The sequence below is a fragment of the Panthera uncia genome, chromosome D2 (genome assembly GCF_023721935.1).
Source record: "Panthera uncia isolate 11264 chromosome D2, Puncia_PCG_1.0, whole genome shotgun sequence".
In the NCBI taxonomy this organism is placed as follows: domain Eukaryota; kingdom Metazoa; phylum Chordata; class Mammalia; order Carnivora; family Felidae; genus Panthera; species Panthera uncia.
In genome coordinates, this window is record NC_064818.1 from 24353787 (window position 1) to 24425875 (window position 72089).

General features: G+C 39.6%; 1 protein-coding gene across 2 annotated transcripts; it reads left to right on the forward strand.

Moving 5' to 3' along the window:
* The first annotated feature begins 8599 nt into the window (after nucleotides 1-8599).
* LOC125933259 (uncharacterized) lies at nucleotides 8600-49485 on the forward strand. Of its 2 annotated transcripts, XM_049646148.1 has the most exons (4): nucleotides 8600-8759; nucleotides 17128-17172; nucleotides 47775-48028; nucleotides 49189-49485. In XM_049646148.1, exons 1-4 carry the CDS (start codon nucleotides 8640-8642, stop codon nucleotides 49373-49375), a joined length of 606 nt encoding a protein of 201 aa, XP_049502105.1. In that variant the 5' UTR covers nucleotides 8600-8639; the 3' UTR covers nucleotides 49376-49485. The 2 variants fall into 2 exon arrangements, 1 of the variants encoding a protein (XP_049502105.1); XR_007460907.1 differs by lacking the exons at nucleotides 8600-8759; nucleotides 17128-17172 and adding an exon at nucleotides 38310-38691.
* Nucleotides 49486-72089: the final 22604 nt, after the last annotated feature.

The window sequence follows — 72089 nt, forward strand, 5'->3', positions numbered from 1 at the left end:
ATTGATCTGAGCAAGTCCTTAAACCTTCAGTGACTCAGTAAACTTGTGTGTAAAATGAGAATATGATTTCATGATTGAAAGGAAACCTTGGGAGAAGACAGATGTAGTAGCAGAGAAATTGTGTTTATTGAGGATGTACTCTGGATCAAGCATCATGCTAGATGCTTGATCTTTATTTTGTTTAATTGTTACAACAAAGTGGAGTACATGTCATTGTCCCCATCTTTTTCAGATGAAGCAATGGAGACTTAGGTGGGCTAATTAAATTTACTATGAGTTACACAGACTATGAGTGGATGAGGTAGGCTTTAAAATGTTTCTGAGGTCAAAGGTTGAGTTCATATTTACCATACCAGACTAGTTCAAGCTCCTTATCTTATAGACATGCTTAAGCTTGAACAGCGAATGGTTGACAAATCTGGTAATAGCCCTCAACTTTCCAGACTTCCATATGCTCTGCCAATGATATCTGCCCTGCCTGTCTTATTGGAACTATTGTTTGAAATCAGACAATAGCTAGGAAAGTGATTTGAAGGGTGTAATGTGCTCTACAATATCATTTGGATCCCTGAGGTTGAAAGCTCTCAGGTCTCTTTCACTCTGTTTTTCTCTTCATTATTACTCTTTGCTTCTCTCTGTGGGATTTTTTTCTTTCTTTTAGACTGGATATCTCAATGAGATTGGCACTATAGCAGCAAGTAAATCCTGAGCTCATTTATTCTCAACTTTCCACACTGAAGAATTGGCTTAAACAAATTTAGAGGCTTATTTGTCTCACATGACAAGGACTAAAGATGTAGGCAAATGCTAGAGTTGACGCAGAGCTCTGAGATGTTAACAAAAGAATTTCAGTGATTCATACCTGAATTTGTTTAAAGCTGGTGATTATTTTTTGTTATTTGGAACTGAAATAATGTCACTCCTGACTTAATAAGCAGATCAACTGAAGGACTACAGCAATTGGTCAAGGCGTGGGCACTATAGACAAGACAGGTTAGACAGAGTTCTCCAGGGACTTTTGAAGATGGGCTGGTAAAGAAAAAATATCCCTCCGTCTCACATGGCTACGTCGAGATGCAAGGGAGGTTGGGAAATGAGTGTGTAGCTTTTCAGGCTCTAGATTAGAAGATGTCATTGACATTACCAGCATCTACTATTATCCAATTCTCGTCTACTTCCAGGAACACTTTCTCATCCCATGAGGTGAAATGTGGGCCTGGGGGTAGTTTTCCCAACTTGGCATCTACAGCATGTGTCACTTTCGGGCCAAACCATTCAAGGGCCTTTGTGTGAGTCTCCATGCTCCCTTCCACACCAGAGCAAGCATGTTACTATGGGGTTGACACAAGACCACAGCAACTTGGGTCACTGAGCCCTAGTGTTGGGAACAGCTGTTCTGGGCAGTTGCCTGGCCCCATAGAGGACCTGCATAGGTGGGAAATAAAGCTTTTTTATGTAAATCACTGATATTTGGGGTTATTTGTGATCACAGCATAACTTACTATCCTGACTAATACAGAAATCAAGAGAAAGGAAAAAAAGTTTGGAAATAGGTAATATGTGAGCCCACTTAGAGTGTTTGTGAAAGGTGGGCCACGGAGTTAATTAAACCACGTGTTAAAGTGAGGAGGGCATGAAGATATACATAGCCCGAGACAGGACAACCATGACATTACTGTGAGCCTAGCTGTCTACCATATACTTGGATATACTACGGTTGACCCTTGAACCACACAGGGGTTAAGGGCACCAACCCCAGCCCTTGCCCCGTGCAGTCGAAAAACCACAGATAATTTTGACTGCCTCCAAACTTAACTACTAAGAGTCTTTTGACTTCAAGTAAGACTGGAAGACTTACTGATAACATAAATAGTCAAGTATGTACTATATTCTTATAACACAGTAAGCTGGAGAAAAGAAAATGTTACTAAGAAAATCATATAGAAGAAAAAACACATTTATAGTACTGTACTGTACAGTATTTAGTGAAAAAATCTACATATGAGTGGACCATGCAGTTCAAACTTGTGTTATTCAAGGGTCAACTGTACAACTTGCCAAATGAATTTTACTTTATATTCATCCAGAAAACGTTAAACACCATTCCAATAACTTTCTGGGTACTGAGGACATCATTGTCAAGAAGGTAGATAATAGTCCTTGCTCTCATAGATTGTCTCTCAGGGAACTCAGCTATTAAATAATTAATTGCAAGTATATTAAGGGTCTCAAAAGCAAAAGTGCTGTTGGAACCTATAACAGATGGACTGATCATATTTAAACTGCACTCCAATGAGTGAGAATTATTAGCTAGTCCCCAACGTTAGAATGGGAGAATTCTGTGGGCAGAGAAAAGATTAAAGGGTCAGCCACAAGCAGAGAAACTTAATGTTATATTCAGGAACCAAGGAAACACCAGTACAAATAGAATATAGAAAACACAGGGGAAAAAAAAGGAAATTTACTAGCCATTTACTGTGTTTGATTCATTGGGGTATTTTTCATCTTCTTGCTCATTTCTTGGGCTTGTTACTCCTGCAGACTGTGTTCATTCCCCCCTTTCTCTCATAAGTCTGTGAGAATCTGTGTGCATATGCTTTTTCTGATTTTGCTTCCTAGAATGTATTCAGCCCTGGACTGCTTGCCTGTTTCCTTCCTGTAACCCTCCCTTGTTTCTCTCTTTCTCCCCTTACTTCCCTCTGTAGTTAGCATGATATTCTGCCCAGGTCTTTGAATTATACCCCCTTTGGTGAATCCATCTAAAGATTCATGTTCCTTTTAGAGAAATTCCAATCCACTGAGGTTTTACTCAGGGGGCCCTCTGAACCTGCTGGGAATAGCACTTACTACTTGTGCTGGAGAATAGCTGCGGACTGTCCCTCTGTGTCTTGTTGGCTAGATCCCTTAATCCTTCCAACTACGCTCTGTTGAAATCCAATAGTCCTGGGTGGCTGTGTTCTTTGAACCCTTTTCTCACAATGCCAAATTCAATAACATCACCTGGCAGAGCCAAACCGCCTGTGAGCTTGTTTGGGTTTCTTTCATTTCATAGCACATGTTACTTCTGTTTGTTTGATTTCTTGTGGAGAATTTAATACTGGCTGTAATCTGAATTTTGCAAAGAAAATTGACCGAATTCAAATTACGTATATGTAACAAATACCATCACCCTGATAAATTGCTATTTACACCAATAAATATAAACTCAGATGCCTTTGGTTTGGCTGAGTGCAATAATTTTCGACCCCTCACATAATGCATAAACTAGAAAACTTAAATTGAAACCATGGGGTGGATGAGACAAACTTTAATAAGCCACTGCTCAGACTCCCTCCACTTTCTAGGTAAGAAAATGGTCAATAATGTATTACTCACACCTTCTACACAACATTTGTCAATTGACTTGGCCAGTTGATGGACACCTAATGGGCTTGCTTGAAGAGAAGCTGTGGCACCCAACCCAACTAATCATAGTCTTTATTTCACCAGGGGGTGGAGAGAATCTGATATCGGTTCAGAAAGAAAAATCCAGACCCCAACTGCTATGCTTTCAGAATAAAGGTACAACTTGGAAACTAGCATATAAAGGAGTTCTGGTCAACCTCTGTGTCTTGCCATAAGTGATCTTAAGATATAAGACCTATTTTCAGCCAGGCAGTACCTCAATCACTTGATAGTATTAATAGTATCAGAGAAGGTAAAGGAGAATTATCCCTCTAGTCACAACACTTCTGACACCTAATATAGGGGTTTTCCATACCAAGAAATTTTCCAACTCTCTGCACCCACCACCTGGGTGTCCTACAATTTATTTATTTTCATTTATCTTTTAATGATTAATACAATTTATTTCAATAAAGATTTCATAAGTTTGAGAGAGGGAAAGGAAAGGAAATGGAAGCAGAGGAAGAGTGAAAATACATTTATTGAGTATTGTTATGGGTCAGAAACTGTGCTAGTTCTTTATATATGTCCTTTTCCATATGTCTTTTCACATCATCTTCATCATAGATGAAGGGACTATCATTATTGCTCATTGAAAACTGAGACTTTGAGAATTGTCTGAGTCCATGCACCTAATAAATGGGGACATTTACAAAAAGCTGACTTTAAAGCTGTTGTTTGAACTGCACTGCACTGACACGCTGAAGATAAGGCTGATGGGAAATTGCCATTAGGAACTTTCTGTTTTTATGCTATAAATGCTTGTATTAATAAAAAAATTCAGGGGCACCTGTGTGGCTCAGTTGGTTGAGCGTTTGATTCTTGATACCTGCTGAGGTGGTGGTCTTGTGGTCATGGGGGTCGAGCTCCTTTCTGAGTATGGAGTCTGCTTACAATTCTCTCTCTCCCTCTCTCTCTGCCCCTTCCCTACTTGTGCACATACTCTCTCTCAAAATAAATAAGTACACATGATAAAAGATTCTGTCTCTCTCTCTCTCTCTCTCTACCCCTCTGCCCAGCTCATACTCTCTCTAAAATAAAAAAATAGAAAAAAAGTTCAAATAAACAGCATAATCTTACACCACAAGGAACCAGAAAAAGAAGAAACTTAGCTGAAATTTAGTAGAGGAAGGAAATAACAAAGAAAAATCAGAAATAAAAAAAAAAGGAGACCAGAATCAACAATAACATAACATTGAAAGTAATGACTAGTTTTTCCAAAACAGAAAAACAAAATCAAAATTGGTAGTGCCTTAACTACATTAACTAGGAAAAAAAGAGAGAAGACTCAAAACCAAAATGAGAAATGGAAGAGAAAACGATACGAGATCACCACAGAAATATATAATGTGGTAACAGATGATTATAAAAAATTACATACTAATGACTCAGATAACTTAGGAAAAAAACCCAGATAATTCCTAACAATGCACAAGTTACCATTATTGAATCATAAATCTTGAGCCCAAGAAACAAGAAATCCTCTTAGACCAATAACAAGACTGAAAGTTAAAATAGGAATCAAAAATCTCCCAGCACAGAAAAGTTTAAGAACACATGGTTTCATTGGTGAATTCTACCAAACATTTAAGGAAATAATGACATTCTTTATCAAAATCTTACAAATAATGGAGTAGAAGAAACATATTCAAAATCGTTTCATGAGGCCAAGTAGTACCCTGATGCCAAAGCAGGATAAAGACAATACAATAACAAAAAAGTCTAGTTTGATATAAGTATTGCTACTCCAACTTTTTTTGGACATCCATTTGCATGATAAATGTTTCTCTACTCCCTCACTTTCAGTCTGCAGGTGTCTTTAGGTCTAAAATGAGTCTCTTGTAGGTAGCATATAGATGGGTCTTATTTTTTTTTGTCCATTCTGATACCTTGTCTTTTGATTGGAGTGTTTATGTAAATGTGCATTTACATTCAAAGTAATAATTGATAGGTATGTGTTTATTCCACTTTATTATTTGTTTTGTCATTGTTTCTGGAGATTTTCTTTGATCCTTTCTTGTCTTTGTCACTCTTGGTCTCTCCTTTGCACTCAGAGTTCCCTTTGAATATTTCTTGCAGGGCTGGTTTAGTGGTTATGAACTCCTTTAGTTTTTGTTTGGGAAATTCTTTCTCTCTCCTTCTATTCTGAATGATAGCCTTGTTGGATAGAGTATTCTTGGGTGCAGATTTTACCCATTCAGCATGTGAATATATCATGACACTCCTTTCTGGCTTGCCACGTTTCTGTTGAGAAATCTCCAGGTAGCCTTATGGGTTTTCCCTTGGAAGTTAAGAACTTTCGTCTTTCTGCTTTTAAGATTTTTTCTTTGTCACTACATTTTGCAACTTTACAATATGTCTTGGTGTTGGCCTGCTTTTGTTGATTTTAATGGGAGTTCTCTGTTGCCTCCAGGATCTGGATGTCTATTTCCTTACCCAGATTAGGGAAGTTTTCTGCTATTATTTCTTGAAATAAATTTTCTTCCCTCTTTTTTCTCTTTTCTTCTTCTTCAGGAACTCCCATAATACAAATGTTATTATGTTTGATGGAATCACTGAGTTCCCTAAGTCTATTCTTGTGTTGCATATTCTTCTTTCTTACATTCATCTTCATTATTTTCCATTATTTTGATTTCTCGATCACTAATTCATACTTCCGCTTTTTCCAGCCTGCTGTTCATTGTATCAAGCCTATATCCAGTCTTGTTTATTGCACTCTTCATCTCTGGTTGGTTCTGTTAACTCTTTTATCTCTGTTGTAAGGGTTTCACTGATGTTGTCTATTCTTTTCTCAAACCCAGTGAGTATCCTTATGATGTTCCTTTAAATTCTCCATCAGGCATATTACTTATCTCTGCTTCACTTAGATCTCTGGCTGTGGCCTTATCTTGTTCTTTCACTTGGGATAAATTCTTCCATCTTGGCATTTTGTCTAAGTCTCTGCCTTCCTCTCTGTATTAGAAAAGCCAGTTATGTCTTCCACTCCTGAAAGTAATGGCCTTATGAAGAAGAGGTCAGATAGTGGCCAGGGCCTGGTGCTGCAACCACCAACCAGGTGTCCTGCAATATAATTCAGTTATGGCACTAATTACTTGGAGCCAAGGTTAGATAGGGCTTAGTAGTATAAGACTGGTCCCTACTTCACATACAGATTGTGAGTAGTGGGTCTCCAAGTTACCTATACTGTTTTCTGACTTGGCTACAAATTGGGGGTTCCCATGTCTCCCTCATCAGTTTCAATAATCTGTTGCAATGGCTCACAGAACTCAAAGAAATACTTGTGTTTATTTGTTTATTATAAAAGATATTATAAAGAATACTAATGAACAGCCAGATGAAAGCGTTCATAGAATGAGGTTCAGAAGTGTCCTGAGCACTGGGGCTTTTGTCCCTGTGGAGTTGGAATGGACCACCCTCCTGTTATATGGATGTGCTCACCAATCCAGAAGCATTCTGAACCTCATAGTTTAAGGTTTTTGGAATCCTTTCATCACATATAGGCATGATTGATTATTAACTCAATCTCCAGCCCCTCTTCTCTCCTTGGAGGCTGGGATAGGGTGGGGCTGACATTTCCCAGCTTCTAATTATGGCTTAGTGTTTCTGGGTACCAGCCCCCATCTTGAAGCTACCCAGAAACCCACCAAGAGTTGCCATTAAGACAAAAGATGCTCCTCTCACCCAAGAAATTCAAAGGGATTTAGGAGCTCTGTGTCAGGAACCAAGGGTGGAGACCAATAAATATTTATTATTATGTCACAGAAGCACATTCTGAATTCTTCCTTATTTGGTTTAATGACCTAAGAAAGTCTTCACTTCATTTAATCAAAGATACCTACTTTTTCCCCCCTGTATCTTCTTATTCTGACACTGTGGTTTTCAAATTCATTCTTATTTAACTCCTGATGTCCTTCCCATCTTCTGTTTTTTAAATGAAGCCCCCTGTATTCCAGAGACATATGCTCTGGCTGGAGTGGGGTTGATGATCCAGATCTGGGAGCCCCCTTTTCTAGTATCCTCACCTTTCTATTCTTGCAGTAGTTCCTGAAGGACTCTGTGGAAAACTTAATGTCCAGCAAAACACACTGGTTTTGAAGAAAAGTATCAATGATTCAACTATCTGTTGGTGAGGGGAATCTTCCTTTCCTATAGTTTAGATAGACTCTTGTTCTTTTTTACTTACTTATTTATTTATTTGCAACTGGCTAGAGTCTAAAAATAAGTTTGGAACCCCCTGGACAACATGTTCTGCTGATGTTAGAACATAAGTTGGATCCCAATTTTATATCTTGCTCTTCAAGGGCTGGTCAAATTCTCCTGAGATGTGTTCACCAGAAAGAGCCAACAGCTGAGTAGCTAAAACCTGACATATTGAAAACCAAAGGAAACTCAGGTAGGAAATGTCAAGGTATTGATTGAGTCTTGAAATACGTGTATGTGTTTTATGTCTAAATTTTGAAAATAAAATGAAGGAAATGAAAACAAAAGTCTCCAAAAAAACTCAAAACTTTCCCCTGTATCATTTAGGGTCATTTTTATCTAAATGTTAAAGAATTAAAAATGCTAGCAAATTTCTCAACATTCAAGATATGAACTGGGTTCATGTTTTGTATAATAACCTAACTCCTCCCCTACTTAAAAAATTATGAGTGAAAATTCTTCATTGTATATCATTGTTACAAATCCTATCCCATATTGGGAGGGGGATACTTATCAAAAGTGTGGAGAAATAATGCAAGACTATAGGTTCTATATCTCTCTTGCTTTTTTTCCCTCTCAAAACATAAAGCAGAACTGTTTGGAGCATAATAGCAGGTGAGTAGGCTTTTCTTTTGAGACCTAAGATACCCCTGGTATTTATTATCTTACTGTACTAGAACCTTGACATCCAGGTAACAAAGGTCTTTTGATTTTATAACTTCATTAACTTAATAGCTAATGAAGTGGATTAATGTGTTTGGCAACTGTCGTGTTTTGTTAAGCACTAAACATAGAAGCATTGAAATCTTGTTTAGCTGTATAAGTAATGACATAGCCATTCTTTTTCCCAGGCTGCAAACCTATGATTATCTTCTAAACATTCCATCTCAGAACATATTTTAGTGTGATAACTCTTAATTTTTTTTAACTTTTCTTTTCTTGTGCAAGACAGATTTTCAGCAGTCTCAGAAGGCTAATCAACTTTCTCTGCATGAATGAACTTAATCTTACATGTGAAGCTTATTCCATTTTGGGAGACACTATGGCTCCTATCTACCTCACATTTGCACCTGTATGATAGATGGAACCTTGTTGCCATGAAGTTTTTTCTCAAGGTGAGTGTATTTAGTGAATTTAGTACATTCATCAGAGGCAATAAGAAGAAATTTGTATTTTGGTTCATTCATGTTTAAAATTTATTCAACAGTATTTATTGAATACCTATTTTGTTTTAGTTCTTCTTTAAAAAAAATTTTAAGTAAGCTTTATGACCAACAAGGAGCTTGAACTCGTGACCCTGATATTGAGAGTTGTATGCTCTACCGACTGAGACAGCCAGGAACTCCTTCAACACCTATTTATTGAAGGCCTCATCATATGCTAAGCATAATACAGCATTAAAACAAAAGTATTTTATACCAACCCAATTTACCTCAAATTTTCCTTTCCAACTATGCACATTTGTGATGTGATTAGCATAGGAGAGTGTTTGAATGGAAGACTTGACTAAATGGCCCAAGTATTATAATAAATCTCAAGTTATTACAAGACTTTGCCTTATTGTTTAGAATGGTTTCCCATTGTTTAAGTAACAGTCAGTTTATGTACCTGCCTCCTAATGGCAAGGGATGAAATAACCTGGATACAGAGCTGATATTTGACTGGTTTGCACTTGTATAGTTATGTGGATAGTTCACAGTTGTGTCAAATTTGGGGAATTCTCCTGCCATATAGAATGTTGTGTATTTTGGATATCATCCCTACTATGTATCATTTTTTTCTTTTATTGGGAGAGGTATAAGAATATTTGAAAGGCTTTTGGGCCACTGTTACTAGAAGGCAGTCCTGTTTTATTTCAGGAAATTTCTTTTAAGGGCAATTTGAAACATTTAGGGCAGCCGTAATTTTTGAATATTCAGAAGAAATATAAAATATCACAGTGGGAAAAAATAAGTTGGAAAACTTCCTCTACTACTATTTCCTTAGTCAGATCAGGTTGTCTTATTTTGCTCTGTCAGTAAAACCTCTGTTTATTCTCTCAGTCTCCCTTCCGCTCCTATTCACCAGTTCTCCACACTCCTTTCTATTGGGAAGGACCCTGAGCTTGAAAACAAGAAAATTTGCTTCTCTGGGCCTTAGTTTCTTCATCCATTAAATGGGTGTGAATGTTACAGATAAGGATTTTATAGACTGCAGTTCAGATTGCATCAAATATAATTTCTTTTTCCTATTAAAAAAAGGTTACTTTCCACTTCCTAATACCACGTGGTTGAGAAAATTTAATTCTGCCCTTGGAAGTTCTTCAGTCTTTTTCTTCTGTCATTTTATGTTTATAAATAATGAATTTGGGGTTTTAGCCCTCTGCCTCCTCTTCTCAGAGTTGGCGGTGGGGCAGGTGTGCTTATGTGCCCTCAGGCATTAGGAGGAGTTCAGGGAGAGTGTACCTACCAGCTCTGGGGAGGTGTTTGCTCATCCTGCTTGTCCTTGATCACTGGTGTCCAGACAACTCTTGGTCAGACTTCCATGGCCTTGGCCTGCCTCCTCTCTGACTCCCAGTCTACTCTGGCATCTGTGCCCACTTCCTCCTCATCTTGACCAGGAGCTCTCTTTGGTTCCACTCACTGTCTTGGCCCCTTCTGGGGACACAGAAAGGTCTTGTCAAGCTACCAGTCATGGTTAGAATTTAAGCTTTGGCCTTTTTCTTCCAATGTTTCATTGTGTAAAATTTCTAACAAACAAATAAAATTAAAAGGGTTTCACATTGAACACTCATGTACCTACCACTCGGATTCTTTAATTAACATTTCACTATACTTGGTCTGTCAACTGTTTATCCTTTTCTCTGTTCCTCTGTGGTTGGGAGAATATTAGCCTGCTTGAAGATGTCCATGTCCTAAACTCTGGGATCTGTGAAGATGTTACTTATTTTTTTAATAAATCCTAAAGTTAAAATTTTTTAATGTTTATTCACTTGAGAGAGAGAGAGACAGAGAGAGAGAGACAGAGAGAGAGAGAGAGAGGGAGAGAGAGAATCTCAAGTAGGCTGTTTGATGTCAGTAGAGAGCCCAATGCAGGGCTTGAACCCACAAACTCTGAGATCATGACCTAAGCCAAAATCAAGACTCAGATGCTTAACCAACTGAGCCACCCAGGAGCCCCTAAAGATGTTACTTTACGCGGCAAAAGGCACCTTACAGACGTGATTTTGTTAAGGACCGTGAGATGGGGGTATTATTCTGCATTATCTATTTGGGTTCAGTGGGATCATAAGGATCCTTAAGTCAGAGAAGGCAATGTGACAGTCGATGCAGGGTCAGATGCTCCTGTGTTGGAGGATGGCAGAAAAACCCACGAGCCAAGGAATGTGGGCAACATGTAGAAGCTGGAAAAGTCAAGGAAATGGATTCTCCTCTAGAGCCTCAGAAGGAGCACAGCCCTGCCCACACCTCGATTTTACCCCAGTGAAACTCATTTCAGACTTCTGATTCCCAGTAAGATAATAAATTCGTATGGTATTAAGTTGCTAAATTTCTTACAGCAGCAATAAGAAACCAATACACCGACCAGCCATCCAGCAATCCACCTTTTAAAATTCTTTAAAGGGGTGCCTGGGTGGCTCAGTTAACCATCCAACTTTGGCTCAGGTCATGATCTCACGGCTCATGGGTTCGAGCCCCGTGTCGGGCTCTGTGCTGACAGCTTGGAGTCTGGAGCCTGCTTCGGATTCTGTGTCTCCTTTTCTCTAACCTTCCCCCGTTCATGCTCTGTCTCTTTATGTCTCAAAAATAAATAGATATTAAAAAATTTTTTTAAAAATAAAATAAATGAAATGTTTTATATATTTGGAAGTTAGCTTGAGAAACCATTACCCCTCTCCTATTAATATTTTAATGTGCCTCTCATCAATTAAGAGTTCAATATCTGTTGATAGTTTCTCTTTCTATTGAGGTAGAATTAACATACAGTGAAATGAACAAATGTTAAGTGTACTTTATCACCAGTTCCAAGAAATGCTTACATCTGTGCAACAACCCAAACCCCCATGGAGTTAGGGATGTAACCATCGTTCCAGGAAGTTCCCTCTGTGTCTCCCCAATAAAGGGTCCCCGGATAACCCTTGTTCTTACTTTTTGCTTCTTCTAGAACTTTATACTAATGGAACTATGCAGTATGTATTCCTTTACGTAAGGCTACTTTCTCCCAGAATAATGTTTTGAGGTTTATTCCTGTTCTTGTATCAGTAGTTTGTTCCTTTTTATTCCTCAGTACTATTTCATTACATGAATATCCACATTCCCCAAAGATGGATGCCTAGGCTGTTTCCAGGTTTTGGTTAATATGAATACAGATGATATGAGCATCGTCGTGTAAGTCTTTTTATGGACATATGTTCTCATTTTCTTTGGTAGATATCTAGGAGGAAACTGCTGGCAAGTTTAGTTTAGTTTTGTGAGAAACTTCTAGAACTTTTCCCAAGGTGGTTGTACAGTTTTATACTCAACCCCTCTACATCTTCTTCAAGTTGACGTTGGCAGTCTTTTTAATTATAGCTGTTGTGTAGGGTATGTAATAGCATCTCATAGAGATTTTAATTTGCGTTTTTTGGGTGACAAATGATGTATGCCAGGCTTTACCTACTGAAGCTAAAGACTCCAGTTTCTTGTGAACCAAAAACTTCGTTTATTTTGAAACTTAAGTGGCCTTATGTACCCTCCTATGAGAAAACATTTATCTGGTACTATACGAAGTCATGATAGGGTGAGGTCCTATAAGTCCTAGGTTAATTGTTCAGAGTTCTTTCCCGCAGCAAATATCTGTTCTCCCGAACTTACAAGCTCATTCTGAGGAGCACATGAGATAATAATGATTGATATATGAGCTGTTGTTATTATTTCAATCTTACTGAAACAAGACTGAGGTTTCTTTTTTGTTGTTGTTTTTGGAAAATATGTCTTGAATATACGTTATTATTTCTCAATATTCATTTAGGGACTATTTTGGTTGTTCTAAATGGAGAAAGAAAGGAAAATAGTGTAAGACAGCACTAGATAGTTAAAACTGTCAGTAGTTTTTAAGGTGCATTTGGAGCAGTCTGTCAGTGCAGCTTAACTGAAGGGCAGAATATTTGTGTGTTCCACAGAATGAATGTATTGTTTGGATATGGGGTGCATGTATATTTATCAGAATTCTCTAACAGTTTGGAAGGGATACACTAGTTTTAGATTTCATTTAACTGAGACCCCTTCAAATGGGAGAACAATTTTGTTATATCATCTGTGCTGAACACATGGTTTCTTCTTCCTTTTTTATTCTCTTTGTACCTAGATTTGTCATGACCCTTCTGTACTACAGAAACTCCGCTCCAGGCAAAGTTTTACAGCACAAAGTGTTCACAAACCAATTCTATCTCCTGCCAAAGTGAAGAAAAATCTGATTTTTAGAAGAAAAAAAAATCTATATCTATCTCCCTGGAGGGAGAATAATGCATTAGAAAGAATAGAAAGATATTTTCCCTCTCCTTTTCTGACCCCCTCTTTTTTTTTTTTTTGTCTCAGCTTCTCTTTGAACTCAACGGGGTCTTTTCCTTAAACAACAAATACTCCCTTATCCATACCGCCAACCTCCCGTTTCTCTGTTGAAAGAAATAGATTTCACATGTTGAGGCAATAGGGAAGCCCGTATTATAGTCTCTTCCAAAATGCTTAAAGGAAAATGAACTGTGGATACCAGGAGAATTTCCGCCATTATTTTAAAATCATTAGATCCCGCAGCTTGGCCTTGAGGCCTATGGTGTCATTGCTCGGGTGGCAGTTCAAAACTTTTCGGTTAACTTTAGGGGTGTACGCTGAGAAGTCATGTAATGTGGGCCCATGCTACAGTTTTGCTTGTGGGAAAATTTCCCATGTTTACAGTCTTCTGTCATATTCTGAAGGTCTCTTCTCAGCTACAAAATTCTGACTTTTGATCAATAGTGTGGCTCTTAACCTTTAAGTCTTGACTCATTCCTGCATTGCACATACTTAATTGGTGTGGGTTTGTGTGTGGGGAGGATGAAGGCAGGTAGCAACTGAGAAGATATATACTTCTCTCTCTCAATTATTTTCAGGCTAGTCAAGATGACTGAGTGAGCCAGTTAAAAATTTCAAAGAGGGGAGACTTATTAAAAAATAAGTGACCTTATGCTTAAGCCAAATAATTAAAATTTCAAAATTAGGCACTGAACATCAATGCTAAATATTCTTCCTGCACTTGGAGAGCCTTCTGCCAGACTACTGCATGGCACAGGAGTCTGGTTTCTCTGGAATGGAATGCTTAATTGAAACCAAATTAGAAATATCTCAATGTAGGGGCGCCTGGGTGGCGCAGTCGGTTGGGCGTCCGACTTCAGCCAGGTCACGATCTCGCGGTCCGTGAGTTCGAGCCCCGCGTCAGGCTCTGGGCTGATGGCTCAGAGCCTGGAGCCTGTTTCCGATTCTGTGTCTCCCTCTCTCTCTGCCCCTCCCCCGTTCATGCTCTGTCTCTCTCTGTCCCAAAAATAAATAAACGTTGAAAAAAAAAATTAAAAAAAAGAAATATCTCAATGTAAAGCTTATGGGAATTCAATATTTTGGTTGTTAATTTAGAATCATAAGCAAAACTTGTACAGATGGTCTACAGATACATGTATGTAAACTGATATAGAAAATAACATGAGAAAATTTCTGAACTTAAACATGTGTGCATTCAAGTAGTAGTTCTATGTTTTGTATTTGTATAGAACATGAGTAATAATGTATTATCTTCAAAACACAGACAACATATCCTGTGTTTTCTGACATTGTTTCAATTTCAATTATTCTGCTTAGTTGTCCCAATAGATAAACTAGTATTTATTGGATTATGACAGAGGCAACATATCATGGTCAACTGAAAATTAAGGGGGAAAAAAAAGAAAATGGGAAAAAAATTTGCCTTCTGAGCTTTCAACTATAAATGAAAATCTAATAAATCAGAGCAGAGAGATGTGGTCTCCTTATGGAGGTATAGTGGCTATATGGCTGGAGGGACACTAGATTATTATTTGATAGAGGTTATTAATGTGACATGAGAAACTGTTTGTAAACTCATGTTTGCAACTAATACAAGGCATTGTTTTCCTATAATTCTAATTGCCTTCTGATTTGAGCTCCCATTTCTCCCAATTGGTAGAACTTGAATCTCAATCAGTTCAGGTGTCTACCTCTCTTTCTTTCCTAGGGACCCAGGGACAGGCCAGAATCCCCTTGAGGACAGACAGGCGTCTGATATCTCCTGGATTTATTCTTTGATTCTTTCCTTGTCCCCAGATTGGGAGACTTATGTAATGTCTGGGACAGGAAGTCTTGCTCTTAGAGCATCATATTCCTCCCAATCTGTTGTCTTGGTGGGATTCTTCCCTCTCTCGAAGGAGCCTAAACTATTGAAACTCAGAAACCAAGAAGATTCCTTTTCTCTGGACTTCTCCTCTGCCATTCCATCCTGAGGCAGTGACAACAAAATACCTAAGTTCCTGAATGGAGGAAGGTTTAAGGGACGCCAGAGAATGTTGGGGAAAAATTCCCTTACTAACATTTCAAAATACTATCTTGTCACTGGTGTAAACATGTCAGTGGGTTGGTGTGGTGTGGAGGTGGTGGGAAAGGCAGGTGTCTGGGGTTGGCTGTGGAAGGACTGCATGGAAGGAAGACAAAGATCTAAAGGACTCACTTCATGAGACCAATATTCTGGTCCCTGAGCAGTTATATCTTTATTATAGTGACAGGTACAACATTCTCTCTGAACCTGCTGCTATTAACCATTTAAACTGCAAAGCAATCTCACCCTTTTCTGGTTTTACCATGACAAGTAAGCCACAGACAATTTCACTTTTCATATGCCTTGTTTTCAGGGAGATGGTGAGCTAGTCAGAACTTTGTAAGTATATGCCCCACCTGCCGGATACGGTTCTTATTTAAAATGAATATGATGGCAGGTGCCTGGTGGCTCAGTCGGTTAAACATCTGACTTCAGTTCAGGCCATTATCTCATGGTTTGTGAGTTTGAATTCCACATTGGGTGAGCTTGAGCCCTGCTTCGAGTAAATACAAGCCTCTCTCTCTCTCTCTCTCTCTCTCCCTCTGCCCATCACTCACTTGTGGACTATCTCTCAAAAAATGAATATGTTGGCTTTCTACTTTATTTATATTATAAGCTCCCTCGACACTCACGTATTCACATTCCTGATTTTCTCTGTCAATCCTTGATCTTGTGGGCTAAAATGTAATTCAGGAGAAAGCCAGGAGCCTACACATGGATTTCTATGGAGTACCAGGTGGACCAAACTAGAGTGGCTATTGAATCGATTTCTTATACAAGTAAAGGTCAGATCAGGGATTTGTAAAAAGCCTGTATTTTGTGTGTGTATCATGTGAATCTCCTTATACCAACATTTGCTGGCTTTTGCTCCCACCTGCTCACTCACGACTTTAGTCTCCCTTCTATCTGTTTCCCAAGGTTTCTGGAAATTTCTAGCTATCTCAAATGATTTTATAAATCATCCAGTCAGTTACAACATGGCATCTACCAAGCTGCTTCTCTTGCTAGGTACATCACTAAATACATTGTTTGGCTTTTAATTTATACAAAACATACTACTTTTATTTTTTTTAAGTTTATTTATTTTGAGAGAGAGAGGGTACATGCAAGCACATGCATAATTGTGGACGAGGCAGAGAGAGAAAGAGAGAGAGAGAGAGAGAGAGAGAGAGAGAGAGAGAATCCTAAGCAGGCTCCATGCTGTCAGCACAGAGCCCAATGCGGGGCTCAATCTCACAAACCTGTGAGATCATGACCTAAGCCAAGATCAAAAGTCGGTCACTTAATCGACTGAGCCACCCAGGTGCCCCAACACACTACTATTATTAATGCTAGTTAATGGTTGGGTAGTGATTATTATATGCCAGGCAATGCAGTAAGCACCTATGCACATGAGTTTGTTTACTTCTCTCAAAAACACTAGGTTGAATTGTGTCCTCCTGAATAAATATGCTGGAGTCCTAGCCCTGGTACCTCTGAATGTGACTTTATTCGGAAATAGTCTCTTTGCCCTATTAAACAAGTTCAAATGTAGTTACTGAAATGGGTGCTAATCCAATATGGCTGGTGTCTTTATAAATATTGGGAAATTTGGACACAGGGACAGACACACACGGAGGGAAGATGATGTGAAGGCCACGTGAAGATGAAGACAGAGATTGGAGTGATGCATCTGCAAGCCAGAGAGTGCCAACAGCCACCAGAACCAGGAGAGAGGCCTGGAAGGAACCAACGTTGGCAATACCTCAGTTTTGGTACTCTAGCCTCCAGAACTGTGAGGTGATAAATTCCCGAAATTAGGCCATCCAGTTTCTGGTACTTTGTTATGGCAGCCCTAGGAAATGAATACATTCAATGAAGGAGGCACTATTAATTGTTCCCATTTTGCAGATGAGGAAACTGAGGCACAGAGGAATGAAGGGATTTGCACAGCTGGTAAGTGATTTAAACTCACACACTCTGGCTCCAGTATCTGTGTTTTCACCCATTATACTAAAGTGCCTCTTGTCTCTTTTTTAGTTTATGACCTTTCCTTTCTTAGCTCTTTTCAGTCTTCTCACTGCCTTCGCACTGTACACGTCGCTTCTCCCACAGTCTCCCACTGGGTGCCATGACCTCCACTTACCCAGAGCTGCACTGTGCTCGTGGCACAGCAGGAAAAAAGCCTTCCTTGGTGCTCTACCTCACTCTGTTGGAGGCTTTCTCAAACAGCACTCACGGCCTGAGCCCCAGGTTTGGCAGAGTTTTTAGGGAAGCCCCTCTTTTGGATTTTGATTCCAGGTCTCGCTCCCAAGAATCTGGACAGAAATCACTGGGTGTTGAACAAGGGCAAATATGAGTCCTGGCTGACAGTAAACTCTTGATTTCTTTTCACCCTGTTGACTGGACTAGAACTGGGTCATGTGTGTGTATGTTACACATACCCATATGTGTGTGGAGAAAAATACACGGTGGATAAGAGATGTGCGAGAGAGACAAAAAGTGCTAGCTACCCAGATAAAGACACTTTGTGGGGCACCTGGGAGGCTCAGTTGGTTAAGTGCCCAGCTTTGGCTCAGGTCATGATCTTGTGGTTTGTGAGTTCGAGCCCCGTGTCGAGATCTGTGCTGGCAGCTTGGAGCCTGGAGCTTGCTTCAGATTCTGTGTCTCCCTCTCTCTGCTCTCCCCCAGTCACACTCTGTCTCTCTCTCTCAAAAATAAACATTAAAAAAAAAGACACTTTGTTGCGTATCAGCATGTGTACTTAAAATTATGGGTGTGTACCTATGGAGGTATATAAAAAGATAGCCATTAAAATGTTAATAGTGATTGTTGCAGGGTCATAGAATTACTGAACTTTTTCTTCTTTCTCCATTTCTGTGGGATAAAGGATAGTTATTATTTTTCTCATAATAATGGTGGCTCCCATTAAGAGCACAGAAATGATAAAGATAGTATTATTTCCTTTATATTGGATCCATAAATTGGCTTGACTGTAAGATTTCTGAATCTCCTTGCACTTTCTTCCTGTATGATGTTTCTTTTTCTTTAAAATCATCTTGAAGATCAAAAGTGTGATGTATAAGATAAGTGCTTAGAAGAGACTTGGAGAGGTGATATTCAATGAATCAGCAGATGAAGAGAATGGAAATGCTCTTAAAAAAAATCACATGGTTGGGCTCTTTCCTGTCTCTTTCATTGGGACAGTCTGAGTGACTGTGACAGAGTGAGAACCACTCCTTCCCCACCCATTCATTTGTGCTTGGCCATATGGATCATAATGACGAAGGCAGTCTGTTCAGGAACCTCTGCCCACATTACTGGGCAACACACAACCGTCTTGCAGCAAATGAGTACTGGCAGGTTGTCATCAAAATAATAAACCCATGGTCCAAAGGGAATAAAGTTGGTGGTCTTAATAAACAGTTATGGTACTGTTTTGTACACTGAAACCACCAATGTTTAAAAACCATCATGTTGTAAATATTCCTCCATTTGGTATGTAGAGTTAGAGCATCCCTCATACCTATCTGTTTTTCAAGGTCAGTGAATTTTGTAAAATTCTTTGCCAAGTAGCTGCTGGGATATGAATACATTTATGTGGAAATGAACTCAGCCAGCTAGTTATGGAACGAGATTTTTTTAATGGAATGTACTGACAGGAGAGAAGAAAAGGCAAACATAAAGAGTGAATAATAACCTAATGAAAGGAGGTTTTTTTCCCCCCCTCCCTTCAGTTCAGGAGAAATAGTAATCTATTTTTTAAAGACAAACTTTCAAAAGTCAGAAGATAGAACTTCAACTCCATTGAGATAGTGGAAATAAAGTATTTCCAAGGAAAAGGAATGAATGGCATGGATGTAACAAAACAGGAATAAATACTTGAATTGTTTAAGTCTTGTTTTCAAATGTAAGGGGGTATGAATGATGATGCAAAACAAAAAATCTATAGGCTTAACCTAGACTTTCTTAAGTTATATTAAGCGCCTCCCCCAAAACACCCAGTTGCAAAAAAAATAAGTTTCCTAAAAATGCCAAGTTTTTTAAAAGGAGAATTGTGCTTCAGGTGGGTTGAAACCAGAACAATAACAGTCAGCTTGTTCTATAAAAGTTCCCTGCTCTGTCTGATTTCCTCCAAAAACAAAAGAGAAGCCTAATGCTTTGGGTTGATAAAAGCTCAGTATGTCAAACTAGAAATTGCACTTAGTCTGTTTAATTAAATGGAATTTGTTTTTTGGCAGAGTTTCCCAAGAATCTCTCTGATCCTTGTTTCAAAGTTCAAAGCACACTCTTAAGAACCGCCAACCACCTATATCCTTGTGTCTCGTCTACCTCAGGGCTTTTCTATTCCCGTTATCTGCATCTGTCTGCCGTGTGTGTTCCCACATTTGAAATTTAGCCCCTCGTTGGTCACACACACATGCTCCCACTCATGGATGCTGCACGTGGTGCTCCTGAAGGTGGTGTTTGTGAGGTAGAGAAAAGTAACTTCAAAGCAGACCCTAAAATCTACTCAGATTTTAGAATGCTTTTGACTATCCCCAACAAGGACATTTCTCCTGGTTCCTCACTTTACTTACTTGAGGTCTTGTTGTCCACATTCTTCTCATCACCCCAGCCCCATGACGTCCCTTCCACAGAGCACTCCCTTTTCACTCTTTTGGGTAAAGGCAAGCATACTCCTCAGCTTCTATTCCTGACCCCTGCTGCTGGGCAATTTCACCTAAACTCAGTCCAAAGAGCTACAGAAGAAAAGGACCTTAAAGTTTTGCAAAGATAAAATGTCTTCCCCACACTTTGTTTTATTTTTCCATATATCAGGACAATAGCATGGGGAAATCCATTCCTTATTCCCATGGTTTTTAAAGAATAGAAACAGAAATCTGGATCCTCCCAGTGTGACAGCATTAAGGGGTTATAAACATCTTCTCCTTTTTTCCATTTCCTTGGTAATACTGCTCGCAGTGGATATTGGGTTCCACTTGGGAAAGGTTAGAGTTTTCTTTCTTTCTTTTTTTCTTTCTTTCTTTTGACTTTATTTATTTTTTAAATTTAAAGTTTGTTTGTTTATTTATTTATTTATTTATTTATTTAGAGTATCTGCACAGAGCCCTATGTGGGGCTTGAACTCACTAACCATGAGATCATGACCTGAGCTGAAGTCAGACCTTAACTGACTGAGCCACCCAGGTGCCCCTTTATTTTTTAAATTTAAATCCAAGTTAGTTAATATATAGTGTAATAATGATTTCAGGAATAGAATTTAGTGATTCATCACTTACATGTAACACCCAGTGCTCATCCCGACAAGTGCCCTCCTTAATGCCCACACCCAGTTAGCCCATCCCCCTGCCCACCTCCCCCTCCAGCAACCCTAAGTTTGTTCTCTGTATTTAAGAGTCTCTTATGATTTGTCTCCGTCTCTGTTTTTATATTATTTTTGTTTCCCTTCCCTTATGTTCATCTGTTTTGTTTCTTAAATATCCTCTATTATTTTCTAATCCAAAACAATGCTTATTAAACATTTCAATTGCTGATATTTATCATTACCTTTATAATTGAAAAGTAATTATTAGGGAAAATTATATTAAAATTTACTTTTACTAATGTAATAGACTTGTTCTTTGGAGCTATCTAAGCCTATCACCAGGGATATCATGACTCCACAACAATAACAAAAGTGGAGAATTTAAAGAAAAGAAGATAAAACTAAACATACTCTCACCGTATGCTCTAGAAATCACACTCTTTGGTATTTACCCAGAGGAGTTGAAAACTTATATCTATACAAAAATCTGCACATGGGTATTTATAATAGCTTTATTCATAAGTGCAAAAACCTTAAACGCAACCAAGATGCCCTTCATTAGGTGAATGGGTAAACTGTGGCACATCTAGAACATGGAATATTATTCATTGCCAGGAAGAAATGAGCTATCAAGCCATGAAAAGACATGGAGGAAATGGAAATGCATATTATCAAGTGAAAGAAGCCAATATGGGAAGGCTACATACTGTATGATTCCAACTATATGACAGTCTGGAAAGGCAGACTTATAGAGATGAGAAAAAAGGTCAGGGGTTACCAAATAGTATAGAATGGGGGGCAGGTGGAGATGAATAGGCAGATCACAGATGATTTTTAGGGCAGTGAAAATAATCTGTATATCATAATAACGAAGACATGTCATTGTACTCTTCATACATCACCAAGAGTGAACCCCAAGGTAAATTATAGATTTCGGGTGATGGTTATGTGTCATTGTACATTCATCCTTGGTAAAAAATATACTGCTCTTGTGAGTGGAATTGATAATGGAGGAGGCCATGTATGTGTGGGGGAGGGGAGTACATGGAAATCTCTGTATTTTCCTTTTAATTTTATTGTAAACCTAAAACTGCTGTATGGGGTGCCTGGGTAGCCCAGTCAGTTAAGCGTCCAACTCTTGGTTTCGGTTCAGGTCATATTCTCACTGTTTGTGAGTTCGAGCCCCACATCAGGCTCTGCGCTGACAGTCACAGCCTGCTTGGGATTCTCTCTCTCCCTCTCTTTCTACCCCTCCCCCACTTACTCTCTCCATCTCTCTCTTAAAATAAATAAATAAAATTAAAAAAATTTAAAACTGCTTTAAACATAGTCTTTTAAAAAATTACTATAATACCATTGTCATACCTAAAAACAAAACAAAACAAAAAAAAAAGAGATAAAGAAAGAAGGCAAGAGAGACATTTTAGAGTGCTCTTTTTAGGCAACAATGGACCAAGTGAAAAGAGAATTATTAAAATATTTGGCTAGAGAGGTTATTACAAAGCACTGTATAACACATTCTTATGACCATTCTCTGTTAAGTGCATCAAGAGGCCAAGCCCATGGAGATTTAACAGATATTTGTCTATTTTTTCTGCATTCCAAATCAGAAACAATTTCCTCAGCCTAGATTGTTTGGATTGATAGGTCTAGTGGGAAAATTCTTTCCTGATACTAAACTTCCAAAATTAGCTTTTGGCGAGGGATTCTGTATTACTGTTTTTGTTTTGTTTTGTTTGTTTGCTTTGAGTATTTCCTTCATGCTTCAGTTTCTAAAAGTTTTTTGAACATGATAACTGTTCAATTTTTGGGCTACACTGTTGGACCTCAGAAATAAATTCCATCTCCAAAGCCTTCTCATATGAATGTCAATCTCTAGGCAAGTATTCAGTTTTCTAAAGTGCCCCGGCTTTGCTCTTCCAAGGGAAGCTAGGGCAGAAATTCATTCAGGTTATGTTACTAAATGACCATCTTTGGGTTAATTGCCCCAAAATAAATAAAGTCATCTCATGAAATTTTCTTCCTCAAGTCTGTCAATTAGCATTATCATTGTGGTGATACAACTTGTTTCAAGATTTCCTGGGCTTTTCCATCAGGAGTCACTAGATATATTTTGTAAGGGGGTTCCCTTTTGGGTTTTGGGGATTGGCTCCTCACTATTATGGTAGAGACTTTTCTCGAGTATCTGGAGATGCTTGGCTTTCTGTTCATATTTAAGAGCCGGGCACTGAGAAACCATCTGGGAGTCTTGTGCATATCAGGGTGGCTTGTCAACTGGTAAACCTAAAAATATCATCAGGATTGGAGAGAGATTTGTCGTTTTATGGGGGTACTCCCAGGTACCAATCTCTGTAGCTCTTTCCCCTGGGCCATACCATCCCGGAAGAGGAATCCTCCAATTTCTTGCCCGAGGATAATATGTTTGTTGGCCACGGTTCTTAAGGATCTGAGCTGGGAGAAACTAGCTGGAGCTGGGTGAAGCTGGACTCCTGGCTTGGTTTGTAGATACCCAGGTAATCCCTCTTATTTCCACTGGAGCTCTTCACTCCCATCTTTCTTTGTGGCCAGTGTCTCTTGGTCCTGAGCTCCCGAGCATCTCTGATTCAATTTATCCTTATTCGAAACCTTCTCTCTTCTGCTGGATTGTATGAGGTATGTAAGTGCTTCTTTTCCTGAAATATAAGAAAGGTCTTCCTTTTTTTTTTTTTTTTTGGAATTTTAATTCATTCTTAGTTTGTCTATTTGTGGCTTCAACCCCTAATTTAGATATATTGGGATTTGTGAATAGATAGGTATAACTTTTTTTATATAATCCTTTTATAACCCTTGATTTTCTTTATATAACCCTTTGTCACCTGGAGTCATTTCTCGTAGTTCCCACTGAGTTTTAGAGTCCACAAATCAATGGTTTGTGTCTTAGTTTCCACATCTTTAAAATTGGACTTGACAGCTAAGGTCCTTTTCCAATCATAAGTTCTGTCGTGGCAGGAAATAGGCTGAAAGGGCTGGAGGCACAGCAGTTAGACGCCCAGATGCATATCACTGTTCCACCACTGTGTAATCAGGGTGCTCTGGTTGTAAGCAACAGAGGACAATCGGGCTTCCTTAAACATAAAGGAAATTACAAGAAGGATAATGAATAATAGAGTCTATAGTGAAGCTGGAAAGCCAGTCTCAAAGAATGGGCAGAAAACCAAAGAGGCCCGGCGGTGGGGAGGTCAGCCTGATGGGGAAGGAACAACCCGATGGGGAAGCTGCCACTGGTGCCATTGCCATGGGATATCAGCCCCCAGTACATACTTGATGTCGTTATCATCGTCAATAATTGCTCAACTCCCCCTCCGTCTTTGTGACTGGTTGTGTTGTGCTCTTAAGTCTCAAGAGAGGAGGAGAGGAGATTTATGTCCCCATTTGTATTCGAGTTCCCCGAAGAAATAGAAGCAACATTTTATTTTATTTTAAGATACTTTATTTTAAGCTCAAGTGATTACGGGAGTTGGAAAGTCTGAAATCTATCGGGCAGGCCCGCAGGCTGGAAATTCAGGTGAGAGGAGATGTTGCAGTCTTGAGTGTGAATTCTACAGGGCAGGCCAGGTAGGCTGGGAGCTCAGGCAACATTTCTATGTTGCAGTTGTGAGACTCAATTCCTTCTTTGGGAAATCTTGCCTTTGCTCTGAAGGCCTCCAGCTGACTCATGAAGATTACCTACAGTAGGGGGAATCTGCTTTACTCAAAGCCCACTGATTAAAATGTCAATTACAAAAAAAAAATTACCTTCACAGGGACATCTACACTAGTATTTGACTGAACAGCTGGGCACCACAGCCTTACCAAGCGACGTGCAAATTTAATCATCCCACCATTCAGTGTTCACAGCAGGATCCCCCTTCAAACATTTCCTAAATGTGCTCTACCTAAAGTGCTCAGTAGGGAGATGGAAAAAAAAATTATAGTTGCCCACTATAGCCACTTTACCGTGTGACCTTTGGCAAGGCATTTTTCTCTGTGTTTCTGATTCTAGTTCTGTAAAATGAGGATAATAATAGCAACAACACAGATGATTGTTGTGAAGGGTAAAGATACAGTATATGTAAAGCCCTTACAGAAGTGCTTGGAACCAGCACTCAATAAATTAAGGTGCTATAATTTCTTTTCATTTCTTTTTTTTTTAACGTTTATTTATTTATTGAGACAGTGAAAGAGAGAGAGACAGAGACAGAGAGAGAGAGAGAGAAAAAAACCAGTGGGAGAAGGGCAGAGAGAGAAGGGGACAAAAGATCCGAAGTGGGATCTGTGCTGACAGCAGAGAGCCCCCTGTGGGGCTTGAATTCATGAACCGCAAGATCGTGACCTGAGCCGAAGTTGGACACTTTGACTGAGCCTCTCGGGGGCCCTGAGGTGCTATAATTTCTTATCTAAACATTGCAATAGAATACTTCTCACAGCTCATATACCCAGCTGCCCAGGGGGTAGGGTACTGGAGGGTGAAACGCCTGCATTGTGGTTTGCATCCATAACCAAAGGCCTTTACTTTGCACATGCAAACAATGACACTACCAGCTCTGAGTCACTGAGCCCTTACTACGTGGCTGGTACTCTTCTGGATACCTTACATGCATTTACTTGTATGGTTTGAGTCACACAATAATCCACTGAGGTTTGTGATTCCTCATTCTATGAAGCCGGAATTGGGATTCAGAAAAATACGTATCACGCCCAGAAGCACCCAACTAGCCCATCGCAGGGCCTGAATAAGAACTCCGGGTTTTCTTATTCTAAATCCCACTCTCTCAACTACTCCTCTGTGCTGCCTCGACTTTTGTCCAGACAGAGAGGTCATCTCCTTTCCCAGCTCAGTCCCTCCAATGTTACCTTGGCTTCATTGGTCTGGAAAATGAGAAACCTGAGTTCTCCCCTAAACATCATATTCAGGATGCTAGACCCCTCTGGGGAAGATCTTTGTCCTTTGTATTCAAAGTTAGACTTTTTTTTTGGTGGTAGCTCCAGTTCAGCTTCCTTCTTAAAAAATGGTTAAAGCGAATTTGAATTTTTTGAGTCAATTCATGGATGTAGAAGAGAAAGAAAAGAGAATTCAAAAAAAAAAAAAATCTCCTTTGAAAAAAAAATCTCCTTTCATACAATTAGAACAATTAAAAACATTCTTTCTTGTAAACTAAAATTATTTAAAACCATTTAGCTAAATCTGAGGTGCCATGGAAAGTATTATTCCATATTTAGAAAAGAAATAGTTAATTTTTGAATATTAATTAAAAACGTTTTTTAAGTTTGTTTTGAGAGAGCAAGAGAGAGTGAGAGAGTGAGTGCGAGTGGGGGAGGGGCAGAGAGAGGGAGAGAGAGAATCTCAAGCAGACTCCCTGCCACCAGGGCAGAGCCCTATGTGGCTCCAAACTCATGAACCCCGAGACCATGACCTGAGCCGAAATCAAGAGTCAGATGCTTAACTGACTGAGCCACCCAGGCGCACCTTAAATAAAAACAGTTTTGAATGTTGGGTTGCTAGAACACTTCATAATATCCATCACAGAAACACAAAGACAAAAATCACACATAAACCCTACACCTGTGCACAAAACCATCTGAAGGCCAAGTGTATCTGAACAACATTCGAAGTACAAACTAAGCCCATTTTCTGGGAGGACTTTGAATGTTAAACATTTTATTCTAGAAGTCAAGTCTACAACCAGTTGATACAGAAAGTAAAACAATTCCTTGGATGGTATGAAGTCAGACCTGTGCCTCTCAAAATTTCATGTCCATAGAAACCATCTAGGGATGTTTTCAGAATGCGGATCTCAATTCACTACGTTTGAGATGAAATCTGAGATTCTGTATTTCAAACAAGCTCACGGAGGGTAGCCACACTGCTGTTAAGTGACCACGCTTTTTAATTTTTTTAAACTTTAATTAATTAATTTATTTAGGGACAGAGACAATGTGAATGGGGGAGGCCCAGAGAAAGTGGGAGACAGAGAACCCCAAGCAGGCTCTGCACTGTCAGCGTGGAGCCTGATGTGGGGCTCGAACTCCTGAAACTGTGAGTTCATGACCGGAGCCAAAATCAAGTCAGACGCTTCACCGACCGAGCCATCCAGGCACACCCAACCGACCACACTCTTAGTAGCAAGGGCGGACTACTGATTTTGGTGAGCCAAACACCACTCATGTATTTTCCTTTGTCATTTATAGTCTTTATGGTATCATTCCTTTTTGGAAGCCCAGGATAGGGATGGCTTCTAATATAATCAAAGACTATTCCATGTAGATGTCTGGAGGTGAGGGAGAGGAAGGAATTGATATTACTGTTCGACTGGAGACACTATTCCTGCCGCATGACAGGAAGTGTCTCGTTTCAATGCTGTAACAATTCCGTGAGAAGCTTACGAAGGGCCCCCTTTTACAGATGAGGAAGCAAAGTTTCGGGGAAAGTAACTTGTCAGGGCTAGTAAGCCGTGGAGTCAGACATTGCACCTTGCTGTGTCTGACTTGACAGCCCATGTTTTTTCCAATGTACCTTGTGCCGGTCACATCTGGACGGTTTTACTGCTCTTGCTTTTTCTTTTGACATCGTTGGCTGTTCTTTATGTTTAAAGTTTCCTTAAAGCAAACCAAATCCAGTTTTAAAAATCGACACAAAGTTGTTCATTAAGCTTCCCTCTTACATCCTATTTTCCCATTTCATTCTGTGTCAAAATTGTTCTCTGCCCAGCAAAGGCCTTGATGCTTTGTGCTCAGCTGACTGACAAAGCATTATGATTTAAAAACTGATTTAAAACCCATCCTGTTCCTCTCTCCACAAAGCCCCAACCTTTGATCTTCTCTCAGGAGCAATTTCCAATCAGCCATTTCTTCAAAGCTTGTAAATGTTTGGTGTTCGGTCTTACCCAAGCTGTCTCCCTCCCCGCAAAGGAGAGGTTGAGACCTGCAATTCCCCACCATCATTACTGGTCTATTGGAAGTCTTAGTGAGGATTTGGTTTTCTATAGTGAAGACGAAATCAAATATAGCAAACCTCATGCTCTGACTGTGTTTACACACTTTAAAACTAAGTGGGGGTTTTCGCAATTACCTAGGTCACCTGGTCTGTCCAAGTGAAATCAGATTATCTCAGCACTATTTTCATTTGGCCCATTTTACCCAGAAGCGTTATTAGCATGATGCAAATTAATCGGATGATTGCTGAGTCACTAGTTTACCTTGTTATACGAACGTGTAAAGATTCTGGCATTCCGTAACAAAGAAGAGAAGGAATAAATTAGTTACCTGGGATTTGTACAATTCTTTTCTTACTGCTTATCTTTCCTTAAAGGCAAGCCAAAATGTAAGATTGACACTTTTTACATTAGGGTTGCATCCCTGGATTGAATGTGGGATGGAAACCCGGGGTCTCGTCTCATCCTTCTTACTGTGGGCATATACCCCTGAGATAGAAGGATACACTGGAAAAAACACAGACTATCAAGTCACACAGACCCAGGTTCAAACCCTGACTCCCAAAAAATGATCACAGCTCTGATTGGTGGCTGCTGGCTTAGGCTAGAGGATCACATACACTTTTATCTCAAGACTACTCATTTTTACTAAAATATGTAGCTTTTGAAAATAGAATTCATGACTAACTTCTATAAGTGTTTCAATATTTCTGTGAATATTTGAATTTCCTTAGCTGGCATTTTATTCAGAGACCCAGAGTGAGCCAATTCTACTTTCTAAAATCAAGTTATAGGGTCTTGAGTTAATAGAAGTTTTAGTAGTAAAGGACACGATACATGGGTTTTGAATTTACTTGGTTTTCCTTGGCGAGGCCTCTCGTCAGGCTAGGACTAGCTGTGGCATACATAATCTAGGAAATGCATCAGATGACTATGTGACTTTCAAGATAGTCTGTATATCAGTCACCTGTAGACCAGAATTATTGGGGTAAAAGGTATGGCCTGCATGTCTGTCATTTTAGAAAAATCAAGAGTTGATGCCAATGCACAGTTGGGATGAGAATAGCTGAATAAAGCTATTGAAAATCGGTCTTTTTGTTCTTGTCATATTTATGGGTTCAGGCCCTGAACAAATCATAAACCTGGATTATTTTCACATAGATAGAATGCACACTAGACCATGTGTTCTAGTTTTCCTATTCTGAATACATGTGGCATAGGACTTACCCCATTTTCTTTAAATTCAATAACATTAAAAATAGCTATAGGAGCACCTGGGTGGCTCAGTCGGTTGAGCGTCCGACTTCGGCTCAGGTCAAGATCTCGCAGTTTGTGAGTTCGAGTCTCGCGTCAGGCTCTGTGCTGATAGCTCGGAGCCTGGAGCCTTTTTGAGATTCTGTGTCTCCCTCTCTCTGCCCCTTCCCTGCTCATGCTCTGTTTCTCTTTGTCTCTCAAAAATGAATAAACGTTAAATTTTTTTAATAGCTATAATTTATTGAGCAACTACTATGTGTAGGTATCATTATTGTGTCATCACCATATCATCATCAATGCTAACACTTAGTAAGTGCTTGCTAAGATATTCCATACATAATTTTATCCTTCTCACAAAACTCCATGCTCTAAGCATATAATTTTCCTCTTATCAAAAAAAAATTTTAATGCATATTTATTTTCTGAGAGAGAGACAGAGAGAAAGCAGGGGAGGGGCAGAGAGAGAGAAGGGGACAGAATCTGAAGCAGGCTCCAGGATCTGAGCTGTCAGTACAGAGCCTGAAGCGGGCCTGACTCACGAACTGTGAGATCATGACCTGAGCTGAAGTTGGATGCTTAACTGACTGAGCCACCCAGGTGCCCACCTCTTCCTTTTTATTTATAGATGACAAAACAGTCATGGAAAATCAAAGCTACTCATCCAGGGTTACATAGTTAATGAGTATACAGTTCTGGCTCCATATCTCTATTATTATTATTTTTTGGCTCTATATCTTTAAAAATTTTTAAATGTTTATGTATTTTTGACAGAGAGAGAGACAGAATGTGAGCGGGAGAGGGGCAGGGAGAGAGGGAGACATAGAATCCGAAACAGGCTCCAGACTCTGAACTGTCAGCACAGATCCCGACTTGGGGTTCGAATTCATGAACTGTGAGATTGTGACCTGAGCTGAAGTCGGACGCTCAACTGACTGAGCTGCCCAGGCACCGCTTGGCTCCATATCTTTAGATACCTCATCTCCAACTTTTATAACAACCCTACAAAGTAAGTGTTTAATATGTAGTCCTATTTACAAGTAAGAATAGGTAGCAGAGGATGTAAATTGTTAAGTAACTGATATTAGATGCTGGAAAGCAACCTAAAGTCAAACCCAAATATTTATTGTGCATAAAAGAATATCTTTCTCTTACCTCCTGTGAGGGCTTGAAGAGCCACACCCAGGTAGGATTCTCCCCAAACCAATGTTACTTTGAAAAGAAAAACCTAGTAAACACTGTGAGCTTAAAAGTTATATATACCAAAATAATTGAAATGCCTGGATATGGGCTTTGGGGATTATAGAGAAGACAAGCTTGGGAATCAGCCTATATCCCCTGCTTTAAATTTCACAGCCAACTTTATTTTGAATGTAAAAGTATGTTAAGCCATATAATTCCCTGGGTTATTTACATTCTAGTCAGGGTGACTATTGAAGGATAGTGTAATTACAGAGTACAATTTCCAAGCTGAATGAAATTGCTTGTATAATAGGTCTGCTGGGGACTGACCTCTGAAAATGCCAAAAACAAATACTTGTAAGTCATGATTAGAAGTGATGATATACAACACCCTGAGTTAATATATGAAGTGAGAGGTGGTCTTTAATTTGGACGGAATATTTTCTTCTGCCTTATGTCAAACCCAGAAAAAGGATCAGAAGCAGAAGTACATTTTCCTTTCTTCATTTCTCAGCATAGTGTCAGAAATTTGCTACTTTTCTATCACCTTCACCAACTGCTTGAGGAGCAACCACCTGGGCAACAGGTTGAAACATAGGTGTTCGCTGATGTTCAGTGTCTGTGAGACTTTATTGTCTGTCGGAGCAGAGAGCAGTATCAGACAGTTCTGCCTCAATCAAAAATTTTTCATGTTTATTTATTTATTTTAAGAGAGCGAGTGAGCGCATGAGTGGGGGAGGGGCAGAGAGAGAGAGAGGAAGGGAGAGAGAGAATCCCAAGCAGGTTTCACACCGTCAGCATAAAGCCTGATGCTGGGCTCAGTCTTACGAACTGTGAGGTCATGACCTGAGCTTAGATCAAGAAATGAATGCTGAACCGACTGAGCCACCCAGGCGCCCCTCAGCCAGTTCTAACGCACTGTCCTCCTCCTCTGTGCTCCATTCCGACATCCACCTACCATTTCTTAGTTCGGCTTTGTGAGTAGATTCAGTGAACAGTGGGCGGGTGTGTTCGGTATTACAGGCAAAATATCAGCACGGGGTATGTAATTAGAAGATAAAGCTAGCAATAGCAAAGATGCTCCCATGTCCTCACTGATATGATTTTTCATCCCTGTATGAAATGAATTATTGTGTACGATTAGTGCTTATCTGGCCCTTTCCCATGTGATCTTCACTTTCAATAACATAAGCATATAATTTTATGCTAAAATGAGATCTTCACTTTTCTAAGTTCATTTTCATCTTGACATCAATCTGCAATTACATTTCTCTTTGTCCTTTTATCATTTCATTTCAGTCTTTAGGAAGGAGGGAAGAAGTTTCAAAGACTAAATTCTTAAAGCGTTTTTTCTAGTTGTCTATTGCTTTATAAGAAACTATACCAATAATACTTTATTTCATTGCTTTGTGAGCCCGTAATTTTGGCAGGGCTTAGCTGGACGAATTTTTTGTGCTCTGTGTGATGTCGACTGGAAAGGCCGGTTTGATCTGGAGGGTCTAGGATAGGTCCACCCAATTACCTCGGCAGGATGTCTGGAAGGCAGTGCCCAGCTGGCTGCTCTTCCCCTCCATGCAAACTTAGGGTCTCTCTCTGTGGTCTTTCTAGTGGGGTAGCTGGATTGCTTACATGGCAGCTCAGAGCTCCAAGAGATTAAGGTGGAAATGCCTGTTCTCTTGCAGCCTAACCTAGAATCTTTCATGGCATAACTTCTGCCATATTCCATTGGTCAAAGCCATCAGAAATCATCCCAGATTCAAGTGGAGAGGAAACAGACTCCACCTCTCCATGGGAGGACTGTGAAAGAGTTTGCTGCCCGCATCATCCATTAATGATGAAACACATACCACATGTCCTCCAAAAACTCAGGAACATACTTGGCCAGGGAGGGAGTTGGATAATATGGACCTCTTGCTCTAGGCTTAAAGAAAATTGTATTTTGTTAATTTTTAAAAATATTTTTATTTTTGAGAGAGAGAGAGCGAGCGAGAGAGAGCGAGCATGAGTGGGGGAGGGGCAGAGAGAGGGTGACACAGAATCTGAAGCAAGCTCCAGGCTCAGAGCTGTCAGTACAGAGCCCAACTTGGGGCTTGAACCCATGAACCGCGATATCATGACCTGAGCTGAAGTTGGATGCTTAACTGACTGAGCCAACCAGGCGCCCCCAGCACTCTTTTCATCTTATGAAACTGAAACTCTATATTCATTAAACAGCAATTCCCCATTTCCCCTCCCCCTGTCCCTGGCAAACACTCTTTTACTTTCTGTCTCTATGAATTTGACTACTCTAGGTATCTCATATAACTGGAATCATACAGTATTTACTGTGTTGTGACTGTTTCATTTCACTTAGCATAATGCCCCCAAGGTTCCTAAATATTATAGCATGTGTCTGAGTTTCTTTCCTTTTTAAGGCTGAACAATATTCCATTGTATGTATATACCACATTTTGTTTATCTGTTCATCCTTCAATGGACACCTTAAGTTACTTTCTTTTCAGCTTTTGGTTATTGTGAATAATGAGTGTACAAATATCTCTTTGAGATCCTGCTTTCAATTCCTTTGAATATATGCCTAGAAGTAAGACGGTTGGATCATATGGCAGTTGTATTTTTAATTTTTTTAGGACTTGTCATACTGTGTTCCATAGTGGAACCATACTGTATTACTTCACATTCCTACCAAAGGCTCCAATTATTCCACATCTTGTCCGTTACTTGTTATTCTCTCTCTCTATTCTCTCTCTTTAATTTGCATGATTAGTGATGTTGAGCATCTTTTCATGGCTTGTTGACCATTTGTATGTCTTCTTTGGAGAAATGTCTACTCGAGTTCTTTGCCCATTTTTTAATTGGACTGTTTGTTGTTGTTGAGTTGTAGTTCTTTATACATCCTGGATATTAACCTCTTATCAGTAATATGGTTTGAAAATATTTCTTCTATTCTTTATGTTAACTTTTTTCACCGTTGATTCCGTTCTCTGATGCACAGAAGTTTTAAAGTTTGATATATTCCGATTTACCTATTTTTATTTGTTTTGCTTGTACTTTTGGTGTCATATCCAAGAAGTTATTTTCAAATCCAATTTCATGAAGCTTTCCTCCTATGTTTTTGTTAGAAGGTGGAGGAGGGCAGTAAGATATCCTCCAGACTGAGAGAACACTTTGAGATGGAAAAATGCAGCAAGACACTCCATATCATTTACAGAGAGTTTTATTTCAGACTAACTTACTGACTGGGGTGGATCGAGCAGATGGATGGTCCGGATGCTACCCAGCTATTCTCCACCAAGTCTGGACCTTAATCCACAGCTTTTATAGAGCAAAGAGCATTGTGGTGAGGTCTAAAGTGGTGACACCTGTGCACCAGTTATATGTCCTTGTCATCTAAAGTGGTGCCTTCTCTGAGCCCCTTAGGGAAGATCAGAAAAAAACCTTCCTACATTCCAGTCAGGATAAACATTAACTACCAAGGGGCCTGGAACACGCAACCTTGAGAGAGGTCATTGTGCGGTCATAAACAAGATAGAGGGCCAAAGATGGATGGAGTCAGTGTTGTCAGCACTTCTACAGTTTTCTTCTAAGAGTTTTGTAGTTTTAACTTTTTATTTAGGTCTTTCATACCATTTTGAGTTAATTTTTGTATACTGTGTAAGTGTTCATCTTTATTCTTTTGCATGTGGATATTTAGTTTTCCCAGAATTATTTGTTGAAGAGATTGTCCTTTCCCCATTGAATGGTCTTGGCACCCTTGTTGAGGATCATTTGACCATATTTGTACAGATTTATTTCTGGGCGTTCTATTCTATTCCATTGGCTTACAGATCTTTGTAGTGATATCATACTATTTTGATTACTGTAACTTTCTTTGTGCTAAGCTCTGAAATCAGTAAGTGTGAGGCTTCCAATTTTCTTCTTAAGATTGTTTTGGAGAGCCTGGCTGGCACAGTTCATAGAGCATGTGACTCTTGATCTTGGGGTTGTGGGTTTGAGCCCCACCTTGGGTATAGACATTACTTAATAAAATCTTTAAAAAATATATTGTTTTGGTTATTTGGGATCCCTTTAGATTCCATGGGAATTTTAGGATGGATTTTTTTTCTATTTCTGCCAACACTGTTGAGATTTTGATAGGGATTACACTAAATCCATAGATTGCTTTGGATATTATTAAATCTTAATTATATTGAGTCTTTCAATTCATGAACACAAGATGTCCTCCCACTTACTTGCACTGAATTTTTAACACAGACTATAAACAAAGAAAAAAAATGGAGGCTACTGTATATGGGAACGAAATTCAATGTGTTTTACTTTCTGCTTTAGTGAAAAAGCAGTATTTGCAGTACTAAAATTAAAAGCCTGGTGACTTTATTTAATGTTAAAATAAAAACATTGTATCTTAAACTTTATTTTAAAAATATTTCCCATTAGAGAACAACTTTTGAAATTCATAAACGCCTATTCCTAGCAAGAAAGTATTATCTGTTCCAGACCTACCCATAAGTTTATATTCTAGGACTTACCCTGATAAATGGTGCTCACTAGAAGACTCCAAACTCTTTGAGAACGAGAGCAATATCCCCTTTTTTAAAAAGTTTATTTATTTATTTTGAGAGAGAGAGAGAAAGAAAGAGAGGCAGAGAGAGAGGGAGAGAGAATCCTAAGCAGGCTCCACACTGTCAGTGCAGAGCCCAACACAGGGCTCCATCATGAACCTGTGAGATCATGACCTAAGCCAAGGTCAAGAGTCGGTCGCTTAACTGACTGAGCCACCCAGGTGCCCCCAATATCCCTTTTACCTTAGCACTTTCTCTCATACTCATCAAATATTTCTTGGTTACTGGAACCAACTGGCAAATGAAATTGAGTGCCCACTACTTACTCATACCAGCAATTTAACTCTCAACAAACAATCTTTAACTAGGAGATTTTTTAAAGGGGATTTTTTTAAAGTGCCAAAATAGTTTACTTTTAAATGATTTAAGCACTATTATAGGACAGAAAATGATTTAAAGAAGCTTTTCATGCAGTCTTTCTAGGGAGATGCATGACTTCTTTTGAATTATTATGGTTACAAATGATACATTGCATTAAAAGACCTGGCAAACACGAGGTTTCAGGTGAAGAAAGGTGAAGCTCTCTAGCAAATGCCCTTGTAGTTCATCGTAAATTTGTAATGTAGAAAAAACAATAAAACAAATTTAACTTCCATATTGGTTATGTCCTAGAAGTGCTTTGGAGACTATTTTTTCTTTCTGTTTTTGCCAAAATTCAATTTCTTCTCGTGCCATGCAGTGCAATCAGGGGAGGACACACAGAATTTTTGAACCCCTTGCAACGATTCAACCTTCTCTTCTTATATAGACTTGAGGAAGCACAACTGCCCTCTTGAGATTTTCAAGAAGGCATTTTGACAGCTTTACCAGATAATCAATATAATACATAAATGGCACCAGTGAAGTGCTATTCTCTTTTCCATTGCCTAGAGACACCCTAAGTATGAAACTCAATTTTTCAGACACCTACTGTTCAACTAGGAGAGATTTTGCCATCTTCAAAGTGTTAAAGGAAATATCTATTGGAAAATATGTTGAAAACAATGTTGCAGGATGTTTGCACTTGCCTTTGTCAAGAAGTCCAAGTCCCTAAATCATATTATGATATTATCAACTTTGAGAAGAACACCAAGCGGCTCCAGCTAAGCTTTTATGCTATGAAAATGTGAAATACTTTTCATTTCTTTTATTTTGTTCTGACTGTACTCATCTATGCCGTTAACGAATGGAAGACCTTGGAATTGTAGGTTCTTCAGTAAAAAAATGATGAGAAGGAATTTTAGGTTCTTCAGTAAAAAATTGATGTGAGATGAAGAACAGCCAAAAGGAAGGACACAGAAGTGGCTAGTGAAATAAGGGGCTTGTCCTGGATGGGACAGAACCAAAGAACAGAGGTATGTTTGGTACCTGCAGAGAAACAACCATTCTGCGCTCCGTCAGAAGGTCTGTTTTACCACCACCGTGACTACTCTAAGCTTTTCTTGTACTTTCTCACTTGCAGTACAGGAAGGGAGTCAAGTTCATGAAGGGTCTAATACAGAGAGACACATTTGTTTTATCACAAGTTTTAGCCCCAGTGACTTCATAGCAACAGTTGTAAAGTTTGCGTTAAGAATTCGTAAGTAGTGTCCAGACTCACGATAAATGAGTACTGCGTGGCCAACAATATCCGTATGAGTGGAGGACGGTGGAGAGATGTTATGCATGAAAGTATTTATTATGCTTGGTTCAGGGTACCGTGTTTGGAGTTTGAGTGCCATGGGAAGAAACAGCAAAGTCCTTGCAATATACTTGATATTGTTCTTTCTTGTAGAATTTAAATATATCTTTCCTCAGTATGTTTCAACGCTTGTTAAAAATGTAGGGAGGTTGAATTTTGCTTATTTAATTTTTAACCCCCAAGGTAAAAACATTTAAAAATGCATTTATGTATCCCTAAAGCCCACTTGGTTTCATTTTCTTTCGTAGAGATAGTAAGACATAGACTGTGGGGAAAAACATTTGGTACAGCCACCCTGTTTTATACATATCCACATATGTCCATTCAGAACAAAGTACATACTAAGAATGATAGTGCTCAGTTTCTTTCTTTCTTTTTTTTTAAAGGACGAATCCTTATTTCCACGTAATGAAATCTAATGACTTTTCATTGCAATCCTTCTAAATATCAAAGAATTACCTGCACCTTGAAGGTTCTTGAACTTTTTTGAAATTGCCCTTTTAAAAAGGATCACGGGGTGGCTGCTGGAAGGTTTTCTTCTCGATTTACAACTCAGGCATAGATTTAAGGAGAGTGTAATTACCAGATACAATCCCTAAACAGAATTGAATTGCTTCCTGGATGCCAAGCTTTTTGCAGGCTGACCTTCAACGGGAACAAACACAACACCGCAGCTCTGTGTCCTTGTTAGGTTTCAGCAGGATCCAATATTTTTCTTCTTCCAGGCACAAGTGAGAATAGGACATCTACTTCGTCAAAGGACCAGAAGTCCCAGTTGTCATTGCTCTTCCTTAAAAACAAAACAAAACTTATTAAAAGAGCAAGTCTGGAAGAGCCACAATAAATCACTTGTTCTGAAAATTGAACCAGCCCAACAGCCTCTAAATCAACCACCTACTTGTTCTTCTCAGAAGAAAACAAAGATCAGTTATTGTCTATGAGGTCACAGTGGAGACTGAGCATGGAAAACCCTAAATCAGGGAATAGGGTCGCCACTCGCGGGTTAGTTCGTATTCTAGAAATAGTCACATCGGATTCCTCTGCCTCAGTCTGCAAACTAAGACTTCTTCACTGACATATTTTGTTATGTTTTGTTTTTCCCCCTCACCAGTCATTACATATAATAAGTGTTAGGTTGTCGTACCCGTCCTTTTTTCTGGAAGTGGTGCGTTTTGTTAAATTTAACATCCTAATTAGCTTTTGGATAATTAGCTGTCTGGGTGGGCAGAAAAATTCTACAAAAATCTGTTGGCTGGTGGAATTTTCAGGTCAGTGCTTTTAACTGTCTACACATACACACACACACACACACACACATCAGTAAGCATGCATGCTTGCACACAATCCTCTTGACTCCTTCATATCACACAGAAGAGCCAAAATAATACACAATACTTACTAATATCCAGGCTTCTAATTGATTTTCTGAGCCAATTGAAAATGAGGGTAGGTAAAGCATTGTAGCAATCAGATTATAGAATGTGAATTTTCCTGTCCTTTCTTTTTATTTTATTTCTTATTTTTTTAAGTTTATTTATTTTGAGAGAGAGAGCAAAGCAGTGTTGGGGGACAGAGAGAGAGAATCCCAAGCAGGCTCTGCACTGTCTGCTCAGAGTCCAATGTGGGGTTTGAACTCATGAACCAGGAGATCATGACCTGAGCCGAAATCAAGAGTCAGATGCTTAACCGACTGAGCCACCCACGTGCCCTCCTGTCCTTTCTTAATTGTGATTGTCCCTGCATACTCCTTCACCTGCCCACCCACTTCACCACCAGTGCACTCCTCCCCAGATCATTCCACACATGCACAAAAGTATTGTGTATGTGCAAGCCCTGCACAAAGTAATTGACTTTGTGAATAGTTGTTTTCACCCTGGTTTATAAAGACACAGGAGTACATGCTCTTAAAAGCTTCTTTTTCCTTTTAACTCGCAGCGCACATGACAAAATGTGAGGCATCTGACAGGCAGCCAGCCACCTGCAAGGATCAGTTTTAAACAGATGGTGCAGTAGAAAATGAGTCCAAATGTAGACATCACAAAGTGATCCTGGCAAACACTCACAGATGTGGATTATGACAATTCTGATGACCCTGACCCATGGGTCAGTTGGTTCGGGTCAGAGTGAAATGGTTTGCCTTGTGACAGCGACAAAAACATTAGCAACTTTGTCTTTTGGGAATGAAAGGTGGCTCTGAAGACTAGAAAGGAGACTTTGCCGCAAGCCCCACACGCCTCCTCCTTTCTGGCACTTGCATTGTCTCTTCTTGGCAACAACCTACTCCTCACTGGCCTTTGGAACAGATGAACGAGGCTCTTCCGGTCCTGACATCTGTCCACCTTTGCCGGTCCTACCTCTCCCCACCTGGTCCAAAACAGGCCATGCTCCACTAGATTGAAGCTCTCTCCAAATGAGCTGCACCGTTCTTGCCTTCTCGGGGCCTTGACAGGTGCAGTCTGTACTCTAGGATGTCTTTTGTGCCATGCCCAGCCGGCAAATTCCCAGGTACTCATTTAAATGCACCTGTGTGTTACCTCTTTTGTGAAGATTGCCCAGATACCCGTATGTAACTTCCTACACCAGCGAGGCAGAATGAAGAACTTCCGTCTCCCCACAGTCCCTGTCCTGCGGTATTGAAAGTGTTCTTAGGACCACCTCCTTTCTGACCCCATGGGCTGGGTCTGGGGAGCAGCTGTTTTTATCATCAATCATCCCTGGCATCCACAACAGTGCAATATAGCAGATCGTCCATAATCCTTGGTGGAACAAAAGTTAGAGATGATTTTGTATCTGTGCAGATTTTAGTTTTCTGGTGGGTCAAGACTGGGTTTTGTTCCATTCCCCTTTATATGAACCAGCAGAGTGGCGTTTGCATAGACGCCTCATTAATACAGTCGCATTCAGTTGTGAGTGGCAGGAACAAAAAACCAGGAGTCAAGAGAATAGGCCTGTATTCCCTTCTTAGGCAACAATTCAATAGGCAAGATGGGATGGGCGACATCCCTAACATCAATGTCCTTTTATGAAAAATGGGGAATGACCACGTATTTCCTGCTTACTTTAACGGGCCTGTGTGAAGACCAAACACATTTTCTACGTTGGGAAGTGCTTAGTGAAGCAAGAGTTAGTAGAGTATAATGAAAATTAGATCGTACTCTGGAGTCAAATTGACTCCATTACTTTTTGGCTGTGTGACCTTGGGCACATTGGTGAATGTCTCTGAGCCTCAGGCCCCCACCTGTAAAATGATAGTCTCTACTGCATGAGGTATCTACTCCATGTGGAGTTTAATTTGTGAAAAGCATCTAATACGGTAACTACGAATAGTAACTCCTAACAAATGCTAGGTTTTAAAAAAAATATAGCTTAACGATTTATATAAATACAAGATGTTGTTAACACTCAATGATGAATTATTGTTCTTCCCTTTAAGAACAGTAGGGGCAGCCTCCCAGATCTGGAAATGAGAATACTCTACTCTCCCTTCCACTTTCATGGCCTCTCCTCCAACCAGCTTTAGACTCTGTTGTTATAAGCAAGACAGTCTATAGCAGACGAGAGTCAATTTCCTTTCTAGAGTTGGGCAAGCCATTTGGACAGGATAGTCTCCAGCTCTGCCCAGTTTCCTTCCCTCGGAAATATCCCACTTAGGAGATGAGAGCCCTGTGACACATAGGAAACATATCTAGACAATTCCCAGGATTGGTCTGTTCTATTTCAGCTTGCTGTTGCTTGCCGTCCCTGGCCCCAGACAACTGCCCTAGGCAGCTCTGATTGGTAGGTTTTGTAGGATTTTTATTTCCATTTTCCTCAAGCTAGGAAATAGCTTTTTTTTCTTGTTAAATTAATCTAAAGCAAAATTAATATGTCTTAATCATAAGACTTGAGGGTAACATCAGGCAATTGCAAAAAGAAAACATGAAATTCTTGGAAGGTTTATTTGATATGACCCTTCATAAGAGTCCTCCAGAAGCCATCTCTCTCCTAAACCTTGGCTTAGGAGAAAGGTCTCGCTTCCCTCTCTCAGATAGGAGATGCTTTGATCATGTCTCCACTGCTCCTCGGAGTTTAGACTTCTGTTTCCCAGGACGAGTTAGAACACAAACCTGCATATCATCTGGAAGCATACTCATCTTCACAGGTAAGGTAGGGCGTCCCGTGTTTGGCAGTGCATTCTCCAAAACCTGCATCATTCAGTCTTAAAGATGGCAATGTGTGGCCATCTAAATTTATTTTTTAAATGTTTATTTATTTATTTTGAGAGAGAGCGAGTGTGTGAGCAGGGGAGGAACAGAGAGAGAGAGGGAGAGAGAGAATCTGAAGCAGGCCCACGCTCAGCAGGAGCCCAACATAGGGCTCAGTTCCATGACTGAGAGATCAGGACCTGAGGCAAAAATGAAGAGTTGGTCCCTCAACCAACTGAGCCACCCGGGCGCCCCAGTCTAAATTCATATTTGGGGTGGGGGAAGGCTCAGAAAATCATAGATCTTCCAAATATACCCCTACTTTCGATCTCTGGTTGAAATACACATCTACATGTCTAAAATGCCTCACTCAAAGTTGTTTATTTCAGAAGAGAGGAACTTAACCTACGTACACATTCTAGCTTACTTATAAGTAGATGCTGTATGTGAACATATTACCGGATTTGAAATAAAGATTCAAAATCCATCTCCACAAATGAAAAATGTTCTGGGAGCTTTAAACAAACAACCTGTCCCTCCTTTATTCCTCTATGGGGAACAAAATCTTACTATTGACAACCAGGGACAGTATCAAGGAATTAAACCTGTCATCTCATTATGAGTGAAAGACAAGCTCAGTATTAATGATTTGTTTTTACTTGGCAATGATTTTAGATGGTCCTTAGATGAAAGAAAAAAAAAAGGAGTGGTCTAAGGAATGTACTCAAACACTCTTGTCGTTTTATTTTATTTATTTATTTTTTAAAACTGTTAGCTTTTTTTAAAAAATATTTTTATTTATTTTTGAGACAGAGAGAGAGCATGAGCAGCAGAGGGGCAGAGAGAGAGGGAGACACAGAATTTGAAGCAGGCTCCAGGCTCTGAGCTGTCAGCACAGAGCCCGACGTGGGGCTCGAACTCACAGACTGTGAGATGATGACCTGAGCTGAAGTCAGACGCTTAACCGACTGAGCGACCCAGGCGCTTCGTCTTGCCATTTTAATCTACCCAGTGACAGGAAGGGCTTTTTCTCTGACACTTTGGGGAAATTTTTAAATAAGACACAGTGGGGAAGCTGAAAAGAATGAGATCTGTTGCTTCCCAAAGACGGTCTTCACATACCTGATGCTAGGTTTATCATCAGGGAAAGATGAAAAAATATTAGTGTGAGATATTAATTGCCAGTGGATGAAAGTGAACTCTGGGTCAGAAGAGGGGGTAGTGGGAGGGACTTGGATCCAAATCCCTGCTTTGCCACTTACTAGCTGCATGCACTGGAGGAAGTTATTTAGCCTCCCCTTGCCTAAATTACCTCCTCTATAAAATGAGGATAATGGAAGTAACTGCATTACAGGGTTGTGATGAGATTTAAGACAGAAGGTATACATAAAGATGATATATATTCTGGCACAATGCCCAGCATGAACCTCAATGCTCAAAACACTTAGCTATTGTTGACATCATAATTGCTGTTGCTGTTGTTATTAGGATAACAGCAACAACAACAAAAATCTGGACCAGAGGAAAAGGAACTCATTGCTATGACCAGTAAGACATTCTTCCTTTCCACGGTCCTTCCAAATCCAATTCTACTCCAATATCTCATGGATGGAGTGTCCTAAATGGGATAAAAACAATTTCTGCTCTGGGGGAATATGCCTTCTCCTAGAATGCTGGAAAACAAAACCAAATAAGGCAAAAACAAAAACAGCAAGCCTCCTCCAAATCTTTTCAAATTGGTTCATACCACCTTGTGCGTATCTTCTTTAAAATTCCACTTTCTATTTTTTATGCACTTTGAAGTTCATATAAAATCAATATGTAGAAATCAGCTTTATGAGTATTGAATTTCTACAAAACATTTCTGTTTGGAATTCAAGTCTCAGGAGGCACTGATCCATGCTTTTTATTACTATTAGAATAAATGAATGTGGTGCTTTATTATACTTGTTGAATAGTGGCTAAAAGACCATGAAAAATCCAAATAATCCAGGAATGGCTGTCTTCAAGTCCCCTGGGAAGAAGAGGAATGGCTTGCTAAGAGTCTTTAAAGACCAACAGGTGCTAAGAAATTTGTTTTGACCCATTAAATTTACATTGGCTTCACAGTTTTCAAGACTCTCCTGCTGTCTGCCATTGCTGCTGTCTAAAAGCCTCAGGCTGGAAATGATTAAGTTTTCATGCATATGTTAAGTGGGCAGATGATTAAAATGAGAACAAACAAGATACTAGATGGTTCCACCCTGGCTCTTGCAATGCTGCTTGTTCAATACTGTTTATGACCGTCATTTTTTTGTTGAGAAGAGCAAACACCAGAGAAATATGAGTGGAGTTTACTGCCCTCGTGCATGTCTTGGGGATTTGGGAAAGGCCCCTACTCCAACATAACCCAACTAGCTCTAAGTGAACGAGAGATCACGAAGGTATCTCCATCCTTAGCTCCAGCCTACCCCTTCAGCACAGCAGTGGCATCTGGATGAGAACGTCTGCGGGAAGAATGAGGCTGGGGATGTAAAGCAGTAAATTAGGCTGGGCTCTCTGGGGTAGGCGATGAGTCATAACAGGGCTGCCCTAGGGAGGAGCTGGCATGAACCAGATAGCCAGGAAGTCTAATATGGGTATAAATGTTTGAATTTTTTAATGGACTGTATAACTGGACCACAGGCTCCCTTTATGACAGCCAGTTGTGTGTGGTATAAACCTTTGTCTTTGCTGCTGTGCAACATTGCAAGATGCAGCTGTTGGGGCCCTAGTGGCAGAGGGCAGGTGGTGGTCAAATGCTTTCCAAAAAGCAACAGCAGTTCTGGAAAAAATTGAAAAAGGGGTTTCATCAGCTGTTGAGATCCTTTGCATTCACTGTTCCCTCCAAACACAAACTCTTACAGAAACACAATTAAAAGGAACTACAGAACCTAGATAAGTGCATTTCTTTTTAATAACTGGGACTCATTTATGTCCCTTAGGTGGGCACACAGGCACATAATCAGAGATATGATGTTAAATCCTGAAAAACAAAAATGCAAATAATTCTTATTTTCAATAAAAAATTTTTTTGGTGCCTAAACTAACTGAAGATCCTTGGTGAATTTCTTGATTTAGAAAATGCATTAATACCATCTGTCTTACTCCTTTTGGACTGCTATAACAAAATACTGCAGACTGTAACTCATAAGCAACAGAAATTTTTTTCTCACAGTCTAGAGTTTGGGAAGTCCAAGATCGAGGTGCCAGAATGATTGTGTTCTGGTCAGGGATCTCTTGTTCTCCCTGTGATTTCATACGGTGGAAGAGGCTAGGGATCTCTCTGGAGCCTCTTTTGTAAAATCACTAATCCCATTCATAAGGGCGCTGCCCTCATGGCCAAGTCACTTCCCAAAAGCCCTTCTTTCTAACACTATCACCTTTGGCATTCAGGAACTCAACATATGAATTTGGAGGATAAGTAGGGCAGTTGGGTTGGGGAACACATTCAGACCGCAGCACCATCTTTTCATCTTAAAATTCTGTTTTTCATAAAACTCATCCAAGGTCAAATAAACCTGAGAATTAGGAAAGATGAGAATTAACCAAATAACGTGTTAATTTCAGGGAAGAAATACATTCAAATGACAGAATGAAGAGTAGAAATGAATATGAATACACTTTTAAATGGACCATAGACAATATTGCTTAAATCCAATATCGAGCTCGGAAATCGTAGTTTGGTCACATATTGGCCAATGCTACCTCATTCTCAGCCTTTCAGTTTGGGTAGAGTTGCCTATACAGCCAATTCCAGAGGTGGGGGCTGGCTGATGTCAGCCCCATCTCCTTAGCCACAGCAATGGGTGAAGAGATTCAATTCAGGTCAGACAGTTGCAGGAAAAAGTTTGATGGTAATTCCAGGAAAGAAACTTACTTTCCTCACCTATGTCCTGTGAGAGATACTTGCTCTTTCTCTGTAGGCTGTGGTGATCATGTCAGGCCTGGAACAGCTTCCTGGATGGCAGCCAGCCATTAAGTATAAAGCTGATGCACAGAGGGACTGAGAGCTGAGAGCAGGACGTAGACTTTTTTTTTTTTTCCTCCCTTTTTTCTTTTTAGCTTAACCACATACCCTGGTAATGGGGCTGCGATGGGACTAAACTTGCTCACTGTTATTTTGGGTGCTATTACTGTCACTATTCCAATTTAGCTTTTCAATTAAATCTGCTATTCATTTTTAAGGAAGCAGTGCAGTTTCAAAAGCTTAATAAATGTTGTTCTACTTTATACAGCACTTGATTCTATAAGGCATTGCTGGGTTCTCTCTTCAATCCTTCACACGTCATTCATTAAAGCACCAAGTTTACCCTTTCCTTATGAAGAAACTGGGCACTTGTCTTTGCCCCAAACAGACAGGGGGAATCAATGAGAGGAGGAAATAGTTTTTCTCTTAAGTACTGTATCTATATGTATTTCAGGATCAATCAAATTTTTTGGAAAGATCAAGTCATTGTAAAAACAAAGTGCATCTGCTTAAATGGGCCCCATGCTAAACGGAATAGTATCTTTGGCTATTTACTATTCTTGGGCTCTCTATTCTTAGAGACAAACTAAATAATGAAATTATTCAGTCCTGTGTGATTCAACCTTATGCCTTTATAAATAAAGTCTAGCTCCTTTAATAATTGTAGTATATACATACTATTACTGATGAAATGGCCAGAGGACACCTTGGAAATAAGTAGCTTGCTAATAATTAGTCAAACCAATGTTGAAACATCTCTATTCTGTTCACTTAAACTTTCATGCCCTTGTAGGTATGCATAAATTGAAATAAAAATCTCCTTTTCTACAATATATTTACCAGCTTTGAAATATGAAGTCTAAATTTATATGCAAATTTTACATTTCAACTATGTTTTTATTAGATTTTCTAGAACTTGTTATTTGGAAAATAATTATGGATTTCTTTGTTACTTTCCTAAATTACTTTGAAATTGTAGTCATATACAAAATTCAATAAGTTCACTTACATTGTTAAATATCTCTTTTAACTTCAAGGCAAGTTATAAATCCACAATTTTCAGCATGCTACTTTCCTAATATTCAAAAAAACTTTCAGTTGACATGATATCAAATACGTCTACTTATATATCTATTTTATATTTGATTGAAACATGACAAGCAAATGTTCATAAACCGTTTTCAGATTAGTTTAGAAAATCTGGAAATCTTTGTTAAAAAATTTCAAACTCTAACTCATTACTAGAATAATTTTCAACAGGAAGTATACCAAGGGCATAGTTATATTGATGGATGGGACAAGTAGAAAGCCAGTGAAAGAGTTTAAAAATTTTAGGACAATTTGATTTTTCTGAAGGGCAGCAGAAAAGTTTCTGAACTTTTCATCAGGATTTATATCAGTATCAACAATGTTGTAGAAAATTGTCTAACCTTCTGAATCAAGGCAGGATATTAATTAATATGTGTGTAATAAAATGGAGAAAGTACTACTGTGGTTGGGAGGGTAAGTATTTGGATGAACTACTTAGAGTGTGGGACGAGACCCCCAAAAGGCATACATCTTCTAAAGAGTTCCAGTCATTTCCGGGACTACATTCTAATAGGAGGTTGTGTGAACTGAGACTTTCTTTAGCCAGGGGAGCAACATTGGCCTGGAGTACACTTGACTGGGTGCAGTGGAGGTCCTGTGTTTAGCAGATGCGTAGGGTCGACGACACTTGGTCGAGAGTACCTGACTCTGTCTACAGAGAGAATAGTTGCCTTTAATGGGAGAACCTGTGCGTTTGCTGTGTCGTGTGCTATGTGACTTCCACAAGCAAGCACTGAAGACTCTTAACGAAAAATAAAATATGAGAACATTTACTCAGGAAAGTGTATCGATAACTTCAGTGCTGGTAAGGGTGTGGGGAGAAGACGCATTATTGGTTGGAATGTGAATTGCTGTAATCTCATAAAAAACTTAAAACTCATATGTCCTTTGACCCAGGAGTTCAGTTTGTAAGGATTTATTTTACAGCTGTAGTAGCAGGTAAGGACAAGCAGGTTTGTGGCAGGAAATATCTGATATCTGAACTTTCGGCTTAAGAATGGTTGGATAAATTATGGTGTAGCAATACTAGAAATTACTATATTGATATGAAAATGCATGAAATCTATGCATGAATCTATGCATTTGTGATTATATCAAGTGAAAAATCAAGCTGTAAGTTAATCTGCATACCAAGTCTTTTTATTGATAAATGTGAAAAAATCCTATATGACCATATATCCTTTTATGTTTATTTATGAGCATTGAAAAGCTGTGGAAGGATTCTGGGTCTGGGCTGAACACGGGAGAAAGAGATTAGTAATAACTCTTTTATACTCTTCTATATTGTTTGATCTATTGCAATGAATATGTATTACTTTTGAAATAAAAAGTGAAAACAACAGGTGGACAGCAGAAGCTGCATGAAGGTGCTAGTTATAATTTTGCTTCATACATGTATTAGGCTTCCGAGAACTCCTACGACTTTGAGTCCTTATAAGTATTACAAAGTGAAACAGATTAGGACTACACGGTGACCAAAAGATGGATTAATGGAAGTAATAGAATTAAACGCTAGATGTTTCCAGGTGTCGGGTGCTGAACTCCACATAGCTGAGATACTTATGTAGTGGCTGAATACCACATGATGTCCACCATCCTGGGACACTATGTAGAATAAAAAAAAAAAAAAAAAAAAAAAAAAGAGAAAGTTGATCCACTAGCTAGTAGTTTGAAGTTTCAACTGGGCAGTATTGATGTGACCATTCTAACGAGGGTTATTAACTGTATTGTGAGGATGATCTGTTCTAGGTTGACCTGTGTCCCCTCCAAAAAAAGACATGTCTAAGTCCTAATTTGCAGCACCTGCACATGTTACCTTATTTGGAAATAGGGTGTTTGCATGTGAATCAAGTTGAGATAAGGTCATTAGGGTGGGTCCTAAACTGATGTAGCCGTGTGGTACACGCTGGGTAGCTAGTTTGTGCAAGCACATCCTGAATGTGCTTGTTAAATCACTGCCTTGAGAATGTAGCAGTCCTGTCCTCCCTCCCATCAAGCAGAATGTGCAGAAGAACATGCTGGTCAGTGTTCAAGGTTAGGAGCGCGGGGGGTGGCTGACCGTGGAGCATCTCCCTTGTAATGAAGAGTGTTCAGGTGGCAGGCCTTGATCTTCTTGGAAATTGTGGCCGTTCAAGGAGGGGAAGGCCACTGATAGTCACTAGGCTGAGTGGCTATGATGTAGAAACTTGCTGCGTGTTAGTCCCACGACTCGATGCTTTGTCCAGTCGGCCGCTCCTGGACTCTCTGTATGCAAGTTCCCCCAATAAACCTGTGCCTTGATTGCTATCTCTACATCTTTTCTTTGGCCTCACTGAACCATCACCCAGCCTAGGCTTCGAGTCTGCTGGGGTGTGGCTGCACACTGGTGTCCTCATGAGAAGAGGGAAATCTGGACACAGAGAGAGACACACAGGGAGAACTCTATAAGGAGATGGCAGAAATTGGAGTTGCACAGCTGTGAGCCGAGGATGACAGGTGACATCAGAACCTGGGGCAGACATGGAACAGGTTCTCCACTAGAGCCTTTCAGTGAGAATGGCCCAGACAACACCTTAATTTTGGACTTCCAGTGCCCAGAATGGTAAGATAAAAAATTTTTATATAAAACCACTTTTTTTTTCTATTTATATACCACTTTTTGGTACTTTATTATGGCAGTCCTAGGAAACTAGAACAAAACCCAAATATATTGCCAGAGAGAAAAGGAAGAAAGATTAGCATGACCAGGCAGAGCTCCTATATTGCCAGAATTGCATAACCATTTATTCAAATATTATACTTAATAATATTTCCGGAAAGATGCTCAGGGGAGAGAGAGAGAGAGAGAGAGTGGGAGAAAGAGCGCTAATGCACAAGCCACTTTGGAAAATGGTGTCAACATTTAATTATTATACTGGATAGTGCTTTGAGAAGAATATTCTGAATTTCAATAAAACGCAGGTTTGCAAAAAAATTCAGCAAGAGCAAAATTGATTGACAGTTTACAGTTTTCTGGTGTGTGGTAGTCAGCTTGCCTGCATACAAATATTTTGATGTTATTTTCTTGAACCAAAAATCTGGTCACACTGTCTGTAATGAGAAGGAAGTTTTCTATTTAAAGAATTGCAGCAGAGTGGTGAGGCACAGAGTAGTGAAGAGAAAAATCATGCGCATGGTGATTGTCAGATGGGTGGGGAACGGGCTATCTGTAGTCTTTTAGAGGGACAAAGGATTTTTCTACAAGTGACCATTGTTACTTCTATTTTTAAAAATTTATTTATTTATTTTGAGAGAGAGAGAGAGAGAGAGCATGAGCATGGGAGGGGCAGAGAGGGAGGGAGAGAATCCAAGTGGGCTCCATGCTGTCAGCGCAAAGCCCAACATGGGGCTGGATCCCGTGAACCGTGAAGTCATGACCTGAGCGGAAATCAAGAGTCGGGCGCTTAAATGTCTGAGCCACTCAGGCGCCCCCTGACCATTGTTACTTCTTTAAAAACATCAGCCTTGTGTTTTAGTTACCAAAGCAGAAGTGTATATATTCTATCATATTATTGTGATCTTTGCTAAAGATATTGCCGTTTTCTTGTTTGTTTGCTTATTTGAGCGATTTAAAGCTAGGGCAACAAATGCTCTCTTGACAGTGCTTCTGACTTAAGCGAGCTAACCGGTAATTTACTAATGAAATGTTCATAATTATAGAAATATGGGGTTGAGGGGGAGGGGTGGCTTTTATCAAGCTGATAATGAGTTTATTTGTTACAGTGCGTCACAGGGGGCACACTGTGGGAGACTGAAGGCTGCACACTGTGTGCGGACAATGTCCCACTTTTGGAACTGCTCTCTGCTGAATGTAGAAGAACCAGCCCATGACAACAAGTTGGAGTGTCGTGTGTTGTGGGAGGAAATCCCACAAAGTGGGGGAGAAATGTGCTCCTTAGATGTTATCTGATGGGCCAAGTCAGTCCTGAGAGCTCTGCCCTGATCCCGTGAGACGCTACAGTAGGCTTCCCATGAGCCTTATACTTCCCATTCTTCGAATAAAAACTGGTTTGCACAGACTTGCTGGCTTTCCTTCAAGTCCTATTTCCCCCCAAAGTCACAAGTCACATGAGCAAAGCTTCACACCGCAAATGGACCCAAATAACTATAAGAATGTCTTAGGGGCACCGCTACCCTGGTGAAGAGACCACTGCAGCACGTTTTTTGTGATGTGCACGGTAAACTCAGAGGAATAAGGGGGAAAGGTCTGGAAAACAAACACACAGAATCTGTTAGGCCTCTGAACTGGGGCCACCCTATTTCCTTTGCTCTCCACTGGCTTTTGCTCCTGTTACTCTATTGACATCTCGTTTTTGATGGGCCACGTGATCACCTAGTGGCTCAGTCCTCTGATCTTTTCCAGTCTTCCCTTTCCAGACTTTTCTTACACCGGTTGGTACTGTTCATTAACAACTTCTGCTCTCTTAGCTCCAGGAAGTTGGACGAATCTCAGTCTCCTCCCATCTTTGTCTGGTGTTGCTATCTCTTCCTCTTTAGCCTTTGAATGTAGGGTCTCCTGAAAGTGGTCCTCCATTCTGGCATCCTCTAGAGACAGATGTGAGGTGGGAAAAGAGAATAACCCTTGGTAGAGGGGTTCAAATAATTCTGGCTCTGAAACTTATAATTGCCAGGTGGGGGAGAACAAGAGAGGTAGGGAGGGAAAGAAGGAGTGGAAGGAGGGAGGGAGGGAGAGAGAAAAAGAGAGAGAGGAATTTGAATTGTGTTCGTGTTCCATTCTTCTCCATAAGGATATGCCTGGGAGTATGGGAGCAATGAATGTGTTATCTCTTTAGTTGGCTATCAGTCATCTCTTATGTTGTGAGTATCTCTCAGTGCTAAGTGTGGTCCCAGTATTCAGAGGGTTAGGAAGTGTTTGTTTAAAAAAAATTTTTTTTTTTTTTTTACATTTATTTATTTTTGAGAGACAGAGAGACAGAGAGACAGAGCACTAGTCGGGGAGGGATAGAGAGAGAGGGAGACAGAATCCGAAGCAGGCTCCAGGCTCTGAGCTGTCAGCACAGAGCCCGAGCGCGGGGCCTGAGCTCACAAACCGTGAGATCATGACCTGAGCCGAAGTCAGACGCTTAACTGACTGAGCCACCCAGGTACCCCGGAAGTGCTTGTTTTTTTAAATTAAAATGTGGTCCTTAAACTTCTCCATCTGGGGTTTTATTAAAGAAGCAAATACTGGCTGGGCTTGACTCAGTGAAGGCCAGTACTGTACTGTCTTAATGGAAGACTTAAGGCATCCCAAGAGTGTTTTTAAAGCCACAACATATCATCGATTTTAACATTTAACCCCCCCACATAAGATGAAATGTTACTGACTTTAAGTAATTTTCTCAATGTCTCCAAAGCTTAGCATCAAAATGTGCTTCCTGTAGGTTGTAATCAGTGTTTAATGCTTCCCTAAAACACTGCCAACATCCCAATAACCTGGAGAAACATTTTTTTGTAACAATCTATAGGTTTTGAACTTTACTATTTTGGTACAATTTTAAATTTACAGAAAAGTTTCACGTGTAAGACAAAGAATTATCACGAGACCCCTATGTTGTTCCTTTTCAATGAGTCACTGACTTCTGTAATTCTTAAATCGTGCTCTTTTGCCTTAATCTCCTTCTTTTTTTCTGCTTCATTATCATGAATCCCTTTATAATCTCTATTAGTGTATTTCCATATTTGCTTTATCTCACTTAATACATGTATAGATTATACATATAATACATGTATAGATGCACATATACATGTATAATATATATGTGAGTATACATAGTGTAATGTATGTGTAGGTTACATGTATTAAATCATATACATTTATATATAAATAGAATTTATGATATATGTAATTTACATAATTATAATTATAATTATAATAATATACATAATATACAGTGCATTTGTCTTCCCAATTCTGTACTCGGTGACTTCTAAAATTATTCATGGTGGGAGCATTTCCACCACAGAAATAAACAGACACTACAAACTAGGGTTTTGACTTACTATTATTTGTTTCCAGGGACCTGGTTTACCAATATTACAACTGTCTTTAACTCTAAATATTTCATGTCCTTAGGAATAATGACATTCTCTTACCTAACTACAGTAAAGAGACCAACATAAGAAAAATTAACACTGATAAAATGCCATTATATGATCCAAGTCTGTATTAAATTATACCAATGGTTCTAATAAAGTCCTTTATAGCTATTGCCCCTCCTGGTCCAGGATCCAATCCAGGCTCACACATTATATTTAGTAGCCATGTCTCTTATAATTGTTTTAAAAATTGGAATAGTGCCTCTTCCATGTTTTGGTCTTTATGACCTTGGTATTTTCGAAGGGAATAGAACAATTTCGATTTGCCTGATATTTTAGGCTTTGTTTGGTGGGAATATAGTTTAAGGGACAAAGTGTTTTCAGTGCATGATACTAGGAGGCAAATGGTGTTTAGCCCAGTATTGGTAAGTTAACTTTGATCACTTGAGTAAGGGAAAGTACACCAGGTTTCTTTACAGTGAAGTTAACTCTGTTTCCCTTTGCCGTTCATCACTTCAGTGTGGGGCTGCATTATCATCTAAACTTTGGCCATTACAATGCATGAAATAAGCGACATACAGTATGAAAGAAAAGCCAAAGTTTTATTTGTTCTGAAATAGCTTAAATGTTACAGGTTTTTGTAGTTGTTGCTAAAAGAGAAGTAAAAATTAAAATACAAACTGTGAGCCGCGTGTCCAGGGAGAGTTTTCATGCTGTAGTCATGTTCTACTTGTGAGGCGGGCATGTGTGCGAAAGAGAAGAGAGCCAGGGTGGCGTGGTGGGGAGACGGTGGGGAGATACGCCCACTCCCCGCCTCAGCCCTTTTCTGTTCTGAAGTTGCTGCTGTTGACGACGCTACAAGACAGTCTCTGAATTTCAGTTATTTCATCTATAAAACTAGGATACTAGTTCTTCTCTCCTGGGAAGATGAAATTAGACAGTGGTCGTAGCTAACATTTACTAAATGCTATATATGAGCTGGGTGCTTGGTCATTTAATCCTCCTATGAATTTACAGATGAAAAAGTGTGGGAAAGCTCCGAGACGAGAAAGGTTAGGTGTCCAGACAGCTCCCACCACGTCCTTGACTGATTGTCCCCCAAATATGCATTTTCTTCCATTAATTCCATTTTACACACTTGCGAAGTGTCGAATAGGAGACTGTCCTGTAACAAACAAGGGACAGGGACCGAGGAAGACTTCTATCGGCTCATTTGTCACACCCCACTGTCCTTTCCAGCCTTCCAAAAAAGAATTCTTGTTGTTCCTCGCTTTATTGTCTAGACTATGGTTTCTTGGCTTTGTACGATTGCCATTTTGGGCCAGATGAGAGCTTGCTGGGGGTGGGGGGCTGTCTTGTGCATTACTGGGTGTTAAGCAGCATCCCAGGCCGATACCCACTCAATGCCAGCACCCATCCTGTAGCTGTGACAACCAAAAATGTCTCCAGCAATGGTGAAACACCCTCTGGGAGGGCAAAGTCACTCCCAGCTGAGAACTGTGGCCTTAGGGCATTGGTGGTCACACGTGTTGGATAACAGGGCACGGTGGATAGTTTAGTGACTCTGCCCTTGGTGGCCGTGTGATCTTAAGCAAGTCCCAGTTACTCTGGGCCTAATTTCCTTAGCAGTTAAATAAACTCTGTTTTTCAAACCTAGTATCTATCCCTCATGCGGACTAAAATGAGAGGGCAGTTCACAAGTTTTTAGCTCTTTTTCTGTAGCTGTTTGAAAAACAAACTATTGTTGCTTATTTGAAATGTCCGGGGACCAGAGTCCAACCCTGAGGCTCTGCTGTAATGGCCTGTGGACTGTGGGACAAAAATGATCTCTAAAAATATCTTTCAGCCACTTTCTTTTTCTGCTAGTTTAAATACTCTTTAGTGACTTTCCCCTATGAAGGCCCTCTAAAGTCACAGATACCCAATATGAAAAGGTCCAGAAAGGCTACACATTCATTTATAATTTGACACTCTAACAATCCTGGTGAGGATATTGAAAGCTAAGGCTAAATGTATTTATTTTATTGACCAACCAAACAGCTCGCTTTATAGCTTCTCTGCACCGTGAGAGTGTTCTGTGCGTCACTTAAAAGTTAGCAGTGAAGGGGCGCCTGGGTGGCTCGGTCTGTTAAGCATCCAACTGTGGCTCAGGTCATGATCTCACAGTTCATGTGTTCAAGCCCCACATCGGGCTCCGTGCAGACGGCTCGGAGCCTGGAGCCTGCTTCGGATTCTGTGTCTCCCTCTCTCTCTGCCCCTCCCCAACCCCTCAAAAATAAACATTAAAAAAGAAGATATCAATGAAAATACCTTCATGTGTTCATTCATCCATTGATCCTATCAATAGATGTTTACGTAGCACCTATTTTTTGCCACTTTAACTGTGCTAGCTTAATGTTTTTCTACAGACTTGCTGGTACACGTGAAGGGGACAAGGTCTGTAGAATGTACAACTAGACAGCATGTTTCAATGTTGTACATGCAGTATTATTTTCCTAATAAGCACTGCAGCACATCAAGAACCTAGTACAAATATTCATATTTGGAGAAAGCAGAAAAGAGGAGACATCCATAACACTCCCATACAGGTTCACTAGATCCTAATTCCTGGCTGTACCAAAACGGGAGCCCAAGAGTTAATTTCAGAAAGCACTTAAAATCTGATATGAGAAATCTCTGTCTATAAAAAAAACAAAACCAAACCACAATACCCTGAGGCAGGCAATTATCTGCTGAAATGAAAACAGAAAGACAAGCCATAGGATAACAGCTGAAACCTCAAAGAATAGCAATATTTATCAGTGGTAATTTTAAAACAAAATACATAAAATTAATCTCAAGGTCCTCTAGGATTTCCTTTTGATTTATTTCTCTATTTTTGGCAAAAATTCTGCCAGCCTGAGTTGTGGGCAATTTTACTAGTGATGTAGAAAACAAGGGCCCCATCCCTTCTCCATAATTATCAAGAAAAATTGAGAGATATTCTTTATTGGAAGCCCAGATGTACATATTCTGACACACAGTGACTTTCTGGAATGCCTGCCCTTTCTGAATGCTAAAGCCAAAAGAGTGAAAGGATAAGAAAACTATGACTAATCGTATCTAATTGCCACAAATTGGAGCTGCACACCAGGGTAGCAGGAATAATTACTTCTAGGGACTTTATCACCAGCAATTTTAAATCCAAGGGGACGTGAATGAGGTCAATTTTCTGTGTAGGAGCACAATGACTGGTAACCAGAGTTAATGACCATTTGATGGCTACTGGACACACTATCGCAACTGAGGGATTTGTTGGATTGCAGTTATGGAAGGATCGTCAAAGATCACACAATTCAATCTCCTCGTAGTAGAGAAAAGGAAACCAAGGCTCCTAGTGGTGAAATTACTTGGGCAAATCATCAAGTTTGGTCTCCTGACTCCCTCCTGATGTTCTTTCTGCTTCTTCAGGTTGCTTCTCAGAATGCTCAGTTGTCTCTTCTCTTAAGACAGACTCACAGTTGGAATCCTGAATCCTCACCAGACTGTGATTTCATGTGGTTGCCCCTCTAACCAAAACTTCCACTGGGTGGATAGGATGTTAAAACTTACTATAGCAGACAGAATGCTGAAGTTCATATGAAAGTGTGATTTTTCTGTCTTGAAAACATTTACATCATAGCCTTCGGAACTTCTGAAGATATTTATTTTACATTTTTTTCTACTTACCTAGTGCCTTGACATCTCCCAGATTGATGGTGGGATTCAGTGGGGGCCGATGACATTTACTTTTTCCATCTAATCTCTAAGAATCAAAGGTGTTCCCCTGGGTAGTACTCCCAGCATTACAGCCCACTTGGACTATTTGGATTTTTTTTCATAACAAGGCTTATCAATCTTATCATAGATAAGGTGTCCATAAAGCAATATCTAGGACTCAAAACATGCTTAAAACTGGACGTTTGTAATATAATTTGTTCAAATTAAAATACAAATGGATCTCAGGAATAATTTTAAAATCATTTGGTTATTCATACTGAGTCACTGGGAAGTATGAAATGCTGAACATATTAGGTAAACCTACACTGAAATTTAAATGTCACACTGATTTATGTTAGCTTCCTAAAATCTGAATGAAGAATTTTCATGTTTTTATTATATAATTACATAACATAGAACTATTGTGAATGATTTTTCTAGTTTTTTAAAAAAGTATACATTTTTTTAATATTTATTTGGTTTTGGGAAACAGAGTGAGACAAAGCATGAGCAGGGAGGGGCAGAGAGAGAAGGAGACACAGAATCTGAAGCAGGCTCCAGGCTCTGAGCTGTCAGCACAGAGCCCGATGCGGGGCTCGAACCCACAAACCATGAGATCTTGACCTGAGCTGAAGTCGGACGCTCAACCGACTGAGCCACCCAGGTGCCCCTGATTTTTCTAGTTTTTTTAGATTATAAAATTGATATGTATTTACTAAAGAAATTTTGGAAATTAAGAAATATATAAAGAAAAATAATTAAAAAATCACCCACATAACCATTTAGATGAAATGAATGTTATAAAAAGTATTTAAAAATTAATCCAGCATATTTTATTTCAGTTCATGTCACAAGATTTCTGCCTGCCTAGGAGAGGAATCACTGTATGAGAGCCACAAGTATATCATGTTATGGAACTAGAAATAAGGCTATTTATATATAACTCATTGTCTTATGGAGGATTAAGGTTGTTAGAGAGTTGCATAGAAAGATAAAAAGACAACAAGTGGAGTGAGTAGATGGAAGAAAATTAGGGGTGGGATCTCCAAATGGAGGAGACAGAGGACATCTGTCATAATTACCTGTGTCCTAGCCATGGGTGGTTGGAAAAAGGAACTTGGGCGGTTGCATGATTCACAAAATCCATGATACACAAAACTCATAAAATATAAATTCCCTGTATGATGGTGTCCTAAACAACATACTTATGATATATGTGATGATAAGCTTTTCATAAAAATGATCCCTTGGCAGAGATCGATGGTTTCTTACCAAGAAATAATTCATGAAAATCGGTTCCACTGGCAGAAGTGATAGATGGTGGGGGTCAATATATTTCACTGTAGATACCTCTCCCTTTGCTAATCTGGCTTAATTCCTAGAGAGTGCTAGGTTACTACATGGGCAGACAAAGCTGGTATTTAAGACAGTGGCAAATTATTTGTCATGAAAAAAAGAAAGACAAACTTAATCCAATTGGAAAACCAAGAAGAAGGATATTTTCATTTTTAGCATTCACTTGTGTTTTATGCAATTTTGAAGAATGATTTATTTCAGGTTGCCTATGGCAGGAGGAGGCACCATTATCTCAGTTCTTATGATGTTTAAAGTACTAGCCAGGACCTGCTTTAGGGGCATGTCTTAGGCTATCTAGAAAAGGGGAAAATTGTTGTTCATTTTTTATTAAAATTTTTTTTATGTTTATTTTTGAGAGAGAGAGAGAGAGGGCAGGGGAGGGGCAGGGAGAGAGGGAGACCCAGAATCTGAAGGAGGCTCCAGGCTCTGAGCTGTCAGCACAGAGCCTGACACAGGGCTCGAACCCACAAACCATGAGATCATGACCTGAGCCAAAGTCAGATGCTTATTTGACTGAGCCACCCAGGAGCCCCATTAAAAAAAAATAATAATGTTTATTTTAGAGAGAGAGAGAGAAAGAAAGGTAGAGAGAGAGGGAGACACAGAAACCAAAGCAGGAAAATAGTTGTTCTTTAAGCAATTGCACTGAATATTTCTTTTTCTTGGTTAAGTTTCAATAACTACTAAGTGGCGGTGAGCTTGGGGTCACATTTCCTGCAGAGTCCTGGGAGTGTAGCTATCATCAGACCAATATTCCTTAAAAGACTTCAGAGCTGGAGACAGAACAGGTGACAAGTAGGCCTCTGCCCCACCTGTGCCCCATTTCTGCATCAAGGGATCCAGAGGCCAATTTCAAGAAGAACCAATATTCTCTTCAGATACTCTTTGGATATACCCTTTGGCACAAATGGATAGATGTTCTAGGTCCTCAAATGTTACTGAATAGAGCGTGCCCACTGTTATTTTGCGCTAAAAAAATTTACTGCATATATAATTGTATACTTCTGATGGCTAATTTCATGTGTCAACTTGACTAGGCCACAGGACGTCCAGATGTCTGGTTAAACATTATTTCTGGTTGTGTCTGTCAGGATATTTTTGGAAGAGATTAGCATTTGCATTGGTAGACTGAATAATAAAGAAGATGCCCTCCTCAATGTGGGAGTGTCATCCAATCCACTGAGGACCTGAACAGGATTAAAAGGCAGAGGAAGGTTGACTTTGTTCACTCGGCCTGACTGTTGAGCTAGGACATTGGTCTTGGGAGTCCTTTGGAGTGAAACTTACCCCTGGTGCTCAGGACTTCAGATTTGCATTGGTATTTCCACCAACTTTCCTGGGTCTCCAGCTTTCAGACAGGGGGTGGTGGAATTTCTCAGCTTCCATAGTTAAGGATCCAATTCCTTATAACAAATATCATCATCATGTTATATATCTATATCAATATCTCTATATCTATCTATCTATCTATCTATCCATCCACCTATCTGTCTGGTTTCTCTGGAAAACCCTAACCCAATACCCTACCTTGTAACAACCAAAATAAATGTCATATACCACTCACAGAGCCCAGTAGTAACTCCTAGAAGTGAGGCCCACTGCTAAGTTCCACTAGCATGGGTGGGAAAGAGTAGCGACAATACATTTAATGAAATATAAAGAATATTTGACTCTAATGAATCACACTATTGTCAGAGTTGGAAAGAGGTAAACTGGGAAGACAACCTGAAGGACATAATCTTTGCGTGTAGTTTTACATTTAAAATGTGATATTGCCTGCTGAATGACTAACTGGTGATTGAATACTAAGAAATTCGACTCCTTGCCTGAATTTCCAAGACATACAGCACAAGTACCAAACTAAAGGACCATGTGTGGATTACTATTTTACCTATATATGTCGTATGTTTATAACTATCCCTTGATCATGCATAAAAACCACGTATTACCAGAACCTGCTCTAAGAGCAAACTAAAAAACATCAACTCATTTTCTAGAATTAAAGGGTTTTTCAACTGTCTCTCAAAGTCATGTCAGTATGTTATATTGAAGCAACCATCAGTATCCAACTAATGACACAGGCCTTTGAACAGTTATCTGGGAATAGCTTATTTCAGAGAAGCTTCCTGGAAACTGTCCACAGAGATGGAAAGTCTTTTCTTAGCAGGTAACTCTATATTCAGGATTCCAAAACAAAAAGAAGCACCATTTTCCAGAATGTAGCATGGCACAGTGCAGGCAAGTAAGGAAAACCCTTTTCGTGAGTGCTGAAATTAGTCACATAAATTCGATGTCACTTGTATAATGCATTGTCTTTGCTGATTTGGATTCCTGCTGCCTGCTTAATAAGTTAAACTAGCATGGCAGAAGGGCACATATCTTTGGTCATTTGTTGGAATTAAAAAAAAAAAAACAACACAACTGAGTGGTTAATTTGTCGCTATTTTGTCAAATCAATTAACTTGAAAAGATACTGTTGTCAAGGAACGACCTATTTGCCCATTTGAAGGTCACCATATACAGCAGAGTGATAGCAACTTTGGTGATGCACACTGATGGGTCATTTTATATTTAGCCCTGTAAATTGGCTTTTCTTCTTTCCCTTTCTAAATTATAAGAAATTTGGGACAACTCGGGATGCTGACTCCTTTGCAGGCTGTTTTCAATAGATCAGGGATTCCGGCTTAGGCATAAAAATGTATCTGTGCTTGGCTCATCATAGTTGCTTCTAGGGTCAGCCTTACCCTTGGGGTAAAGTTAGAAGCCACTGATATTGGTGTGATTAAGGAGCAGAAAGAAAGCTCCCTGTTGCAAGAAGGCAAAGAGAACACAGTCTTTGTGTGATATTGTGCTGTTTAAGAAAAAGTCTCTGAACCTCAATTTCCTCATCTTTAAAATGGGGTAAAGATTTCTCATTTTAGGTCATTCTTAGATAAAGTGAAATAAATAAAAAGAATTCTATATATATAGTAGGCGCTCAATAAAAACAAATGACTATATCCAAATAATTATCCCCCCTAAACTGTGGCCGGCTCTAGAAAGGACCATTTCTGATGGAAATGCCTCTGGGAAGTATTTCACTTTAGCCCAAGCCGACTTGTACTTTTCTAGTAAATGCACTTATATGATCCTTTGAAGTCAGCAGCAGAGGAGAGCCTCAGGCTGGTTAGTGGCCCACAGCAGAGTTCAGTGTTTGGTCACTGTGATAACCCTTGTTGACAATAAAAAGCAGAATCTCCGGAGAGACAGAGACAAGCTCCAGGGGTTGACAGAAGCTGACTTTGATTCAGAAGCAGCGGGACTGTCACTGGGGAGCAGGAACTCGTTTCCATCAATGGCCTGAAACCAGGACAAAGCCAGAGACGAAGCCAGAGGATGAGGAATCACAGGGAGCAGAGGGTCGGGGGCTGGGCAGGGCATGGGTGCAAACTGAGAACCGGGTAAATGAAGCCTCCAGCTCCCACAGTGTGGAGTTGGTCAGGAGTAGTGGGAACCAGCTGCTTCATTGGCAATGACTTCTTGGTCTTCAAAGGACCTCACCCTTGTAGTCAAAGAGAACAACATAAGCCTCATGGCCAGCTAAGTGAAGTCAGGCTTCATTATGGAGAGGGAGTGGAAGACACTCTTAACTGTCAGCAGTGGGGGGCTCAGCCACCTGTTAAGAGGGGCGACAAGTGCCTGGTAAAGAGAGTTTTCGTCCGTCTCACAAATGGTGTAACACCAGCTCTGTCCATTAACTCGTTGTGATTCGAATGAGATCCAGATTAAAATATCACTTCCATCATATTCTATACACTAGAACTCATGAATTCAGGTCAAATTAGCCATAGTTTCATCCTTTGTTTACTCAACTTGACGCTGTTTCTCCATGTCTCCAGTCACAGATTTAGGAAACGGCTTCAGTTTTTCAGCTTCGGTTACTGTTGGTTTTCAGACAGTGGCTTGATTAGTAAAAAATGTGATTTGATGCCACGATCTTGGTAACAAGTGATGGGAGATCAACTTAGAGGTGATACTTTCTTAGCACCCATCCCACAGAAGGCTGGTCCAACTGGTGTGTCCAGATGTAAACCCACATATAATTATTGGTTAAAAAAAAGAAGTGAAAAGGAACAGATTGGTAATCTCAGATCATAAAATGTCAGGCGTTGTTGTAGCCTAACATATGTGATATATGTTTGTGCATATTTGTATGTGTATATAATATATTACATATTATATATGTGTGCTATGGATATATGCATATATATGTATATAATGTGTGTATATACGTATACATATACACATATACATATATATAATATGAAAGTCTTTTTTATTGGAAGCTCTTTTATCTTTTAGCTTTCAGTGTAGCGTTGGCACATAATCACCAATTAGCAAATGTCTGTAGAATTAGTGAATTATATCCTACTTTATAGGTAGTTAGTAAAAGTGAACACACAGCTGTAAAATGCTTATTATCTTCTAGGTATTATTCTAAGTACTTTGTAGTATATTAACCCATTTTAGTCTCAAAAAATGCTGCAAAATTGGCATTATTACTATTATCCCATATTACAGTGGAAGAAACTGAGGCACAACAAGGCCAAGTAACTTGCTCAAGATGCACAAAGGCAGAAATGTGATTTCAGCTCAGGCCATCGGACTTCAGTGTCTATGCTTTCAACTATCATGCCACGATACAGAGATACGGAATTTGACGCTATGGTGTTGCGAGTGGGTCTGAAGGGGACCCCTGCCGCAGCCCAAGCCGGTCAGTTTATGAGAATCCAAATGACTAAGAAGAAGTTTCTGGCTGTCTATTACTTCCTCCCGTGAAAACACGTAGGTGTCAGGTACAGTCCAATTTAAAACACAACCTATGGGGCAGACATAAAATTCATTTTGGGAGTTCTGGGATGAACACCTCAAGAATTGGCAGTCGGCTGCCGGAAGTTAAAACTAAGGGACGGTGAGGGCTTGTGAGGCTGCTGATACCAAGCCCCATGGCGTGCAAAAAAGGACTCCGAGGCCATATGTGTTGGGCACATAGGCTGGGCACAGTGCTAAGTGCCCTATGTGCGTTGTCTCACTTAATCATCACACACAGACAAAAAATCAAGAACTCAACGCCATTGCCTTTGTTTTTCCGATAGGGAAACTGAGACTCAGAAAGATTAAATAACTGGCCAACGTCTGTTAGTGAAGTAACAGTCTGGATTCAAATCCAGTTCGATCTGACTCTAATGCCCAAGCTCTTAAACACTATCATACACACACACTTGGAATTTATGTGGCATGGGGTTCCGTGTGGTAAGTTTGGGGAAAAGTGGAACGGTAGAAGAAGAAAAGGAAGCAAAGTGCAGACGTATTCATTTTTGATGACAGGGGAGACCTAGTAGCATTCGTTCTCGTGAAGATTCTAAATGAAACACAGGTGTCATTTTAGAGACCACAAAGAGAATGAATGTGGCCTGAGGCAAGGGAGACTATGTGACGGTGACATTTGGTAGTGGCTTCACAGTTCTTACGCTGTTGGAGCCAAGTCTTCTAGAACCAGTTCTGTGCTTTGGGATTCAGGAGGCTGTTGGAAGCTCAGTGGGCTCAGCCCCCTTGGCTCTCAGCAAAAGGGATAGCATAGTAGCATCTCAAAGGCTTGTTTTTTTGTTTTTGCTTGTTTGTTTTGTTGTTTAATGAACACGTTCCTCACAGAGGAATCTGGTATAACGTTCAAGAGTAAGGCTTTGGATCTGGGCACAATTCATTAGGGTTCCTTGACCCAAACACAACTATCTAGAAAATTGTTCTAATCCTGTGTGCAGGTGGAGAGTGGAGGTGTTGTCTATTCAGAAGTAGAAAATGTCTTTTCCAGGCAAAGCTGTCTCAACCAACCTAATCTGGGAAGAGGCTTTGTCTACACCCTATGGACCACGCAGTTACCCAGAGTTTACTCACACTGAAAACAAAAATGTAGGTGTAATAGACTACTGAGGGAAATCTAGGGAATAATTAGGAGATATCTGTGATCCCTTGCCCAACATCACAAGACACTTTCTTCATAGATATGTCCTTTCTATTTAACTGAGAAAGTATTTTCATTTAAACAATTTTTTTTAATGTTTGTTTATTTCTGAGACACAGAGAGACAGAGCATGAGTGGGGGAGGAGCAGAGAGAGAGGGAGACACAGAATCCAAAGCAAGCTCCGGGCTCTGAGCTCTCAGCACAGAGCCCGATGCGGGGCTTGAACTCACAAACCGTGAGATCATGACCTGAGCTGAAGTCGGTCACTCAACCGACTGAGCCACCCAGGTGCCCCTGAGACTGTGTGTATCAGGCACTGATGTAGGTGCTTAAAAAGATGACCCAATAATGCTGGGACTTAAATTCAGATAATATTTTACATTTTTATAGTGCCTTAATATACTTTATCTCATTGGGCATTGAGCCAATTCTGAGAGTTTGAAAGGCGATGAGTCTTCTAAAAGGAAGGAATAACCTTTCAGTATTCTTCAAGTTGTTATGTGTGTTCTAGGTATTGTCAACCCTCTCTTAGATTTCTAAATTCATAAAAGTCTGGTGGTAATGTCTTTTCTACCTACCTTAAAGGATTATAGCACTGTTTAAAATCAGGTGACTGTTAAAAAACTAATTAATAAAAATAAAAGTAATACCCAAGTCCAGCTAATTATTTATTTGATTTTTATATTTAATAAATATTAACATTTATTTATTTCATTTTTGTTTTCTAAAATGTATTTTATGTTTTTATTTTTTTAAGTTTATTTATTTTGAGAGAGAGAGAGAGAGAAAGAGAGAGAGTGAGCATGAGTAGGAGGGGTGCAGAGAGAGAGAGAATCCCAAGAAGATTCTGTGCTACCAGTGCAGAGCCCAACTTGGACGGGGCTTGAACTCATGAACCATGAGATCAAGAGCCAGCCAGGTGCTCCAAAAGTACTCTTTATTTTTTTAAATTCATGTGTAATTATCATACAGTATTATATTAGTTTCATGTTTATAATCTAATGATTAAATAATTCTTTACAATTCTCAGTGCTCATCATGATAAGTGTACTTTCTTTTGATTTTTTACAACCTTATTTTTTAAGTTTTTATTTTAATTCCAGTTAGTTAACTAGAACTAAATATTTAGAATCAATGATTTTAAATAATTTTTGATTGCTTTTCACTTTCTTTGTCTATTTTTTCCATTGTGATAGAGTAGGATACACCAAAAGAATAGTTTTCCAAGTCCCACAGCTGTAAGTAGTAAAAAGTTATGACCAAGCCACAGGGTTTATATAAAGGTACCATCTGAGTGTCATGTTTCTCTTCATCTAAATATTTAATTGGCCAACCTAATGTAAGAGAAACCCAAAAATGCAGGACTACATCATTGCACTAATCTCTTGTGTGTAACATTTGTGATAGCTGTGCCTACATAGTACCAATGCCTACCATCTTTGAATAGGCAACTTTGTTCCACAACAGTATAATAGACGTGTAAACATTTATGATGAAAAATACATATGCTTATCAGCCATGTGTGTTTACTCTAGAAACACTGCCATTAGTGGATCCAACACGCTAGCCTCTGAAACATTTGTGGAGTCCTTAAATGCAGCTTAGGATTTAAAATTCTACGTCTTCTTCTAGCTATCACCATATTTTATAATTTCCCTTTTACCGCCAAGCTTTTTGAAAGAGAAATAGAAACTATATATTTCGACTGCCTGATTTTCCATTCATTCCTCAATGAATCACAAGCTGGCTTTCATCCCATTCATCCTCTTGCCAAGGTCATACCTGAACTCTTAGATGGTAAAACCAATGGGCACTACTGAACTCTTGTATTTCTGATGTTGTAGCAATATTTGACACTATTTCTATGTCCTTTTGAAACTATCTCTTCCCTTGCTATACGTGTTTCTCTTTTCTCTTGATTTTCCTTCTTCTCTAGAGCCCCTAATTTCATCTCTTTATTGAGCTCAACTTATTTGGCCTACCCTTTAAACGTTGATGATGCAAGAGATTCTATTCTTGATCTTTATTTTTCTCATTTTATTCACATTCTTATTTTTTCCCATACCTTCAATGATCACCTCCACCGTTGATGACTCCAGAATTTCTACATAAATTTATATCTGTATCTTAGATTTCTCTCTTACATTACAGCTCTCTGGAGTTGTTTACTGAAACTAGTCATTGGTTACTGAAAATTTTCACATAAATCCATATGTCTATTTATTAATTTATGATCACTTTTTATATGTCCCACAAATATTGCAAAGTAATGTGTCAAAACCAAACTCCTTACATGTTATCTTTTTCTCCTTTATTTTCAATCTGATGCCTGGAGATGCCCTTTACCCAGTCACACAAGTTAAAAAACCTGGTGATGTATTTGATCCACTAACTTGGATCTCTGGAGAAGGTACTTTCCCTTGATATTTTTAAAAAGCTCTCCTTATGCATTTCTAATGTGCATCCAAGGTTGAGAGATTCACCCAGTGTTTCACCAATGCTAATGTGCACGAGTCACCTACGGATCTTGTTAGCTATAAATTCTGATTAAGTAGATCTAGGTTGTGGCCTGAGGTTCTGCATTTCTATCAAGCGCCCACATGATAACAAAGGCTATTTGTGGGCAAAATTTGAATATTAAGGCTATAGATTATTTTCTGATCATATCACCAGTTGACTTGCCCTCTCTTATGGTTTTCTTGGTGGCATGTGTGAAATATTCCAAAGATGGCATGTGGGTTCTTTCACACATTCTTCCAGCAGTACAACTTTCGTGTGAATCAGGTATCGGCTATGCCTTTGTCTTTCCTTTGTCAGCACGTTCTAGTCCCGACTTCTGTGTTAGAAATGTACCAGGCACTTTGGCTATGAGATTGCAAGAGCTGCTTAGCATACCACGTCATTCCATGTATAGAAAGCCCTTTAGGACTTGCCTTTGTCCCCATCTCCAGCTTCAACTCCTGTCTCTTGTCCTTTGAGCCCTACTCCCTTGCAAGCAAAACCATTTATACATCAATATATGTACCATCAACTTGTAGGGTTCTGTATATTACGCACACACACACACACACACACACACACACAACACCCCTGCCTGGAAAACTTTCCTCTATACCCTATTTATCTTATCTGCAAATTGCAGCTCAGAGGCCATTTCAAGTTAGAAGCTATTCCTATTTCTATGTGCTCCCAGGATGCCCTTTATTATCTCCATCTTGAAATTTAAGGGTGACAAATGAATTTACATAGCCATCAACTCATTTATCAAGCTTTTGCACCTCTAGATATTTTTTTCTGCCATGATATAGTCCAATCAGGTAGCAAAATGAGAGTACATTAGGATTAAACATGAATAAAGCAATACAGTGGGGTGGTTTTTAATAATTTATATTAGTTTATCCCTTGATGGCTCACAGGCCATCAAGTCAAACTTCCTTGTCTATTTCAGTTCTTGAATATTTTGAAGTTCCCTGGTAAGCAAAGTCTATAACAAAAGGATCATAGGAGATTTGAAGTTTTCTAAGAAAAGGGCTTAAAATAGAGCACAAGCTTTTATTCCAAAGATCATTCTTCTTTACCAACAGAGAAACAATCAATACTTGCCTAGGGAATATAAAATTTGTTTACTCATGATGGTCAATGGAGCCTCAGTTCCTGTCTTTATCCCAATGATGTTCTCAGTCACGACATCTGGCACTCGACATCTAGCCTGATGTTATTGAATTTGCCCTGTGTGCTTCATCACATTTCACACCCTGCAGGCCACCATTAGCCTGAATAATTAAGAGCTGGATAAGTCTTCCCCTTCCAAGATGCTGTCACGAAGTTGAAGGGTTTAGAAAGAATTTAAGTAATTTGGATGACTTTGCAAACTCTTCATTGAGAGTGATCAGAAGAGACTCTAAATGAAGATGCTTTTAAAACAAAAGATTCACAGGCAAACAAGTTTTGGAAATGGTTTCTCTTAGGAAAATCTCATAGCTAAATTTATACCTAATCTGAATTTGTCTTATTTGGGAAATCTACAAATGAAATATATAGATTTTTAACTTCTATCCCTTTCCCTTACCATCAGCTATTGACAGTATACTTGCAGTCACTTAATATTATAATAATCAATGCCTTCAAACAAAAGGACTGTCTGTTAGCTAAAAGCCTAAGGCAAAGGAAAGATCCATTGAGAATGACACTTCATTTGTTTGGGTGAAATTTAATTTGCTTGAATAAAATTGAAATGCATCTGATCTTTTGTTCATTTAAAAAATTGAACTACTTAATTGGTGACTTAGACATGGCTTTATGGTTTTTCAAGTTCAAAAGATAACACTAATTTCAAAGCTTTAAAATCCCATTTAAGTGCAATCAACCAGTTTTCTAAATATTCAAGAAAGTAAATGGTGCTCCATCACGTCACAGGCTCTACAAGCTGTTGTATCCTGGGCAGTATTTTTAAATGCTATCCTTTATTGAGCCAATTCTTGCTAAGAAAATGGCTGTGAACATCTTCTTTCTTATGAGTGTAGACTCCATGAAGATAGAGTCTTTAGACATTTTTATTCAAAGCTCTATTCCAGTTTAACAACAATGCCTGGCTTATAATAGCCAGTCAATGAGTTTTAGACTAATGTGAGCTGTGAGATGCTTCTTCGTTTTCACTCCAGGGTGCTGTGGAAGTGCCAGTTGCCAATTAACTCTTCAAGAGCATCAGCCTCCTACAAGGAGTCAGTTTACTGATGAACAAATATGAAGCAGAAAGAGCTCCATTTTCTTTTACCTAAGCTTGTGAAAAGCCAATTTTCAACTCACTATAAGAACCCCATTTTCAACTCACTATAAGAGTGGTGTCGTCAACCTCACCCCCCCCCCTTTTTTTTTATTAATATCCGTGCCTTTCCAAAAACCTTGGGGCCAATTTCCAAATCATACCATGACTTTCAAATTCTTCCAGAAGTTGCCTAATAGATAGGTGGTGTTTTCATTCCTTGAGGCAAAACTATCCCCACAGCGGAACTGAACCACTGGGCAACAGACCCAGCAGAAATCTTGGCTGTCTGGCAGAATGTGATGCCTAGAGTATCGATATGTTGATCTATGAGGCCCAGAATGGACTAGCATAGCAGATGTGTGTGGTGGAGGAAAGCAGGTCAAGTGTGTGAGCAGGAAATATGAAAAGATACAAATGCTGTGGTTAATATTAGGCAGCTCTTGGCATCCAGTGCTATACGTTATCATGTCCCAATTACAAAGCAAAGAGTTCACCCTCACAGTGATTACTTTTATTCATTTCCTAGGGTTGTCATAACAGATTACCACAAACAGGATGACTTGAAACAACAGAAATGTATTCTTTCAGAGTCTGGAGGCCAGAAGTCTGAAATGAAGTTGTCAGCAGGATTGGTTCCTTTTGGAGGCTCTGGAGAAGACTGCTCCTTATCTCTCTCTGAGCTGGTAGTGGCTGTTGGCAATCCTTGACATTCTTTGGCTTGTAAATACATCGCTTTAAACTCTGTTTCTGTCTTCACATGGCCTTTCTCTCTGTGTTTTTCCTGTGTCTCTCTGTCTCTCTGTGTTTCAAATTTCTCTCTTCTTTCTCTTATAAAGACACCGCTCATTGGATTTAGGACCCACCCTAAAGCCAGGATGATCTAATCTCGAGATTCTTGATTACATCTGGAAGGACGCTATTTCCAAATAAGGTCAGTTCACAGGTATTGGGGGGGTGGTTGTCAGACTTGGATATATCATTTTTGTCCATTATCCAACCCACTATATTGGTAAAAAATAGGACTGAATCTCAGGTTATAAAAACAAAGGTCCAGATAAGGCTCAGACACAGAGAAAAGAACACAAGAGTCTAATTGTAGTGACTTGTGGAAGATAAGCTTAGGAATCTCTGGGGCTTACACCAATGGATTAACAAGGCATAAAGAAATACAAAGCCATAAAATGATCACACCCGAGTTTGGATAAACCAGATTGGCACTCCAAGAATAGGGGGTGCAAAGACACCCCAAGAATAGGGATACACAAAGGTGCCAGGAATAGGGAGGTGCAAAGGCACCCCAAAATAGAGAGGGGGTGCAGAGCCCCCAAAATATATATAGAGAGGCAAAGGCCTGAAATAGAATCGGTGCAAAGGTGCCCAATACATAGGAATAACAAGACTAGATATTCAGGGTGAAAGCACCTCAAGTTTAGTATATAGCAGAAAAGCTTCTTTTACAGAAAAATAGGGCCAGATTAGGTAAATTGGTGAATTGGACTATGGGCCGCTGCGCTGCAGGCAAAGCAGCCCAGAGCGGAGATGGTTAACAAAAGAAAATTTGCCTTATTAACTCTGAGGTTATTCCCCCCTACCTGTCTCATCCTCTATGCTGGCAAAGATAAAGAGGCATGACGCCTCCTGTCTGCTGTTAACAGCCATCTACCCATCTGCCCGGTGCCCGGATTTTGTTTTATATTGACCCAAACCCCAAACACTGTATATCTTCAAAACCCCCCTTTTCCCTCAAGTCCACAAGTTAATGTTCACGGTTTCTTTGTCTCTTTGTACACGCCCATCACGTTTGTAAGCCTTCTGATTTGAATAAATACGGGGCAAGGACCCTTATTCAGGGCTCTTGTCTTTTTCCCGGACATTAGCCATCTCTTGCTTTAATCCTGCATCCACTCTTTTGCTGGCCAAAAGAGAACTTAAGACTTAGAGTCTATGACAGGAACTCAAATTCAAGGTCAGAATAAAACCAACAGTAAATGGAATGGCAGCTTAGTTACTGGCCTAGGAAGGCTCTCTCGCATTCTAACAGATTAGAAACAGAATTTGTCAGCCTGGGATGTGGCCAACTCACCAGCTGCAATGGCAGACATAGTAGGTGAGTCACGATATTAATTCCTAAATGGAATGATCCGGGAGCTATAGATTCAGTGAAGTAAAACTGACATAGAATTTTGAAAAGAATTAACAACATGACTTGCTTATGATTTCACTAGTAGTCTGCATAGAAATTCTAACCGGATCTTCAAGATTCCTTCTTTGTGGCAAAACTATGGAGACAGGAAAGCTACCAGTGGTTGCCAGGAGTTGGACGTCTGGGGGACAGATGAATAGGTGGAACACAGAGGATTTTTAGAGTAGTGAAAATATTTTGTGCAATACCATAATGATGGATATGTATTGTTATACATGTGTCCAAACCCACAGAATGCACGCTACCAAGAGTGAACCATATGTGAACTATAGATAGTGATAGTGATGTGCCAATGCAGGTTCACTTGGTAACAAATGTACCACTCTGGTGCGAGATGTTGATGGTGGCAGAGGCTATGCATGTTTGGAGGAGGGGATGTGCGTGTGCATGTGACAGGGAAATCTCTGTACCTCCTACTCATTTTCATTGTGAACCTAAAACTGCTGTAAAAAATTGTCTTAGTAACCACCCTCCAGAAGATTCCTTCTTTACGTATTCCCCAAATAATTTTCCCCACGTTAATATGAATTCTGACTTTCCCCTTTACTGTAACCCCAAATATAGGAAAATGGGTAGCCGTTCAATTAGCCCAATTGTGGATTATGTAAAACAAAACTGGAAATAACTCGATTAGACGCTGAAGTCTTCACTGACTCCATTTTAAGCTTCTTTAGCATTGGAGTCACTTTTAAAAAAAAAATCAAACTTTTTAGCACACAATTAAAACTGTTTATCACAAATACCATCAGTTCCTCATTTTCTCAGCAGACAGAAATTTCCTGAACACTAAACTTCTTATTCCATTTTTAGGAGATTCTTAAGCAATGATGTCCCACTTCTGAAGATATTAGAAACCGCTTTACCATGCTCAGAAACATATGTCTTGTCATTCTAAATTGGGTCTTTTTTCCTACTGTCTCCCAAAAATGGAAAAAAAAAAGTTGATGAAATTGAACAGCTTCATTTTTCTGTGCATGAGTAGTGCAGTTTGGAACAGACGTGAATATTAGTGATCATCTGAAGTCAAGGACTTGTGGGTCAGAGAAGCCAGAGAAGCCTAATCAAAGTTGCAAAAATCACTTACTTCAGAATATAATGACATTTTTTTGTGCCCTTCCATATCCAGAGAATGTGTAGCTTGGCATACCACATCTGTTTCAACAACAGGCAGCTCTCCGTTCCTTTAAAAGCAGATATATCTCCTTAGCTCTTCAGTGGCTCTCACTGGCTTGGCATTAGATGAACCCAAGCCTTTGGAGTCAGTGTGTACAGAATGCAGTCATGGCTGGGGTTTGGCCAGGTTCCCCACTGCCTCAGGAAATGACCAGCTGTCCCTCTAGGTGGCTTAAAGAAACAGCCTTCTGATGAGTCATCTGGAGGTTAACAGCTCTAATAAAGTGCTACATCCGATTGGGTTCTTTGGTGTCATCACTGGCCTTAAGTCCACAAGAAGACAGAAGCTTTGAAACTCTGGTTCGCTGACAGAAAATCAAAGGGTCGCCTTTTCACCTCCAGTTGGTTCACAAGAATTAAAAAGTGGCCACTTCACAGAAGCTCTTGCATAGTGCTTGCCTCTTTTTGATTTTCTCTCTCACTAGATACTTGAGAAAGATTTTGGAAAGTGCATTTCATCTGTTCCAAAGGTCACAGAAACAAAGGTTTCTGCTCCATTGCTATATCCATGCTTGGCCAGGCTTTAAAATTTCAATCTTTGTGGGTGGTTTTTCTTTTTCTTTTTTTGGACATCAACTGTATAGCAGTGAATGAAAATTACTGGTGTTCAAGGCTGAGGATGAAACAGGACCAACTGTGTCTCTGTGTGTATTAGAAATAGAGCTCTCATATTTTCTGAACCAAAAATCAGTTCTGTTGTTGGACAAATGTGAATGACCTCGTGGGGGCAAGAGGACAGAATATTTGAAATTGAGAATGTTATGGACAATCTGGGGACATGCGAATTCTGTACCTACAAGGGCTTGATTTCATTCAAATTTAGTGAAAGCTAAACGGCTACTTGTATGTGTTTAGGTTCACAGCCAGGGGAGAGTTACCACCTGCTATTGCTTGGTTTACTTCTCGCCAGTCTCTGAGTCATGTTAAAAGTATATAATAAAAGGCAGCATTCAGGGGTGCCACATTTCCTCAGCCAACCATTAACAATGGGGAAACACAATGACTGTTTGCTAATCAGATGCAATTAGCAGGTTAATGAAAAACACACTCCAAGTTTCCCTAAGTAACATCTTACCTCTCTCTGTCAAGTCACTAGGGATGGTTTGACAAGCATGTGGTTTAGGGTACTCTGTGACATGAATTGAGTTAGTTTGCCCGGTTTCCTTCCCAAGGAAATGATACAAACAACGCTTTTCATTTGAATATGGGTCAGGCTTTCCAAAACACCAATATTATTACAAGGATGAAACATATAAATTGACTGGATGTTGTATGGAAACCAATCTGACAATAGATTATATTAAAAAAAAACACGTAAATTGAGAGATGAACAGTTGGCGAATATCCT

Bases quoted from the DNA above. Each gene is read 5' to 3' on its own strand.
- LOC125933259 (XM_049646148.1), top strand. From the start codon at position 8,640: ATGAACTTAATCTTACATGTGAAGCTTATTCCATTTTGGGAGACACTA. The intron at 8,760-17,127 runs GTGAGTGTATTT...CCCATTTTGCAG, and splicing joins CCATGAAGTTTTTTCTCAAG to ATGAGGAAACTGAGGCACAG. The intron at 17,173-47,774 runs GTAAGTGATTTA...ACCATCACCCAG, and splicing joins TGAAGGGATTTGCACAGCTG to CCTAGGCTTCGAGTCTGCTG.